The following is a 71,081-nucleotide window of genomic DNA, read 5'->3' on the forward strand; positions in this document are numbered from 1 at the left end:
GATGCTCCTGGTTCTTTTTCTGTCTCTTTTTGCAGATCCTCTTCGTAGTCTCTCAAAAATTTCTCTTTATCTTCCACTGTTCTTATTTTGACCTTTTTCCCTTTGAAGGTAAAATATAGGCCTTGGGGGAATTCCCACCTGAATATAATTCCGTTTCCTCTCAACAGGGCCACCAGGTCTCCGTAGTTAGATCTCAATTCCAAAAGATATTTTGGGATGTCTTTAAAAATCTCAACACTTGCGTCCCCTATTTCAAGTGTCTTCTGGAAGTGCAAATTCAATATTATATCTCTCTCCTCTTTCGATTGGAGGGAGATCAAACAGTCTCTCACCCTGTTCTTCCTCCCTCCTCTTCCAAGTCTAAAAGCACTTACTATCTTGAAGTCAGGCTTATCTTTATCTAGCCCCCGAAATTCTGTAAATTCCTGTGTAAGGAAATCACTCAAGTTTCCTTTCTCAAGTTCGGGTACTGCCCTGATCCTCAGATTGGCCTGTTTATCTCTTAATTCAATCATAGACAGCAATGATTTGTGATCGTCCAACCTTCTGTGTATTGGTGGTATCGCTTCCTATACTGCCACTGCTATTTCCTTCGCCTCTTGAGCTGTCTTACGATTTGAAGCAGCTTCCTGCAGCAGTTTCTCAATAGAATCTGTGTTTTTCTCAATAGAATCTGTATTTAGGTTTACCTTCTGCCCCAAATTGTTAATACTTAAGGTGTTTTGGTCAAGTTGCTTACTTACTTTTTCCAAAGATCCAAGAATTTTATCTAATGTCGAAGCAATCGAACCTTCTTCCGAAGTCATTCCTTTAAATCCTTGTTGACCTGGATCTTCCTCTGATGGGGCAGAAGGGCCAGATGCCGACGCTCTTCGCTGCTGCTGCAGTCTGGTTTTGGTCGATCTTGTTGCTCTTTCTGGCGGCTGACTTGCCATAACACTTTATCTGAGATTCAAGGTCAGTCCCACGGTCTGAGTTTGTTTAGCAATGGAAATTTCCCCAGCCAGTTGAGAGTGGAAAGTCCCCAGTAGCCAAATGTAACAGTCTCATAAATCCTCTAGGGGGACACAGTAACAATTAAAATTTGTAACCAAAAGTTCACTTTTCTAACTTCTGCAATTCACCCTTAACTGAATAGCCACAGTAACAATCAGGAAAACCTTCAAATTCTAAGTATCTTTCTTGCCAAGTTAACTTTCTTGCAAAGTTAGCTGTCAGTCTGTAACAAAGTCCATAAAAAGTGCACTTAACACTGTAACAGTCCCATTAGCCTGGCATTCTGATTCCAGGCGTTAAGTGGTGGTCTTGTTCTTTTTAAAACTTTTTAAAACGACCAAAAAAAAGTCTCTTTCAATCTTCCCTCCCCCTTCTGTACCTCTGGGAGGGAATCTCTTGTGCAGATATCAGATTTAAGATCCTTTAAAACACTATTTTCCACAGACTTAGCTGATACAGTCTTTGCCTTTGATCTATCTACAAAAGCGGAAGGCGGACTTCCTGTTTTGCGCCTTACCGCTTCGGTCCAAATTCCTCTTATTTTTTCTTTTATAACCCGGTCTTTATATTTGACCTACTCATGGGTTGTTGTTCCGTAGCCAAATTTTCTCAGGAAAAGGTCGGCGCTCTCCGGTAACAGCTGCGCGGCTTCGCTCGACAGAAGTAGCGGCTGACTCACAGCACCGCGCCAGGCACCCCGATGCGATTCCGGAGCCTGTTACCGGGCTCCTTTGCCGTTCGGGGGGGCGCTTAAGGTGCCCGCCGAGTCCCACGACCACAGGCTTCTCCTGCCTGTGGGTTTCAGAAGGGTCCCCGCTTCGCCGCAGCGGCAGGACCCGATTTCTGTGGAGCTGGTCCCTCACAGTCAGAGGGATTCTGCCATTACCGATGGCGCCGCCTCCGGAAGTCATCCATCATAACTTATTTATAATGTTGAATTTATCTTAATGCTGCCAGCGTTTTCAGCTGTACACAGTTATTTCCCATATATTCAATAAATGTTTTCCAGTCTTCTCTAAACGTATGTTCTTTTTGTTCTCTCATTCTATATGTTAAGTCTGCCAGCTGCGCATATTCTGTCATTCTTCTTTAGTTGGGACTTCGCTCGTTTTCCATTTGGGGGCTAACAAAACACAGGCCACAGTAGTGGCATACATAAATAACCTTTTTTGACACCTGGGAATTTCAGTCTGAATTATCCCCAACAGAAAGGACTCTGGATTTTTTGGGGAAAGTACTATAAAACATTTTTTCCCCATTCATTATGGATCATTTCCCAATATTCTTTTACCCTTTTACAGGTCCACCATATATGAAAGAACGTTCCCTCAACCTCTTTGCCTCTCCAGCACTTATCCGATTCAGTTTTTGACATCTTAGCAAGCCTACTCGGAGTTAAATACCATCTGTAAATCATTTTCAAGTACAGTGGTACCTCAGGTTACAAACACCTTGGGTTACAAACACTTTGGGTTACAGACTCCGCTAGTACCTCAGGTTAAGAACTTTGCCTCATGATGAGAACAGAAATCGCACGCTAGTGGCGCAGCTGCAGTGGGAAGCCCCATTAGCTAAAGTGGTACCTCAGGTTAAGAACGGTTTCAGGTTAAGAATGGACCTCTGGAGCAAATTAAGTTCGTTACCCGAGGTACCGCTGTAAGTGCCCAGATACCATTGTGAGCACCAGTCATTCATGAAGGTACATGATAAAAAAGATGGCTTGAGGGGCACATATTAAGGCTGTGTGGAAAATCTGCCACAGAGGACTCTGGGCTCAGTTATAGGGACATGGAGGGATCCTGACATAGGGTGAAATGGGAGGGTTAATGGCATGCTCCCATGAGCAGCTTTTACTGGTGGCTGCCATTCCCCCACCCTGGAAAAAAGCTCTTGTCACTGGGGGTGATACTTCATCATGTTATAGCACTGCTTTGACAGTGGGTGGTTGGGGAGGGACATTTTGGCTGAGCATTAATTTCATTTATTCTGCTATCCTCTTCCCGGCATGGGCTTCTGGAACCAGCTGAGTCCATAAACTGACCAGAACCCATTTCTTTCAATCATACTTAATAGAATGTTGTTGCATCCAGCACCCAAGTCCACTCGCTTTCCTTCTCCCTCCCCTTCCCTTTTTCCTTTTGTGTTGTGCTTCTCCCACCCCAAAAAAAGCCTGAGGGCTGAGACTGTATCACTGATTTGTAAGCTTCTCCAGGAGCTTTTCCAGCTCAAGAGCAGGTCATAAACATAATTTAATGACCTGGACGGATAAATAAAGGATGCTTCATCTCACAGTGTACTGTAGATGCTGCAATTCAGAATGCTCTCAGCAGCGGCACTTTCTATTTAAACTGGTGGTTATAGAGGCAGGGGGCATAGAAGGATCCAGATCTATTGTGAGATGAAACAGAAGGACCGCAGCTGGGAAAGATCTGTTCCTGAAACCTTAGAAAGACTCTGCCAGTCAGTGTAAAGGTAAAGGTCCAGTTGTGGCCGACTCTGCGGTTGCGGCGCTCATCTCACTATATAGGACGAGGGAGCCAGTGTACAGCTTCCGGGTCATGTGGCCAGCATGACTAAGCCGCTTCTGGCGAACCAGAGCAGCACATGGAAACGCCGTTTACCTTCTCACCGGAGAGGTACCTATTTATCTATTTGCACTTTGACATGCTTTCGAACTGCTAGGTGGCAGGAGCAGGGACTGAGCAATGGGAGCTTACCCTGTCGTGGGGATTCAAACCGGTGACCTTCTGATCAGCAAGTCCTAGGCTCTGTGGTTTAACCCACAGCGCCACCCGTGTCCCATCTCTATGGGAGTATATTGTATTTAAAAATGGGGTATCAGAGTTTTTAGGGGGCTAACCAGGTTGGGATAGCTGGGATAGCAGGCTTGTTGTGTCCCTTGCCAGTCAGTGTAGACAATACCAAATACCAAATTAGCAAATTAGATGAACCAGTGGCCAGATTTGATGCAAGACCCTCCCTGTGTTCCTGTGTCCATTCCCTTAAGCGTTAAAAGGAAATGACTGTGCTGCAAAACGCTAAGAACTTTATTTTTAAGGCATCTCCAAATTCACTCCGAAAGGCAGAAAACAAAATGCAAAACCCCAGGACGGTTATTTACCAGGGAAAGCTGCCAACAAGGCAGGAATGGTTAGAGCAAAATGCATCAGACCCCTCCCTAAATCTCCCCACCGGCCTTTCCTGCCCCCCCCACCCCCACCCATCCCTGTCCGCCTTTTTGCCTAACAACAGCACGAACCCCGGGGCGTTTAATGAACTGCCGGAGCTGGGGTTTGGCATCTCATTACGATGCGAGCTGCCTCTGCTTCCTGGGACGTGCATATTTCCGTGCGGGGGTGTCGGGACGCACGTGGACCTGCGAGGCCGCAGCCTGTGTTTACGCACGCAGGCTCGGGAGAGCTGGTTTCGAGGGCAGCCCTGTGCCAGCATTCGCTCTCTTGCCTGGTGATACTTGTTGCTAACATGTACCGATTGGCTACTTCAACAGAACCAGCCTGAGCCATCCATTTGCTGGGTTGAATCGAGGCAAGGAGGGGAATCCCGATTCGGTTTGTGCTTAAAAGCCACCCTACCTAATTCCGAAACAAGGTGCAAAAACAGAACGCGCTGCAGCCACAAAATTCGCGCCTGTCCGAATTTTCACTGCGATTCTCTTGCCGAGCGAGCGGTGCAAAAATGCATCTGCTAGGAGGAAGAATGCTTGCAAACATGGACATAAGCAGGGGAGGCATCTGCCTCCTCCAAATCAAGTAAATAAATAAAAACACTTAACGAAAAGTAGAAATAATCAGAATATTTGAAATGGAAATGGTCACTGAGGTCGCTTGTACCATAGTGCAGTCATTCAGTACCTTGCAGAGAGTAAGAACTCAGCTAAGGTTGACAATATCACTGCATTGGAAGAAAAGGAGAAATTGGAGAAGGAAGGGCTGAAAAGGTTTTTTTTTACTTGTTTTAGTTTAGATTTTTTAAAAACACAAGGCAAAAGAAGGCACGTGCTTTATAATTTTGCAAAATGTACTTGTTAACCTCATGGTGTCAATTTTTTTAAAATTTAACTTCTTAGTTATCAAATGACTGAAGATTTTGACATATTTTTCCGAGCACTTGGGGGGGTCAAAAGAAAGTAATTTAAAACAACAGCTGTTGAGACATTTCATTCCAAATCTGCTAGAAAGAGGATGATTTCGGGTGGGTGTCCTGCCCGCCCCCAACATAAATACTGGCTGTGACCATGCATACAAATGTGATAAGAATAACACAAATTTATTTATATTATTTATTTCTATACCACCTTTTCCTCCAAGGAGATCAAGGTGGTATACGTGGTTCCCCCGCCGCTTCCCATTTTATCCTCACCACAACCCTGTGAAGTAGGTTAGGCTGAGAGACAGCGACTGGCCCAATGTCACTCCTTGAGCTTCATGGCTGAGTGGGGATTTGAACCCCATCTCCAAGCTCAAAGCCCAGCACTCAAACGCTGGCTATGCTAGTGAAAATTGCTTTGCAAAAATGAGAAATTTCACGCTAAAACAACAACAACAACAACAACAACAACAACAACAATAATAATAATAATAATAATAATGTATTATTTATACCCCGCCCATCTGGCTGGGTTTCCCCAGCCACTCTGGGTGGCTTCCAAAAAAGTATTAAAATACAGTAGTTTGTTAAGCATTAAAAGCTTCCCTAAACAGGGCTGCCTTCAGATGTCTTCTAAAAGTTTGGTATTTGTTCTTCTCTTTGACATCTGATGGGAGGGAGTTCCACAGGGCAGGCGCCACCACCGAGAAGGCCCTCTGCCTGGTTCCCTGTAACTTGGCTTCTCACAGCGAGGGAACCGCCAGAAGGCCCTCGGCGCTGGACCTCAGTGTCCGGGCTGAACGATGGGGGTGGAGACGCTCCTTCAGGTATACAGGACCGAGGCCGTTTAGGGCTTTAAAGGTCAGCACCAACACTTTGAATTGTGCTCAGAAACATACTGGGAGCCAATGTAGGTCTTTCTTTAAACGCTGATGCGGAGAAGTGAAATTGGAAAAAAATAAACTGAGAGGTATCAGAACTGACAGCTTCAACCATTCCTAGTTGAATCTGGCAGGGTAATTCCCCAAGATTGCACTTCCAGATGAAGAGGGACTTCAGAAGGACTTTTTGATGCCCCAGGACAATTGTCCTGGAATCCTTAATGCTCCTTTCCTTCCTTAGCCCCAAAGAACAGCCCCAAATTTCAAACCACCAGCTGCGCAGTGGAGGCAGGTCCCTCAGGGCAAATGGGGCACTGCCCTGCCAACCTCATTCTGGCCCCCGGACAGCCCCTACCTCATTGTCTCTTATCCTACAAGCATTCCAGGAGGTGGTCCCGGCTGTAATATTCTTCCTCCTCCTTAGCCTCAGCCTTGTCTCTTGCAGAACACAGCAAGAAAGAGCAGAGGGACAACAGGAGAATTCGTTGGCCCTGTCTATGATTGGCTCTGGCCCACTCAGCGTTGGCTATGGCGCCACCTACTGTTGGTCTCCCTGCCAAATGCCCTATCAGTCCCAACGAGCACTATCACAGGTGTTTGTCTCAGCTAAATTAGCAGTTTTACAAGAACCAGGGCAAAGCAACAAAGAGGAGAGTTGTCAAAAAGGCATTTCCAGAAGATAAGATGACAAGTGTAATGTCATGAAGGCAATTGCAGCATTGCTCTGCTTTCCTTTGGACCACATCAGTGAGGCCAAGAGAGGGGTCTTGTTGTTTAGGCAGCCCAGGTTATCAGCACACATGCCCCAGGGAGATCCCTTTGGTGCTGCTAACACAGTGGTTTGACTTCATCCTTGGAGGCACACTCCATTGTCTCTCTAGAGAGATGGGTACCAACAACAAATCTGATATTCATGGAATTGTTACTACATCTTAATGTACCCCATTCAAATTTTGCAGTGCAGTTTTCCAACCAAGTACTGTGCAGAAAAATGCGTATTCAAGGGTAAAATATATTCAACAAAATTCATATGTTAGTAAAGATAACATACCATTATTTCATCATCTGTTTGAATTTTTTTTAAAGTCCTCACAATAATTCACCAGCATTTCCGTGTGCCTTTATCCTAATATACACGTTTTCCAATTTTATCTACAATACCAGCAGCAATTTCCCCCAGTATAATGCATATGTGCATGTTATTTCTCCCTGTATAAAATTGTACCGATCTGTCATCATGCTGTGATGCATGATGACAATCTCAGCCACTAGGGGGCACAAGAGGTGCATGGATTGAGCTCAGACAGGAATCCACTTCAGAGTCTAAATAGGTATCATCAAGAGGAGGATGGGAAGACTCTCCTCCTTCTGTCTCTTTCTCCCTAGCATTGAGGGAAGCTTTTTCTGGTAGGAGGAAGGGAGGGAGGAAAACTAGGAAGGAGGGAGAGGAAAAGATATTCTTGCCTTTTGGTGAGAGCCTGGGGAGAGGGTGGTCTTGGGGATGCACTGCAACTCTCTTGTAGATTTAGAAGCTGCGGAAGAAACACCACATTGTGATCTTGAGGAGGGAAATTGAGGCAGACTGGGGGGAATATTGTGGTTGTGGAGATGCAGGCACTCGGGGAGGGAAACTGAGGCAGGGAGAGGGGAGATGTCCTGAAGAGGAAAAGGAGGGGCGAGGGGGAGACCCTGAGATAGGGAAATAGGGGGCAGCCCCTAGTTAACTAATATTTTTATGTAAAGGTAAAGGGACCCCTGACCGTTAGGTCTAGTCGTGGCCAACTCTGGGGTTGCGGCGCTCATCTCGCTTTATTGGCCGAGGGAGCCGGCGTACAGCTTCCGGGTCACGTGGCCAGCATGACTAAGCCGCTTCTGGCGAACCAGAGCAGCGCATGGAAACGCCGTTTACCTTCCCGCCGGAGCGGTACTTGCACTTTGACGTGATTTCAAACTTCTAGGTTGGCAGGAGCAGGGACCGAGCAACAGGAGCTCATCCCGTCACGGGGATTCGAACCGCCGACCTTCTGATTGGCAAGTCCTAGGCTCTGTGGTTTAACCCACAGCGCCACCCGCGTCCCTATTTTTATGTACGCCTTCCCTAATAAACACATTACAGTGGACGCTCAGGTTGCGAATGTGATCCGTGTGGGAGGCACATTCGCAACCCACAGCGTTTGTAACCTGCAGCGCCATGTCTGTGCACGCGCAGGTCGCAATTCGGCACTTCTGCACATGTGCAAAGCACGGTTTAGTGCTTCTGCGCATGTGCAAGCACCGGAACCCAGAAGTAACCCGTTCCAGTACTTCCAGGTTCGGCGCGGTGCGCAACCCAAAAATGTGCAACCTGAAGCATCTGTAACCTGAGGTATGACTGTATTTGATTGGAGAAGTGCATCACAAAATTTGGAAAAGTGCAAATTTCAAGAGAAATTGTTTTGCGTTTTGTTTTGGCAGGTCGATTTGCAGCGTGGGAACGGATGTGCAATGCACGGATGCGTAGGCAAAGATGTGGGGTGCCCCTGCCCACTCTGGCGTGAGCCTTTGCCGCTGGCAGCATGCAGACCCCAGAGCAGGGGTCAGCAACCTAAGGCCTATGGGCCAGAAGCAGCCCGCAGAGGTCGTTTGACCAGCCCACGAGCCGCCCCCAAACCAAGCCACCTGCTGGCGTGCTGCTCTAAACCAGCACAATGCGGCGCTTCCACAGCACTGAAAATCAGGTCTGTGCAGACGCAGATGTCGGAAATTGCAGGCTGCATGCGATCCAGCCCACAGAGGGATCCGGCCCAGGCAAGATAAACCTTGCTGACCCCTGCCCCAGGGGGTTGGCCTAGAAAGACCCACAAGACCTTGGCCTTAAAAGGGCACATAATAAATCTGAGGAGTCTTTAAGGTGCCACAAGACTCTTTGCCTCTTAGTGTAAATGTGTTTGAATTTGCTCCATATCTCTTCTACGGTTATCACAGCGGGCTGTTTGCCGAAACAATAAAATCTGGGCTTGATGCGATAATGTTTATCTCCAGGCCAATAAAGAGCGCCGATTGACTTTGGCGCTCTGAGAAAGTCTTAAGCAGCCCAGGTTTTTCGACTGCTCAGTTCTTTGATTTCACAGTTCAAGCTTGTTGAGAAACAGACGCCAGCCCAATTGAAGCCCACTTGTACACAGCACGCAAGGGGTTGTTGGTGCTGGCATTCAACCAACCCAAAGGCTATGGCATGGCGAAATATACTCGGAGTCGAGTGTGCATTTCATGTTCTTTATTCAGCTCAGAGTAGTGAGGAATGGAAGTTCCTCCGAAATGTCTGCTTTATATACATTATTTACACAATGGGCCCCACATGATTGGCTGATTCTGGGATTCTCCTGTAGGCCAATCAGGTTGCGGATTCACTTCCACCCGGAGTTGGATTGGGTGGCTCCTGTGGACCAATCAGACTGCTGCATTCTGAATCCTATTGTTCTAGGACCAATCAGACTGCTGCATTCTGAATCCTATTGTTCTAGGACCAATCAGACTGCTGCATTTTGGATCCTATTCACTCAGTACATAACACATGGCTTGGGAGAAAGCTCCATATTGCCTGCACTGCCTGACAGAAACTCCCCAAGTTCTCGGGGGGGGGGGCATTCTGGATTGACCCTGGGACCTCTGCGTGCAAGACAGATGTTCTGCCACTCAGCTTTGAACCTTAGGAAGGAAGGAAGGATGTTGCCTTATGGACCACCTAGTACAGTACAGTCATACCTCGGGTTACAGACGCTTCAGGTTGCGCGTTTTTGGGATACAAACGCGCTGAAACCCGGAAGCACTGCAACAGGTTACTTCTGGGTTTTGGTACTCGCGCATGCGCAGAAGCACCAAATCGCAAGCCATGTGTGCGCAGACGCGGCGCTGCGGGTTGCAGATGCTGCGGGTTGCGAACGTGCCTCCTGCACGGATCACGTTCGCAACCTGAGCGTCCACTGTATTGTCTGAACTGACCCGCAGCAGCTCTCCAGGGTTTCAACTATGGTTCTGGAAATTGGAGTGTGCGGAAAGCAAAATTTCCTCCACACACAGCCCAGTGGGGCAGGCAGGGAGGAGATACGTCCAATCTGGTTTTCAAAAAAGATACTGCAAGGAAGAGGGACCTGCCTGGCTGGATACATTTATCATAGAATCATAGAATTGTATGGAGTTGGAAGGGAACTCCAGGGTCATCTAGTCCAACCCTCCGCAATGCAGGAATTTTGAGGCAGGATAGGCCTTATCTCAAACCCCCTAGCTGCACAAATATAAGATGGGGGACCCCTGGCTTACTAGTAGTACATGTGGAAAGGATCTAATGTCTTTATGAACCACTTGGAGGAAGGAATGGAGGGGATACTCATCCAATTTGCAGATGACACCAAACTGGGAGGGGTAGCTAATGCCGTAGAAGACAGAATTCAAAATGACCTTAACAGATTGGAGAACTGGGTGCAAGCTAACAAAATGAATTTCAGTAGGGACAAATGGAAGGTTCTGCATTCAGGCAGGAAGAACCAGATGCACAAATATAAGATGGGGGACACCGGGTTTACTAGCAGCACATGTGAAAGGGATCTAGGGGTCTTAGTGGACCACAAGCCGAGCATGAGTCCACAGTGTGTAAGGGTAAATGTAAAGGGACCCCTGACCATTAGGTCCAGTCGTGGCCGACTCTGGGGTTGCAGCGCTCATCTCGCTTTATTGACCGAGGGAACCGGCGTACAGCTTCTGGGTCATGTGACCAGCAGGACTAAGCCGCTTCTGGCGAACCAGAGCAGCGCACAGAAATGCCGTTTACCTTCCCGCCAGAGCGATACCTATTTATCTACTTGCACTTTGACGTGCTTTCAAACTGCTAGGTAGGCAGGAGCTGGGACCGAGCAACGGGAGCTCACCCCGTCACGGGGATTTGAACCGCCGACCTTCTGATCGGCAAGTCCTAGGCTCTGTGGTTTAACCCACAGCGCCACCTCCGTCCCACTGTCCACAGTGTGATGCAGCAGCAAAAAGAGATAATGCTCTCCTAGGCTGCATCAACAGAAGTCTAGTGTCCAGATCAAGGGAAGTCATAGTACCACTCTGTTCTGCCTTGGTCAGACCACACCTGGAATCCTGTGTCCAGTTCTGGGCACCACAATTTTAGAAGGATGTTGACAAGCTGGAACGTTTGCAGAGGAGGGTGACCAAGATGGCCAAGGGTCTGGAAACCAAGCCTTAGGAGGAACGGTGGAGGAAGCTGGGTATGTTTAGCCTGGAAAAGAGGAGACTGAGAGGAGATATGAGAGCCATCTTCAAATATCTCAAGGACTGTCACATTACAAGAAACACCAGGAAGAACTTTATGACAGTAAGAGCTGTTTGACAGTGGAACGGTCTCTCTCAGGAGGTTGTGGACTCCCTTCCTTGGAGGTTTTCAAGAAGAAGTTGGGTGGCCATCTGCCATGGATGCTTTAGCTGAGATTCCTGCATTCCAGGGGGTTGGACTAGATGACCCTTGGGCCCCTTCCAACACTACAATTCGATGATTCTATGTGAGAGTTCTCATTGTGCCTCAAACATCACTGTGTGCAGAACAGGGAGACGTCTGCCCCCTTGTGTCCAAGCTAAGTCCTGCAGCTATAAAGGTACAAAATAATGCTGGTTTTTCAGTACACTATATTCATTTAGCAGTTAGGCTCATAGCCAGCCCTTGAATTAGAAAGATTGAGGCAGCTGCCTCGGGTGGTAAAATGCAGCGGGTGTGGTAAGGATGTGGGGCAGGGTGTGTGGATTTGATCCAGTTTGCATTTAAAGGCAGAACAACAAAAACTTTCTGAAAGATATGCAAACAGACACACGGGCACCTTTCAAAATTTGTCAGACTTTTGACTCCAGCCCTGGTGGCAGGCTGGTGTTATTCTCCCCATGCTACAGATGTGGGAGGAAAGACCGAGGCTGCAATATGGCAGCAAGTCCATTGCTGGGTTGAGATTTGAACTGGGAATTGGGGGGGGGGGGGCGTCTTCCACTAGGAGGCAGATTTTTTATTTAATTCAAATGATTAGGAGAGATCCCTTGCCTTTAAAAACAGGAAATTGCACTTCTGGTTGCCAACTGACCAGGGGAAAAAAGCCTGGCCTGTTCCTATGCCTTTAATAGCAGCACAATTTACAGCAGAAAACAGCAGTCCAGACTTAAATGAGAGAGGGGGGGGCAGAGATCTTCTTAATCAAATACTTGGAGATCAAGCAACTGTTAAGAGCACAAGAGCAAAGTTCAACAAAGAAGTTGGCAGCCCTACTCCCACTGGGGAAAGAGGAGGAAATCGCCCTTGGGACACAAGGCAAGGGGTCACTCTTTGCAGCTGTCATTTCCTGGTCCCATCTCTCCGTCCCACAACTACACCCTCAAAGGCAACCTTATTCAAATACATTTCCTGTCTCATTTCACACATGGTTCCCCCCCCCCCTTCCTTTAATCTTCTTCTCTCACTTCACTTAACCAACTCCGGGGCCTGCCCTAAGAGACAGAAAGCAAAACTCCGGGGTGTTTGTGAGCTGATGAGACACAAGAAAGCTGGACCCGCAGCTTCTCAAAATACATATATTCATCTATCTGCCGCCACCTCCCACCGGTCGCTGGATTAGCGAGCTAGCCTTCGAGGTTTCAGCTGCAGAACGCCAACAAGGTTGAACAAGGAGGGGAGGTATATTTTTTGAGGCCCCTCGCGGCTCGGAGGAGGACCCAGAGCGAGGATGGAGGCCGTAGCCTTGTACAACTTCCAGGCTGATGAGAAGGACGAATTGCCATTTAAGAAGGGCGACACCCTGAAGGTATTGTTGCTGTACTGTAATGATGATGATCACCAAGTTTGCCATCTGGAGAGGGATCTGTGAGAGCTGGGAAGACTCGCTTCTTTGCATGTCGAAATAAAAAATTTAAAAAATAGTCCAGTAGCACCTTAGAGACCAACTAAGTTTGCCCTAGGTATATACCTAGAACAAGTGTTCTAGGTCTGCATGCACATGAAGGCTTACACCTAGAACAAACTCAGTTGGTCTCTAAGGTCCTACTGGACTATTTTTCAAAAAATTATTTTGACTGCATCAGACCAACACGTCTACCTACCTGAATCTAGATTATTTGTATGTGTATTGAAAATTAAGATATACCATATTTTTCCGTGTATAAGACTAGGTTTCCCCCCCTAAAAAAAAATGTCAAAAATTAGGGGGCGTCTTATACACAGATGCATCCCCCCCCATTTTCTTAAAACTGAGTCCCCAAAAATAGGGGGTGCCTTATACATGGGGACATCTTATAGACGGGAAAATACGGTAATTAATGATAGCTACATTCATATAATTTTATGTTTTATTATGATTATTACTATTATTATTATTGTTGGTGTGTTTTTTTAATATATCCTGTCTCTCTATTCCATTCTTCTTCTTCTTCATTTTTCTTCTCTTTCCTGCTTTCTTTTTCTGTTTTCCTCTTCTCTCTCTCTTGTCTTTTTGGTTCTATTTGTTTTAGATACTATTTTATTCTATTGTGAAAAATTTCATGAAAATCTTTGGACAGCCAAGTTTACCACCTGGGAAAATTATGCGCTTGGACCAAATCTACATACAGTATTGTTGGGCGGGTATTTGGGGGGCGGTGGTCCGTCTGGATGATGCCCTGAGCCTCTTCCAATTATTGGGATCCTGCATCCCAGTCTAAGAGAGGAGGTTGCCGTACTGGTCAGGCAAGTTTCATTGTAAGGCAATGACTTTTGCTGGCCACTCAAGTGTCCTCATCATTATCTCAAAAGAACGAGTTGGGTTGCAAGAGCTCTATCTAAGTGCTGGTGCCCGCCAACAAGATCAGTTGCAGTGTTAATACTGTGATCATCTTATGCTCAGGTTGTATATACAGTGGTACCTTTGTTCTTGGACATAATCTGTTCCAGGAGTCCGTTCAACTTGTTCATCTAGGGACAGGCAGACTCCAGGCTTGCAGGATCTGCTTGGGGTTTTACCATAATCCTGAGATCCACCACTTGGAGTCAGGCACATTTAGGTTTGATGAGGCCCTAAGCTACTAGAGGTAATGGGGCCCTTTATGTGTCCAGCTGTCCTTTGTCAACAACAAATTGTCACTGTTTTTTTGTGTTGAATATATGCTATATGGTAATTTATGGACCTAATACAGTGGTACCTCGGGTTAAGTACTTAATTCGTTCCAGAGGTCCGTTCTTAACCTGAAGCACCACTTTAGCTAATGGGGCCTCCTGCTGCCGCTGCGCCATCGGAGCACAATTTCTGTTCTTATCATGAAACAAAGTTCTTAACCTGAAGCACTATTTCTGCGTTAGCGGAGGCTGTAACCTGAAGCATATGTAACCTGAAGCATATGTAACCCGAGGTACCACTGTAGGTATCTAAAGCCATTTGCCCATGTTGCCATGCAACCAGTCCATGCAGAATGTAGGCACCCTATATATAAAGGTAAAGGTACCCCTGCCCATACGGGCCAGTCTTGACAGACTCTAGGGTTGTGCGCCCATCTCACTCTATAGGCAGACACTTCCGGGTCACGTGGCCAGCATGACAAGCTGCATCTGGCGAGCCAGCGCAGCACACGGAACGCCGTTTACCTTCCCGCTAGTAAGCAGTCCCTATTTATCTACTTGCACCCGGGGGTGCTTTCGAACTGCTAGGTTGGCAGGCGCTGGGACCGAGCGACAGGAGCGCACCCCGCCGCGGGGATTCGAACCGCCGACGTTTCGATCAGCAAGTCCTAGGCGCTGAGGCTTTAACCCACAGCGCCACCCGCGTCCCTGCACCCTATATATAGAAAGGAGCAAACCAGTGATATTTTAGGGAGCAGGCTAGCAGGCAGGGCCAATTACTTCCATCAGAGGAGCCTACCCAACACAAAACACTGTTGCTGTATGTAGGTTTTATTTTATTTCTTTTATATCTTATATTTTGGAACTGTACATCCAGGTGTGTGTTTTTTCCTTTAATTTTTTTTGGGGGGCCCCCAAGAGAGTGGGGCCCTAAGCTATCACTTGTTTAGCTTAGACATAAATCCAGCACTGGCAAAGCTAAATGACCTGGTGTCTCTGAGCAACCGCTGAGCTGCACAGCCTGGGGTTTGCTTTGGGTGTTCAGCTGAGGTTTCACTGAACTCACCATCCTTTCACACCAACATCTATTTCTGGCTACCCCGAGGTTTCTTCGTTTTAGCAGTCTAATGCGGACAGGGCAGTGGGGCTCCATTGAACCACTGAAATTCACAGGCTTAAATGAGCCATGCCCATTAATTTCAGTGGGCCTTCTCGGAGTAGAGCTTACCTTGACGCAACTCGCAGGCTTGAACACACCAGTGCAACTTCACGGTGCTACACTGAACATAATGGCTGAGTGAGAGGATTTGAACTCAGATCTCCCTAGTCCTACTCGTCTTCTTCTTTTTAAAGAGTATATTTATACCACATTCTTCCAGTCACAGGTTACTCAGAGTGGCTTACCAATCTGTCAGTTTCATTTCCTCGCACCAGGCGCACATTTTTCCTGTTGTATATATTTGCGCGTGCAACTTTGCCCAGTCGATGCATTGCTATAGTTTCCAGCACCCTTCTCAAACTACAGCTCCCAGGATTCCTTACGGAGGGGTGTGCTTTAAATGTGCCTCAAAAGTTTAAATGTATGTTGCATATTCAGCTCCATACTGATGTAGCGGTTAGACTACAGCCGGGGAGAGCAGGGTTCAAATCCTCACTCAGAAACAAAGCACCACTGGATGTAAAGGTAAAGGTAAAGGGACCCCTGACCATTAGGTCCAGTCGTGACCGACTCTGGGGTTGCGGCGCTCATCTCGCTTTACTGGCCGAGGGAGCTGGCGTACAGCTTCCGGGTCATGTGGCCAGCATGACTAAGCCGCTTCTGGCGAACCAGAGCAGCGCATGGAAACGCCATTTACCTTCCCGCCGGAGTGGTACCTATTTATCTACTTGCACTTTGACGTGCTTTCGAACTGCTAGGTTGGCAGGAGCAGGGACCGATAAACGGGAGCTCACCCTATCGCTAGGATTCAAACCGGCGACCTTCTGATCGGCAAGTCCTAGGCTCTGTGGTTTAACCCACAGCGCCACCCACGTCCCTACCACTGGATGATTTGGGGGCAAATCATTCTCTCTCTCAGCCCTATCCCGCCTCGCAGGGTTGTTGTGACAATGAAATGGCCACTTTGAAGGAAAGTTGTGCTATCGATACCAAGAAGGATGTAAGTAAATAGAGACTGAAAGAGACTTTGACAAGAGTCATGGAGCAACAATAGCACAGGGGCAGAGCTTTGTGTATAAAAAGTCACAGGTTCAATTTGTGGCGTCTTCAGGATCAAGTAAAAAAAGGTTGTGGGAAGCAGTTTTCTCTGCCTGAGGTCCTGGATCGCTACTGCCAGTCAGAGTTGACAATACAACCCTCGATGGACAAACAAGGCTACTAGAGATGGAGGAGAAACCTGATTCCGTTCACCTTTAAAAGTGAACTTCTTTGTTTTGTACTTTCTGGGTAAAATGCAGAAATTGAAGCCCAGCCATCCTTCAAAATTCATGCTTCTCTGAATTTCGCAGTGCATTTCTCCCACCAAGTCACACGTGCAAAACTGCACATACGTTAGTGATGGTAACATACAGAAATGCATCATATTAGGGGAAATGGATGGGGAGGGGAATATTCATATATATATATTTTTCCAAATTTTTTTATTGGTTTTCACATTATAAAAAAACAAACAAACACACAAGACAAACAAACAAACAAAATAGATCATAGCCTTATTGAAAATTAAAGTTATTAACTTTGTTAAGTGACTTCCTTGCTTCCCCTTGGTTGAATTTCATTGCATGTCCATTTAACGGTTTTCCAAATCCGAATTTTTATGAAATTTAACTTAAACATTAACATCCTTAAATCTTCACCTTATAGAATTAAACATATTACATCATCACTTAACATAAATAAAATCCTAAGCCCATTAAGTATCTGCAAGCTATTTCCAGTTAATTTAACTTAACAAACTTAACTAAATAACCATTAAATTTCTTCCATTCTTCCTGATACTCCTCCTCCTTCTGGTCGCGGACTCTTCCGGTTAGGTCGGCTAGCTCCGAAAAATCCATCATCTTCATCTGCCATTCTTCTATTGTTGGTAATTCTTGGGTTTTCCACTTCTTAGCTAACAAAATACAAGCAGCAGTTGTGTCATACAAAAATAATTTAACATCTTTCTTGGGCAATTCCAAACCTGTTATTCCCAGAAGAAAGGCCTCTGGTTTCTTTATAAATGTATATTTCAACATTTTTTTCAATTCATTATAAATCTTTTCCCAGAAGTCTTTCACCTTGGGACAGGTCCACCACATATGATAGAAGGTTCCTAGGGAGGGGAATATTCATATAAGCTATCATCTTCATTTCTCAGCTTGCAGTCAACAGACCTTTTAAATGTTTTATAACAATTTTAAAACAACGACCATGAAATTCACATCAATGCAACTGAGAAACCCAACATTTATATAGCAGGCAATTCATAAGCGGTTTAACACAGATAGCCATGTTTTCTAAAAATTGCCACTTCCTCTGTCTGTCAAACCCACATGCAAAAATGTGCCGGTAATTTTTCATGAGGATATTGAACACCCACACCCACAAATTACTGCAGAAATTTAAAGAAATGAATTTACAATCGGAAAAATTGAGAACCGTGGAGAACTGAAGTTGATGGATTGGTTCATCCATGCTTGCCACCATAGGGGCCAAATCACTGGGGCCCTGAATGCCCAAGCACCCACAAAATTCCCCATGAAGGGGCTGGTCACCCACAAATTTCGTTGCATGGCACCCACGGCCCTGGGCACCCACAGTTGCAGGGCCAAGCTTGCACTCCGGCTTGCTGTGATGGCTAGATTCTGCATCTGCCAACAGTGGCCTTTGAATGCTTAACACGAGTCCACAGTGAGATGCAGCAGCAAAAAGAGCTAATGCTATTCTAGGCTGCATCAACAGACGTCCAGATCAAGGGAAGTCATAGTAGCACTGTATTGTGCCTTGGTAAGACCACACCTAAGGGACGTGGGTGGCGCTGTGGGTAAAACCACAGAGCCTAGGACTTGCCGATCAGAAGGTCGGTGCTTGAATCCCCACGACAGGGTGAGCTCCCATTGCTCGGTCCCAGCTCCTGCCAATCTAGCAGTCTGAAAGCACACCAAAGTGCAAGTAGATAAATAGGTACCACTCCAGCAGGAAGGTAAACGGCATTTCCATGCGCTGCTCTGGTTCGCCAGAAGCGGCTTAGTTATGCTGGCCACATGACTCAGAAGCTGTACGCTGGCTCCCTCGGCCAATAAAGCGAGATGAGCGCCACAACCCCAGAGTCGGCCACGACTGGACCTAATGGTCAGGGGTCCCTTTACCTTTAAGACCACACCTAGAATACCGTGTCCAATTCTGGATGCCACAATTTAAGAAGGATATTGACAAGCTGGAACATGTGCAGAGGAAGGCGACCCAAGATGATCAAGGGTCTGGAAACTAAGCTTTATGATGAATGGTTGAAGGAGCTGGGTATGTTTAGCCTGGAAAAGAGGAGACTGAGAGGAGATGACCATCTTCAAATACCTGAAGGGCTGTCACATGAAGGATGTAGCAAGCTTGTTTTCTCCTACTCTGGAGGGTAGGACTCAAAGCAATAGCTTCAACCTTTCCGTGGAGGCGCAGGTTGCAGCCACAGCAAAGGTGGCATTTTTCCACCTCCGCCATATTAAGCAGTTGGTCCCTTAACTTTCTCGCCCTGATCTGGCCACAGTGATCCATGCGACGGTCAAATCCAGGCTTGATTATTGTAACTCGCTCTACGCCTGGCTGCCCTTGAAGCTGACCCAGAAACTCCAGCGGGTGCCACAGTTTAAGAAGGATGTTGACAAGTTGGAACGGGTGCAGGGGAGGGCAACCAAAATGATCAAGGGTCTGGAAACTAAGCCTGATGAAGAACGGTTGAAGGAGCTGGGCATGTTTAGCCTGGAAAAGAGGAAGAAGAAGAAGAAGAAGAGTTTGGATTTGATATCCCGCCTTTCACTCCCCTTCAGGAGTCTCAAAGCGGCTAACAATCTCCTTTCCCTTCCTCCCCCACAATAAACACTCTGTGAGGTAAGTGGGGCTGAGAGACTTCAAAGAAGTGTGACTGGCCCAAGGTCACCCAGCAGCTGCATGTGGAGGAGCGGAGACACGAACCCGGTTCCCCAGATTAGGTGACTACCGCTCTTAACCACTACACCACACTGGCTCTCCTCAGAGACAGAGAGGAGATATGAGAGCCATCTTCAAACATCTCAAGGACGATGGAGCAAGCTTATTTTCTCCCTCTCTGAAGAGTATGACTCAAATCAATGGCTTCAAGTTACAAGAAAGAAGATTAAACTTCAGGAAGAACTTAGAGCTTTTGAGTAGCGAAACCATCTCCCTCGGGAAGTTGTGGACTCTCCTTCCTTGGAGGGGTTTTTGAGGAGCGCTTGGGTGGCCATCAGTCATGGATGTTTTAGCTGAGATTCCTGGGTTGGACTAGATGACCCTTGGGTCCCTTCCAGCTCTACAGCCCAAATGTTCTCACGGCCCTGGTGGCTCCTTCCTGCTTTGCATCATCTTGCCTGCAGCCTGCTCCGCTCTGCTGGTCACCCGGGGAATTCTTTCTGTGCCCAGAGTCCCCCAGAGAAATCTCAGTTCCTGTTTTCGCAGCTGAGAGCCACTTTTCACAATAATGTGGGGGGGGGAGTGAGTGGGGGGAATCAGTCAGAAAAGCAAATAGGGCACCTGACATTTCAGGGTGCGGATTAGTCGCATATGTACACATAAACTACTCAAGTTGTCCAGTTCTAAAGAAAGAGCCCAAATGAAACAAGTCAGAGAAACAAGTTAAGGAGAATTCTAAAAATCTGAAAAATTGATTTGTTTTTAATTAATTTTTGTGTGTGTTTGTTGTGCATTTTTGTTATGTATTTTGTATTTTTTGTATTTTCTTTTTTTATTATTCTTGTTTGTATGTTTTTTTGTTGCGATATTTTTGTCTTGTTTTCTAAAAATCTTAATAAATATCTTTAAAAAGAAAGAGCCCAAATGCTGTCCTACAGAGGGGCAGTGTGGTGTAGTGGTTAGGGTGGTAGAACAGGGTTGAAATCCCCACTCGGCTAGTTTGCATGCTGGGTGACTTAGACTGTGAGGGGAGAGAGACTTTGTGCAGGCCATCAAGGATAGCTCAGTCAGTATATATGATGCAAACTACTAATAATTATAAATAGCTTTATTAATATGAAATTAAGTGTTATAACCTGTACAATGCAATTGTAGTTAATACAATGCATTTTTTAATATAATATCAATATCACCATACAGTAGTAGTCCACACTGTTCATTGGGACAGCAGACCTTTGTACCCTGTTATACTTAGTGAGTTTAAAAGACGGTATTTCTTTCTTTCGGTATAAATTTTTAGGGGCCCCCAAGAGAGTGGGACCCTTAGCTATAGCTTGTTTAGCTTACATGTCATCGACCTGGCCACAGTGATCCATGCGACGGTCACTTCCAGGCTTGACTACTGTAATTCGCTCTACGCGGGGCTGCCCTTGAAGCTGTCCCAGAAACTCCAGCGGGTACAGAATGCTGCAGCGAGGCTCCTCACGGGGTCTCTGCCATGGGAGTATATTCACCCAGTGCTTTTCAAACTGCACTGGCTCCTGGTAGAGTACAGGGTCAGATTTAAGGTGCTGCTTTTGACCTTTAAAGCCCTTCACAGCCTAGGACCCTCGTACCTACGGGACCGCCTCTCCTGGTATGCCCCACGGAGAGCCTCAAGGTCCATAAATAGCAACACCCTAGTGGTCCCGGGCCCTAAGGAAGTTAGATTGGCTTCAACCAGAGCCAGGGCCTTTTCAACTCTGGCTCCAGCCTGGTGGAACGCTCTGCCTCATGAGACCAGGGCCCTGCGGGATCTGATTTCTTTCCACAGGGCCAGTAAGACAGAGTTGTTCCGCCTGGCCTTTGGCTTGGAGCCAATTTGATTCCCTCCCTCCCTTTCTTTTTTCTTTTCCTTCTCCTCCTGCAATGAGGCTAATTAATATTTTAATGTTTCATTATTTTAATGTTGTATTTTAATTTTGTTTTAAGTTGTAATCATTCAACTTGTTTTTATTATTGCTTGTAAGCCGCTCTGAGCCCGGCCTTGGCTGGGGAGGGCGGGGTATAAATAAGAAATATTATTATTATTCTTTATGTTAATCCGGCACTGCTTTCAAACTAACAGCTGCTCCTTTTTCACTCTTTTGGATCCCGCAGATCCTGAACATGGAAGATGACCTGAACTGGTACAAAGCAGAACTCTTTGGCACGGAAGGATTCATCCCCAAAAACTACATCAAAATGAAACCTCACCCGTAAGCAGCACCTGCTTGTTCCTTTCCTTGATTTGTTTAAAAACCTCTATGGATCGCTTAGTCTTTTAAAAGTACGGTAACTTTACCAGGAAAACAAACCCAGATGTCTTTCCTCCTGGGGAGCTCTGAACTCAGCACAGCTTAACCGAGACCAACCCTGTCCCAGTGGCCCAAAGGCTGCTGCGCATTTAACAACAGCCAGGCACACCAATACTATCCAACTGGTGAAGATTGAGAAGATTTAAGGTGGGGGTGGGGAAGTTATGGACCCTCCAGACATTGCTGGACTCCCAGTTCCTATCGGCCACATCCTGCATGGCCGATACTCAGGGATGATGGGAGTTGTAGCCCAGCAACAAAATCTGGCGGGCCACAGGGTTTTGCCCTGAACATCGCCCCATCGCATTTGACAATTGCATTTTGCACCTGCTGCAAGTGTTCTTCTTTCAAGAATCCACAATAAATCAGCACTTGGAAGGGGGGAAGAGGGCAGGGCAATGAATGAACAAGATGCAAAAGACATTAGCTTGTGGGTGGACGTTGTATTTCTCTGGAACAAACAAGTAAGCAAATGCATCCTACACTAATTTCCAAGGAAAGCTTGCTTAAAGATTGCCTAGTGTAGATACAGCCTTGGCAATTGTTGTTGCTGTTGTTGTTTAGTTGTTTAGTCGTGTCCGCCTCTTCGTGACCCCCATGGACCAGAGCACGCCAGGCACTCCTGTCTTCCACTGCCTCCCGCAGTTTGGTCAAACTCATGTTAGTAGCTTCGAGAACACTGTCCAACCATCTCGTCCTCTGCCGTCCCCTTCTCCTTGTGCCCTCCATCTTTCCCAACATCAGGGGCTTTTCCAGGGAGTCTTCTCTTCTCATGAGGTGGCCAAAGTATTGGAGCCTCAGCTTCAGGATCTTTCCTTCGAGTGAGCACTCAGGGCTGATTTCCTTAAGATTGGATAGGTTTGATCTCCTTGCAGTCCATGGGACTCTCAAGAGTCTCCTCCAGCACCAGAATTCAAAAGCATCAATTCTTCGGCGATCAGCCTTCTTTATGGTCCAGCTCTCACTTCCATACATCACTACTTGAAAACCATAGCTTTAACTATATGGACCTTTGTTGGCTCTACTTTGTTGTCTCTACTTTTTAAGATGCTGTCTAGGTTTGTCATTGCTTTTCTCCCAAGGAGCAGGCGTCTTTTAATTCCGTGGCTGCTGTCACCATCTGCAGTGATCATGGGGCCCAAGAAAGTAAAATCTCTCACTGCCTCCATTTCTTCCCCTTCTATTTGCCTTGGCATTTACTTTATGGTAATTGATTTTATTTCAAAACAAACAAAAAGTTGGTACATTTCACTTCTGTGCCTCGGCTCCTGGATTTCAGAAGATCAGACTCTTGGTTAAAAGCCCAGGAGCAGACCAGAACTGATCGTGTTGCTTTGCTGCAATTGTTGTGGTGGTGGTTGTTTTCCAGTCAGTTGTCAATCCTAACAGCCAGTTCAGAGACTCATAATGACAACCACCCACAGCCACAACAAGAAGGACAACCCCTAGCCATGCCCTCCTTAAGAGGGTCCAAAAATACAGGTAATTGCTTGGGTCTGTTATTTATTTTATCTTATCCCATTTCTATCCCATCCTTCCTCTCGAAGGGTGATGACTAGTGTTCTTCCCAATCTCCTCTGTAAAGAAAACCAGATCTAGGGTGCAACCCGCAGTATGTGTTGGGTCCTCAGTGTATTGCAACAGCCCCATGGTTGTCCTGGTGGCCAGATTTTTCTATGACGCCATGAGGTCCTGAGCCGGCCCAGACAAGGCAGCATTGACATGGACTTTGAGGTCCCCCAGAACTAAGTATCCTGGGATTCCTTGGGATTCCCCGACACCACACCAGAGACCGCTTCCACCAGCTCAGTCAGGGAGGTGGTTGGAGGGCAGGCTTGGAGGTACACTAACGCGATCGCTGTTCCGTCTCTGCCCCCAACACCAAGGCCAAACCCTTGCGTCTCACTCCCAGGTGAACTAGCCTATGATTCCCAGGTCACTGGATAAAGGCTATGCAGTCTTACTGCAATCCTAAGCATTTTACTCAGAAGCAAGTCCCACAGCACCGGCTGTGGCTGTAGAGACCAATACAAGAGAGACATGCTTTGTTGCATCTGGGGCAGGTGAAGGCGTCCGGTTCTGCTGCTGCAGATGCACCAGGCCATTACTTCTCTCTGCACTCCTTCCAGCGCTTATTCCTCCTCTGATCACTGCTATGGGTGCACGACCTGTCTGTCTCCAGGGATTCCCACACGGCGGGTTGATGTTGCCAATAGGGCCGTCTTACCCATAGAGACTAGTGGCGCGGGGCGCCGGGGCGCCAAGTTCTGAAGGGCACCAGGAAAGAGGCGGAGGCTGGACGCGAGCACCTCCTGACATCAGCTCGCCGCCCTCGCCCACAGTGGCAGCGCCATGCCCGGAGCGTCCGTCTGCCATGGCCACCGTGGCATGGAGCAGCCAGCTGAGCCGGGAGGCACCTTGTCTAGCCTCCGCCTCTTCCCCGCCGGAGGAGCCACCCTCCAGCCGCTGCCCGCCTCCTCCAGCCCTGCCAGCAGCGCCCTCCTCCCTAAAAAAACTCTAGGAAACGGAGGGGGCATGCCGGAGGGAGCTTTGCACCATGGCGCCGGATATGCTTAAGACGGCCCTGGTTGCCAACCTTCATGTCACATTTCCAGACGTCTTTGTAACGCAGAGTCGGTCTGCCAACAGGCCCAGTGCCTGAAGCCAGCTTGCGTGGAGATCCCGTTCTTCACATTATTCCAAAGACAGCTTGGCTTGCAATATTCCGCTCTGTCTCCTGCTTGTTCCCCAACCCTCTCTGTTCCTGGTGATTACGGATTCAAACTAGGAGAGCTTGTCCATGGCCTTGACACTGCGGCAGGTGATCTCAGAGCTCCTGATGCAGGGGAAAATAATGGTCTCAATTCTTTGGCCCTCTATGCAGCCTAGGACCCATGTACCTACGGGACCACCTCTCCTGATATGCCCCGTGGAGGACCTTAAGGTCCACAAATGACAACACTTTGGAGGTCCCAAGTCGCAAGGTGGTTAGATTGGTCTCAACAAGGGCCAGGGCCTTTTCAGTACTGGCCCCAACTTGGTGGAACGCTCTGTCACCAGAGACTAGGGCCCTGTGGGACTTGATATCTTTCTGCAGGGCCTGCAAGACAGAGCTGTTCCGCCTGGCCTTTGGGCTGGACTCAGTCTGACCCTTATGTTTCCCTCCCCTTATGGTTTTGATTTATCAGCTACTTTTAAAATGAGGCTGCATTTTAAATTGCATTTTAACCTGTACTTTAATTTGTTTTGGTTTTTCCCCTATTATGTTTTTACTGTGATTTTATTGGTGTTAGCCATCCTGAGCCTGGCTCTGGCCGGGGAGGGCAGGGTATAAATAAAATTTATTATTATTATTATTATTTATTACTCTTGCTTGCCTATCACCGATCACCTCTTTTCTTGGCTCTCTCACCCAGGTGGTATTCTGGAAAGCTGTCCAGGCAAGCAGCTGAGGACGTTCTCTTGAAACGTAATTTCCAAGGAGCTTTCCTTATCCGGGAAAGTGAGAGCAGCCCAGGGGATTTCTCCATCTCAGTGAAGTAAGTCAAATCCCGAGGTGCGGCAGATAACAGGCTTTTTATGTGTGGTTTGGAAGCTGCCTGTTTTGTTAGTCTTATCTTGTTTTCAGTAGTTATGGTGTGTCCCCCCCCCACACACACACTGATTTAAAAGCCCATTGAATTCTTTCTATTGCAACATTTATACCACCACCTGCCTTCAGCCCCAAAAGCTTCCAGGGTAGCTTACAAAAACCAGTACTAATAAGGCTCACAATCTGAAACAGACATGGCACACAAGGAAAAATGTGTGGGTGGGAGGAGGGGAAAGCAAGCTCAAATTCAGGCTACGGTTCATAAAAGTTACAGCTGATGTCAGGAATGGTTCTGGTTGTCTTAAAGAGGAATCCCTTCTCCATAGCATTTCATCCCTCCCTTCCACCACCCCAGATCAGATCCAAGACATTATCCACCCCAGGAGGGAAAGGGAAGTCCTGCCGCACACTGGTTCCCTCAAACAGATGACTTGCTGACCATATGCTGCCTTGGGAGAGCTTTCCCCGAAAGAGAACTCATGCAACATCCAAATAAATAAATGTAAATATGCAAAAACAGTACCAATATAGAAAATGTGCATTGGCTGTTTCAGATGAGGGTCCTGAGCATGCAAAACCAGAGTCCAGCAAGGGCAGAAATGCCTGTGAAAATAAAGGGGAGGACTTCATGTGCCCCTAATATTCTTTCTCCAGTTGTGGTCTAAACCACAGAGCCTCTTGGGCTTGCTGATCAGAAGGTTGGCGGTTCGAATCCCTGCGACAGGGTGAGCTCCCGTTGCTCGGTCCCTGCTCCTGCCAACCTAGCAGTTCGAAAGCACGTCAAAGTGCAAGTAGATAAATAGGTACCACTCCGGTGGGAAGGTAAACGGTGTTTCCGTGCGCTGCTCTGGTTCGCCAGAAGCGGCTTAGTCATGCTGGCCACATGACCCAGAAAAACTGTCTGCGGACAATCGCCGGCTCCCTCGGCCTGTAAAGCGAGATGAGCGCCGCAACCCCAGAGTCGTGTGCGACTGGACTTAACTGTCAGGAGTCCTTTACCTTTACCTTTTTTTAGCTTGTCATAGAATTCTAGAATTGTAGAATCAGAAGGGTTCCCAAAGGCCATCTAGTCCAACCCCGTGCAATCCATTCCAGACGGCTTTCCCACCCCTGCTTAAAAAACTCCAAGGAAGGGGAGTCCACAAACTCCCGAGAGAGACCATTCCATTGTCAAACAGCTCTTACCATCAGAAAGTTTACTCAGAACCTCCTTTCTTGTAACTTGAAGCCATGGGTTCGAGTCCAGAGCAGGAGAAAGCAACCTTGCTCCATCCTCTGTATGACAGCCCTATATAAATATATAGGCTCTCTCCTCTCCCCTTTTCCAGGGTAAACATACCCAGCTCTCTTAACTGTTCCTCTTAAGGCAGGCATAGGCAAACTCGGCCCTCCAGATGTTTTGGGACTACAACTCCCATGATCCCTAGCTAACAGGACCAGTGGTCAGGGATGAGGGGACTTGTAGTCCCAAAACATCTGGAGGGCCGAGTTTGCCTATGCCTGCCTTAAGGCTTGGCTTCCAGACCCTTGTTGTGTAGACTGAGAGTTGCTCTTATCTGAGAGCACCAGAGGGCGCTCTCAATGCACCACAAATATTCCAAGCGGCTTTTTCAAATGATAAGCTGTATCTCTTGGCTGCCTTAAGGTTCATGCAAACCATCTGGACGGCCGAACTGTTCCCAAACACCTGCTGATCTTTTCTAGAGCTAAATTTAGTTGCCTCCTTTCTGCCATACTGGGTGGTCTTTTTGGGGGGGTGGAGGGCATTTCGCATAATGATGGACTATGCCCCTGCAGGGATGGAGGCATGGGAAAACCAAGGGCTCAACCACACTTAATTGTTCTAGGCACAGATCCACACTTTCCTGGTCTATGTCTGAGCGCATTCATTTTCCCCCTGCTACTTTCCCTGGGAAAATCCATGCTTCAATGGCAGTTTGGGTTTTCTACAGAATTGTTTTTGGCAGTAGAGTGTGGGTTTTCATGGGGAAAGTGCCAGGGAGGGGCGCTTGGGCACAGACCTAGAAAACCAAGAGCAAAGGTAAGTGTGGACTCTTTTTGCAGTTCAGTAAGGGACGCGGGTGGTGCTGTGGTCTAAACCACAGAGCCTAGGGCTTGCTGATCAGAAGGTCGGCAGTTTGAATCCTGCAACAGGGTGAGCTCCCGTTGCTCGGTTCCAGCTCCTGCCCACCTAGCAGTTTGAAAGCACGCCAAAGTGCAAGTAGATAAATAGGTACCACTCCGACAGGAAGGTAAACAGCGTTTCCATGCGCTGCTCTGGTTTCTGTCACGGTGTTCCGCTGTGCCAGAAGTGGTTTAGTCATGCTGGCCACATGACCTGGAAGCTGTACGCCGGCTCCCTTGGCCAGTAAAGCAAGATGAGTGCCGCAACCCCAGAGTCGTCCACGACTGGACTTAATGGTCAGGGGTCTCTTTACCACTTTACCTAAGATGGAGATGCACTATAAAGTGTGGGATAAACAATGAATCAATGGGGAGACATATAACCTCTGTGCAAGCAAATCTGGATGGATGTTGAAAAAAAATGAACAAAAATTGTTCAGTAGCACCTTAGAGACCAACTAAGTTTGTTCTGGGTATAAGCTTTCGTGTGCATCCACACTTCTTCAGATACACTGAAACAGAAGTCACCAGACCCTTATATATAGTGGGAGGGTGGGGTGGGTGGGGGTTTTCTCAGGAGGGTAGTAGGAGATGGGTATGGTAAACCTGCTGATGACTGTTAACGACTGCAATTAGTCTTACAGGAAAAAGCAAGGGATAGTATGCAGATGACCAAAAACAGCTTTAGCATGTGTAATGAGACAAGAATCCAATATCTCTATTCAGACCAGGTCTCTGAATGGATGGATGTTGTTATTGTACAAACTTCTCACAAACAAATTGGGGCGAATGCTCAATAAAGAAGGGACAGAATTAATTGCAACCTCTGCATAAGCTTTGTGCAACCGGTTCAGGATAAATGCTCAATAGGCAGAACATGTGGAGGAGCCCAAAGTCTCTTCCTCTCTTAACCTTAGTCAGTGGCTTTCTCCTGGCGTCTTCTTCTTCTTCTTTGGCGATCACTCGTAGCTGAGTAAGATTGTCTTCCATAAACACGGTTTTAACAATGAGTCCGTAAGTGACTGTGGAGGCCAATTCTGGATCCACACGTCCTTCCACAGTGGGGACATAGGTTTCTGGGTGGGAGTTGATCATGGTGAGGGTTTGCCAAGCATGCCTTCCTCTTAGCACGTTTCTCCCTTGCGTCCTGAGTTCGAGTGTCTTCAAAGCCAATGACACCTTTGGTAAAGGCTGTTCTCCAACTAGAGCACTTGCAGACCAGTGTTTCCCAGTTGTCAGTGTTTAGTCTACATTTTTTTAGATTTGCCTTGAGACAGTATTTAAACCTCTTTTGTTGACTACCAGCATTACGCTTTCCATTTTTAAGTTCAGAATAGAGTACAGCAGCCTTCAACCTTCTTCCAACCTGGTACCTGCTTTTAAGCCAAACATGCTGCCACTACAACTGCCTTAGACCAGGCTGTGGCCTGCTGGTGGGTCCCAGTCCACCAATTACTGTAATGGCCTGTACAGTGCTTTTGAATTCTGGTGCTGGAGGAGACTCTTGAGAGTCCCATGGACTGCAAGAAGAACAAACCTATCCATTCTGAAGGAAATCAGCCCTGAGTGCCCACTGGAAGGACAGATCGTGAAGCTGAGGCTCCAATACTTTGGCCACCTCATGAGAAGAGAAGACTGTCTGGAAAAGACCCTGATGTTGGGAAAGATGAAGGACACAAGTAGAAGGGGACGACAGAGGACGAGATGGTTGGACAGTGTTCTCGAAGCTACCAGCATGAGTTTGACCAAACTGCGGGAGGCAGTGAAGGACAGAAGTGCCTGGCGTGCTCTGATCCAGGGGGTCACAAAGAGTTGGACACGACTAAACGACTAAACAACAACACAGTGGTACCTCAGGTTACAGACACTTCAGGTTACAGATGCTTCAGGTTACAGACTCTGCTAACCCGGAAGTAGTACCTCGGGTTAAGAACTTTGCTTCAGGATGAGAACAGAAATCGCGCTCCGGCGGTGCGGCAGCAGCAGGAAGCCCCATTAGTTAAAGTGGTACTTCAGGTTAAGAACAGTTTCAGGTTAAGAACGGACCTCCGGAACGAATTAAGTACTTAACCCGAGGTACCACTGTAGTTGATTTGGAAGACGATAATCAGGCATCTGTAAGGGTTTGTCGTTGGGCAGTGAGGAACACAGGAAGAATACTTTAGATATCCTGTATGCAGTGCTTTTTTTCCTGGGTGTACTCAAGGATGCACAGAACCAGCGCCTTTTCTTTCCAAATGTTAAAAGTGTGGCACCTTTCTGTAACAACGGCAACTTTTCCTTTTCCTTTTAAAAGCACTGGATATATGTATGGTGTTATGGATTTAAAGGGGGGAGGGAATCTCCCTAAAGCCTAGAAATTAGCAAATGCCAGGGTTTTGATCAATTGGGATATGGATTAAAGAGCAGAACTGTGCCAAACAGGGAATTCCTGGGCTGGCTTATGCAAACCAGCCTGGCTGGCTGGCTGAAGAGCAAACCTGTTAGCAAGACAAAAGGTGTTGACGGGCCATTGGGGAGTGTGATGTTCCCAGGGTGATGTGGCTGTATGTTTGAGGGGAGAGGGAAAGGGTTTCTGGGAAGAAGAAGCAGGAAGAAGGGGCAGAGATCCATCTTTGGAGGAGGGTGGCTGAAGGCTGCTCCCTCCATGCAGGTGTAAATAGCTGTCCTGACAAATGCAAGGTGGTTCTTTTAAAATGAGATTCAGAAGTAACACAAAACACAAGTGCGCGAGAAGATTAAAGGTTTTATTCTAAACAGCAAGCAATAATAATAATAATAATAATAATAATAATAATAATAATAATAATAATAATAATTTATTATTTATACCCCGCCCATCTGGCTGGGTTTCCCCAGCCATTCTGGGCGGATTCCAACAGAATATTAAAATACGATAGTCTATTAAACATTAAAAGCTTCCCTAAACAGGGCTGCCTTTAGATGTCTTCTGAAAGTCTGGTAGTTGTTTTTCTCTTTGACATCTGATGGGAGGGAATTCCACAGGGCGGGTGCCACTACCAAGAAGGCCCTCGGCCTATTTCCCTGTAACTTAGCTTCTCGAAGCAAGGGAACTGCCAGAAGGCCCTTGGCACTGGACCTCATACCAAGCAAGCACTTCAATCTGCCACTTGGAAGCCCTCAAGAAGCGGAGAAGTGTTTCCCCCAGGTAGCCTCAGTTTGCACGGCCCCATGGCCGATCAGTCCATGTAGGAGCTTCTCAGAAATTCTGCCCACAACCATCCGATTTATAGCTAGCTAGCCTGTGTGGCTTGCCCGACTGGCTACATGCAGATCATTCATTGGCCATTCTCTCCCAATGCCTCACTTTCTTGAACATTAAAGAAGGTATGCATTACTATCACTTCCTCCCAAATGACTAGGACAGGCATCCCCAAACTCGGCCCTCCAAATGTTTTGGGACTATAACTCCCATCATCCCTAGCTGGCAGGACCAGTGGTCAGGGATGATGGGAATTGTAGTCCCAAAACATTTGGAGGGCCGAGTTTGGGGGTGCCTGGACTAGTTCATTAGAGACTGCTATTCTCATGCCATCAAAGAACTTAAACAAGAGACAGGGAGAGGGAAGGAACAGAGGCAGGAAGGGTAACCATGTCAGATCACTAACTTTCCGATACGTATTTGTCTTCCGGATGCGTTTCCCATACAATCGGTGAACAAACCATATTTCTTAAAGCCACAACAGTCTCCGCCGTTTCTTCCATTCTCCAAAGGGGCACAGATCCTGTGGGGGCGCCTGGGACCCCGTGGGCTCTTGCCAGCGCTCGGGAGAGAGAGGGGAGGCACCAGGCTTTTGTGACAATATTGTAGCCTTATTAGACTTTACCGACTGGTGTTGCTCCCGGGAGGGAGGGAGGAAGTCAAATGACACCGAGGTTGATTCAGACAAAGAGTTTATTCTGCTCTCCGGATAGCAAAAGGCACTTGCGTGGTCAGTCCACAGGAAGTCCAAAGAAATGAGAGATTTCATGCAGTATATATATCCTCCAGACACCCTCTCTCCCCTTCCCCAGGAATCCAACCACGTCAGCTCATACACGCAAGTTGACATCCATGACCATAAACAGATATTCCTGTTCCGGTACTCTTGACCATAAAAGGGTGTTCCTCCTCTTCCTATACTCTTATCTTGGGGCAGGAGGTCACCAACTCTGAGAACACTCCTGGCACCGTTCCCGGGTCTCTTGTCAGTCTTGACAAGGTCTGTGCGTCTTTTTGTGGTCAGGATGTAAGATAAGACCCAGATATGTCATCCCTGCTCCATGGAATTTGGCAAGGCCATCCATTGCCGTCACGGACTGATAAAGGAGAGGGCTTTGAGCACTTGTTTATACAGCTGGCTTTCTGTTTATACATTGACTCAAAAGCTCAAGTTAATGCATTTTAGAAATGCTCCCTTGGAGGAGGAAAAATGAGGATTTGGGGTCCTGTTTCAGACTGACTGCACAGAAACCCAATCCTTCCCCCTTCATTCCCTCCTCTTCTTTTGGACAGCCTTCCGGCTCATCCCAAGGCACTGGCCGGTATTGTCGTGTCAGTGCTATAATCTGGGGTCGAATCATTCGCGACATCATTTTACGAATCATGTATGTTTGCCTGGGACCCCGTGGGCTCTTGCCAGCGCTTGGCAGAGAGAGGGGCAGGCACCAGGCTTTTGTGACAATATGGCAATAGGGTGCTTTAAAAAAAACAACCCAATACACATAGTATTGTCTATATCAGCTGGCAGTGGCTCTCCAAGATTTCAGGCAGGGAATCTTCTCCACCCCTACCTGGCGATGCCACTGGGATTTGAACTCAGGACCTGCTTGCAAGGCAGATGTTCTGCCACTGAGCCACAGCCCTTCGCAGGGTGATGATGTCGTCATCCCTGCTGAGAGATAATAGGGTGTTTTTTTAACCAATTGCATTTGAGAGGAAAACCTCTCTCCCTCCGCTCTCTGTTGCTTTCCAGCTCCTTTGCCCATTTCTCCGACTTACCAGCAACTTCACAACTTTCTCTTGCACATCCCGAGCAAGTGACTGACACGCCCAAGAAGCGTGTCTGGTAAAACCACTCCAGTCATTCCAAAAGGACGCAGAAACTACACCAGCCGCCACCCCCCACAAAAGGTTATGGTGCTTCTGGCATTCCTGCAAACGTGTTTGATGGAATTTAGCTTCCAGCCTTGGGGGCAGGTGCATTCACGTTGAATGGATTCCTTGCACGGTCAGTAATGGAGAGATTTTGGAAGGACTGTTGTTATGAGTCTGATGGCTTCTTGTTTGACCTAGGAAATACTTTCCTGAATATATATATATATATATATATATATATATATATATATATATATAATATTCTGTTTTACAATTTAGAATATTCATTTAAACACCCTTAAAATATCATTGACTTCCCTTCTCTTTCCATGGTTCATTTTACATACCATAAATCCCTGCATATTTTACATAAACTAAACCATTCAGTATTCCATTATTGCATCCATCAAAACTTATTTACACTGTTGAATTTATTTTAATGCTGCCAGCGTTTTCAAGTGTACACAATTTCCCCCCGTATATTCAATAAACATTTTCCAGTCTTCACTAAATGTATGTCCTTCCTGTTCTCTTATTCTATATGTTAAGTCCGCAAGCTGTGCATATTCCATCAGCTTAAGTTGTCATTCTTCTTTAGTTGGGACCTTGCTTGCTTTCCGTTTTGGGGCTAACAAAACACGGGCCGCAGTAGTGACATACATTAATAACCTTTCCTGATAATTTCTTTAGCCACACACCCTTAGCCATGCCCCTATAGCCGTGACCTTTCTAAGAACATCCAACAAAACCAATTTTCCCCCAATGCATATGAAATATACTTGGAGTCGAGTGTGAATTTCATGCTGTTTATTCAGCTTGTAGTACCAATGAATGAAACTTTCCCCAAAACGTCTAGCTATATATACATTATTTACACAATGGGCCCCACGTGATTGGCTAATTCCAGGCTGCTCCTGCAGGCCAACCAGGTTGCTGATTCACTTCATCCAGAAGCCTGATTGGCTGCTCCTGCAGGCCAATCAGGTCGCTGATTCACTTCATCCAGGAGCCTGATTGGGTGGCTCCTGTGGACCAATCAGACTTCTGCATTCTGAATCCTATTGTTCTAAGATTTGGCTCAGTACATAACAGCATATACAATGGTTGTTGTTGTTGTTTAGTCGTTTAGTCGTGTCCGACTCTTCGTGACCCCATGGACCAGAGCACGCCAGGCACTCCTGTCTTCCACTGCCTCCCGCAGTTTGGTCAAACTCATGCTGGTTGCTTCAAAGACATTATCCAACCATCTCGTCCTCTGTCGTCCCCTTCTCCTTGTGCCCTCCATCTTTCCCAACACCAGGGTCTTTTCCAGGGAGTCTTCTCTTCTCATGAGGTGGCCAAAGTATTGGAGCCTCAGCTTCAGGATCTGTCCTTCCAGTGAGCTATACAGTGGTACCTCGGATTAAGTACTTAATTAGTTCCGGAGGTCCATACTTAACCTGAAACTGTTCTTAACCTGAAGACCACTTTAGCTAATGGGGCCTCCTGCTGCTGCCGCACCGCCGGAGCACAATTTCTGTTCTCATCCTGAAGCAAAGTTCTTAACCTGAAGCAATATTTCTGGGTTAACGAAGTCTGTAACCTGAAGTGTATGTAACCCGAGGTACCACTGTATTATGGCTTCAATACCAAGCCAGCTCCCCCTCCCCACTTTGCTTAGCATGCAGCCTGATAGAAAGCTCTTCTGCACACAAAATTATAGTGGCGCTTGGCTCTTGTATTTCCACATGTGAGGAGCCACCACTGAAAAGGCCCTTTGCGGGGGGAAACCCAGTCTGAAAATTTGCTGAGAATCTTAGAGTTGGAAGGGACTGCAACTCTTCATCATCCCCACTGTGATGGTGCTCGATTCCTGGCCGTCTCTGCTCCACCTCTGGTGAAAGGTCAGTTGGAGGGCAGGACCTGTTACTTGACTTCCCAAGCCCATGCCCGGCTAATTTGGGGCTGCTCAGCAATCCTGCCCGGACAGCTTTGGCGCCACCACACGCAGCAGTTCAGCACTCCCAACATGATGTTCCTTTGCTGAAGAACATGCCCGGGAGGGAGGGCATGGCTGGGCAAAGACTAGTCCGCGTTCAAGTTCAAACTGATATTCCAGCAGGCACGGAGGGCAAGAGGGAGGCAACAACCTGGGCATGCCAACCTCTCAGCCAGCTTTCCATGCCAAGGGCAACACACAGTGCAGAGCGGGCCCAAGGAGCCAACAGCCAAGGGAGGCGAGGAGGGAATGAAGTCATCATTCTCTCTGCCAATCCCACCTCCTTCATCTCCTCCTCCTCCTCCTCCTCTCCTCCTTCTTTGAGGATGGGCCATAGCTCAAGGGCATACCATCTGCCTGGCATGCCGAAGTTCTCAGGTTCAATTTCCAGTGGTTTCTCCAAGTTGGACTGGGAGATACTGGAAAGCCACTGCCGGTTAGTGTAGACCATACTGAGATAGACCAATGGTCTGGCTTGAGATAGGCAAGTTTCTGTGTTCTGTGTCTTAAGGAGCTGTGGTAGAGTGTCTGTCTTGCCTCCAGGAGCAATCTCCAGCACCTCATAGAATCATAGAACTGTAGAGTCGGAAGGGTCCCTGGGGATCATCTAGTCCAACCCCACTGCAATGCAGGAAACTCAGCTAAAGCTTCCATGGCAGATGGCTATCCAACCTCTGCAAAGAAACCTCCGAAGGAGACCGTTCACTGCCGAACAGCTCCTCCTGTCAGAAAGTTCTTCCTGATGTTGAGTTAGAATCTCCTTTCTTGGAACTTGAAGCTATTGGTTCAAATCTACCCTCCGTAGCAGGAGAAAACAAGCTTGCTCCATCTTGATGGAGATATTGGGATATTGGACGTTTGATCCTCTGCCTCTGCCAGTCAGTGTAGACAATACTGAGCTAGATGGACCAGTCTGACACAGGCAGCTTCCTACGTCCCTATATTTTGCCACAGTGGCTGTAATATCTGCAAATTATTGGGAGAGCGGGGTATGCAAAGCCTCTGGCCTTTGGTTGCAACAGTTCAATTCCTAGAGGGATCGAATTTCCAGCAAACAACAAATGCAATCCAATAGAAGACAATCCCTACTTTGGCTGGCTCTACACTAGGGTTACCAGACGTCCCTGGTTCCGGGGACAGTCCCCAGATTTGCATATATGTCCCCGGGAAACGTGGCAGCGCCAGCCTCAGCAGCCCAGAGCCAACCTGGTAGCGCAGTTGGCTCTGGCTGGCTTCAGGAGCTGCTCACTGCCATGGCACCAGCCATTTTTCCTCCCTGGATGTCCCCATATGATGTGTCATGTGCGCAACAGATCATATGGGGACTTCCGGCAAGGAAAAATAGCGGGCAACACAGCAGCGAGCAGCTCCTGAAGCCAGCCAGAGCCAACTGCGTTACCAGGCTGGCTCCGGGCTGCTGACTGCTGCTGCCACCACCACTGCCGAAGGGGAACCGGGGACATCCGGTGGTACAGATCTCCTGCCCCCTTTGTTCCCTCTTTGATTTGACCAATCGGGGGAGACTTGGGAGTCACGGATGGGCGGCACGCTGTTGCCCAGTTTTTAAAAAACTGTGCATTTATGTTTCACAGGGTGCAAAAAGGGTCTTTGCACCTTAATACAATATGCATGTGTGCTTGGGCCCAGGGTCTTTTGCCTCACCATCCCCACTGCTGACTCCCTCTTGCTACTCAGCTTCAAAAAAAAAAAGTGTCCCCGGATTCATTGAAAAAAAATCTGGTAACCATAAGATACACATGCAGCAGAATGAGGTGGAGGGATGGAATGGGCCACATCAGAAGACAGCTGCCGAATCATGTCTAATAATTCCTACAAGAAAAATGCTAGTAGAAGAAGAGTTTGAAGAGTTTGGATTTGATATCCCTCTTTATCACTACCCGAAAGAGTCTCAAATCGGCTAACATTCTCCTTTCCCTTCGTCCCCCACAACAAACACTCTGTGAGGTGAGTGAGGCTGAGAGACTTCAGAGAAGTGTGACTGGCCCAAGGTCACCCAGCAGCTGCAGGTGGAGGAGCGGGGAAGCGAACCCGGTTCACCGGATTACAAGACTTCCGCTCTTAACCACTACACCACACTGGCTCCCTTCAAGGAGGAAAGTTCTATCCACACCTCTCCCTATGGTGGTAGCTTTTCATGTACTAATCCCTGCCAGAAGAAAAGTAGTACATCATGGAGGAACGTTCTCGTCACACATCTTCTTGCGGTGCTAGCTTTTTGCTTGCAAGGGAGAGGTGCTGTGGTTGAGCCCCCGTCTGTGGACTGAAGGGATAGCCATTCGTGCTGTGACCTCGGGACAAGGAAAGGCAACAACCACATTTTAAGCGGTACGTCCCACTGACGACAAGAGGAGAGGGGGTGCAGAATCCACCTCACCGGCAAAATATTTAGCTGGTCGAGGTGTTCCAGAGGGAGAGGCCTCTGCCTGCCCTCTAGCTGTTCCCACACTAGATTCAGTTTGTCCGATGACACCCGTGTATTTACCTTGGCAGAAGCCGCAGGGCAACCCAAGTCAGTTCAGAAAGTAAAAGCTGCCTCTTAAAGAAAAAGGGACCCAAAAACGCACAGCAGAAAAAAACGAAGGAATCTCCAGCTTCAGTTTCTGATTAGGTCTAGCTTGGTGAGGCAAAAGGGGAAAAGGGCCTCAGGTTTTAGGAGGTCTTGAACGGGTGGGAAGACGAGTTTAGGGTTTCGCTAGGGTCTTGAAAATAACTCAAGGGGCACAACACAACTTAGGGTTGGGCAAATTTGTCCAATTCCATTTCTCTCTGTTTCTCATATTTGCTATCGTAAATTCTCTTCTCCACATTTCCACAATGGTTTGTGATTTTCTTCCATTTATTTTTAAAAAGTGCTCATGGAACTCGGTCAGCATTTAGTGTGAATTTCTCCTGACAGTTTCGCTTAATATGAACACTTTTGCAGAGCAATTTTCCTCTAATTTAACACATATTTGTATGCTAATTTCACTATAACATGCCTTTTGCACACACACTTTACTTGAGTACAGTACATGCATTTCTGTGTGCTGCATTGCAAAATCAGAGAAGGACAATTTTTTTAGGAAGAATGTGCTTGGGTCCAAACGTTGTTTTGCAAAGGGTTAAATAATCCAGTTCAGCTTCAAATGCAAACTCAATCTGATCTCTCCCTCACCCTGAACACTGCTGGGAGTTCCAAGGCCGGTCCTACCATTAGGCGGATTATAGCAAGTTGCATATTTGGCCGTACCATCCGAGGGTGGCACACTGAAAATCAGCTCGTTCATTTTCTGCTTCAGGTACCAAAATGTCCTGCGCTATGTCTGTGAGCTCTGATTATTTTTAGATGGTTATCATTACAGAAGATGCTGAAAATATGCAGGCAGGTTAGTGAGTGCCAGTTTAATCTTTCTTCAGCTTACATACCCTGCTGGCTGCAGGGATAACCAGAAGCTGTCAGACTCCAACTTCTGTCAGGTGTAGCCAGCAAGACCAGAGATTACTGGGAGCTAGAATCCAACAACATATTGAGGGCACCCCCTTTCTTGCCAAGCAGAAAGGGCGCCCATTAAGCACTAGCCTGGCTACAGGATGGAGGTGTGAGGGCCCTGACAGGATCCTAGGACTCAGCTATAGAGTTGCAAATAAAACGTTTTAAGTGTGTTGCAAAGTGCATTATACAAATGTGACACTAGAGGGCGACAGTGAGCTATGGCGAATTCAATGTATTTTTCAAAACTTTTTTTAAAAAAAGCATTTTCACAGCATTTTTTCCATGCGTGTAGATTCCACTCTAGAGCCCTCCTCCCTCTTCCCCAGAGCCCACTTAGTGATTGCTCAACTTTGGAAAGGAGGTGGGAGGGCTCTAGGATCCAGCTACACCCCTCATGCCGCCTTTCCAAAGCCTGGCACAGCGCAGGAGCCAAACTTTGGCTTATCTCAGGGCACCAACGTCCACCCCTACATCGCTGCCTCCAATTGTGGAGGCAGATCATGACCATGATGGCTGTTAGCCATTGATAGCCCTCTTGGAATCCATTGCTGACCTAGGCCCATTAATTTAAATGGGTCTACTCTGAGTAATAATAATAAAAATAATAATAAATTTTTATTTATACTCCACCCTTCCCAGTTCAGAAAACTGGGCTCAGGGCGGCTAACAACAATTTTAAAACTGTTAATTGATGCAACAAAAAACAGCATAAAATACAGTATACAGTATAAAATGTGAATAACAATAAATTCAGAATTCAAAAATCAATTTAGGTGGGAAATCCATCCAATAAACATTAGATGATCCCCAGGGCTAGCTGGCTAAATTAGTCCTACTTGGGCCAGCGAGGAGACCAGGGGAGAATTAGCTGTGGGATCCCAGAGCAGGTAATCTTCATAAAAAGGGGAGGGGGAGGGAAGAGAAGGGGAATAAAAGATCAGGCTAAGTTCAAATTGAAAGCCATGTGGAATAGCTCTGTCTTACAGGCCCTGCGGAAGGAAGTTAAATCCTGCAGGGCCCTGGTCTCATGGGACAGAGAATTCCACCAGGTCGGAGCCATCACAGGGCCCTGGCCCTGGTGGAGGATAATCTGACTTCCTTAGGGCCCGGGACCTCTAAACTATGATTATTCATGGACCTTAAGGTCCTCTGCGGGGCAGACCAGGAGAAGCGGTCCCTTAAATGCGAGGGCCCTAAGCCACAAGAGTAAAGATTCATCGAAGGCAACCCATGCCCTTTTTGTGTCCCCATTTCCAAAGGACCAACATTTCCCAAACCTGAGCCAAGAGGACCATTCCAGACCTGTTTGGAGCCAGCTGGTGATGTGAAGTTAGCCCTTGTCCCAACACGACGCACTCATGACACCAGCCGACCTCCCCACTCAGCTGCCTCCACTTAAACGGGGCTATTAAAAGCTTGATGTCATTCTAAGGAAGAGTAGCCAACAATATAAATCTGCAGCAGGAGCCAGGTGCATTTCTGCTTTGCTTCGTTTTACAAGCTTCATTTCATTAAACAGGGTGTAGTTCTTGTTCGCAGGGTATCTGCCACAAAGGTAATGTGGAGCGGCATCTCTTTGGGCTATTGGCGTAGATCAGCAGCCCCACACACCTTTGTTCTCTTTGAGTGTCCTGGTGACGTCTAAAAACCTATGAAACACTGATTATTCTGGGCAGGGGCACAGCTAGCTGCTTCAGCTCCCGGACCAGCAGGGGCAGGGTGGGCTGCCCCCCGGGGGTGCGTCGGTGATCCGCACACGGGGGTGCCACACTGGGGCGCTGCAGCAATACGCCCAGGGGGTGCCGCAGCGACCTGCCCATGGAGTCTGCCTGGCGGACCAAGTCCCACACTGCCATTTCGGGCAGCGCCACCGTGTCACTCCCAGGAGAGACATCTGGCTCGGACGCGCTGCAGGCCAGGCCCCGCAGTAAGTGCCAACCCCCACGGTGCACCATTTTGTCACCCCTCTCAAGTGTTCTGTACTGAAGTTCTCACCCTGGACCAGCAGGGGGAAACTGTAGATAGTTCAGGTCCACATATGCAAATACGGGATCAAAAGTGACGTTCAGTGATTGGATAGTTACGGAAAGTTGTTACAGTAATGTTGTACTGGAGCTCTATATAAGCAGGCTGGCTGAACCCTTCAAGTTCAGTTCTGTTCTGGCCTGTGAATAAACAAGAGCTGTTTGAAGACTCGCTGTGTCGTCTGATATGTTCACCCACAACTTAACATCAAGGATGACACCTGGGGCAGACCACACACCCCTGATTCTGGGGCCTTTTCCATGGCAACCTGAAGGTGCAGCACTATTTCTAAATGGCTTTACGTCCAAAAAGAGGGCTTCTTCTTCATGAAATCTCCTGGGTTCAGCCAAAAGCTGTCTATCAGGTATGGAGAACTTGTAGGTCTCCCCAGTGTCCAATTGTGAGCCTATTTTGGAAGCATTAGTACGGGGTCAAGTCACACATGCGTATCGTATTTGAGCAGATGGAGGCACCGTGTATTTAAGTCGTTTCCAGCTGTTTATAGCATCTTCATCCTCCTTTGTTTGCACAAAGTTTGTGGGGAAGTGAGACAATGTCCGCTACTCATTGAGCATTATTTCTGATTTGTTTGCAGGGAGGTAATAATAACAATAAAAAAATTATTACTTGTGCCCTGCCCATCATACTTTGTTGCCCCAGCCACTCTGGGCAGCTTCCAACAAAATACAGTGGTACCTCGGGTTAAGAACGTAATTCGTTCCAGAGGTCTGTTCTTAACCTGAAACTGTTTTTAACCTGAAGCACCACTCTAGCTAATGGGGCCTCCCGCTGCCGCTGCGCCGTTCTCATCCTGAAGCAAGGTTCTTAACCCAAGGTACTATTTCTGGGTTAGTGGAGTCTGTAACCTGAAGCGTCTGTAACTTGAAGCGTCTGTAACCCGAGGTACCACTGTATAACAGAACACAGCAAAACATCGGACATTGAAAACATCCTGATACAGAGCTGCCTTCAGATGTCTGTGGAAAGTCATATCTGATGTTCCACAGAGTGGGTGCCACTACCAAGAAGGCCCTCTGCCTGGTTCCCTGTAATCACACTTCTCGCAAGAAGGCCCTCAGAACTGGACCTCAGTGTCTGGGCTGAATGATGTTGCCTCAAACATTGCCTTTTACTCTTAAAAGAGCAGGTGGAGAGCGCTCTTTTGAGATCCGGAAGAGCACTTCTGCAGGGTAACAGCACAAGTGTGGGCCTTTTTGGTGGTGGCTCCCTGCTTGTGGATTGCTCTCCCCAGGGAGGCTCACCTGGTACCATCATTATATATCTTTAGGCGCCAGGCAAAAGCTCTCCTCCATAACCAGCCTTTAACTACCTGTGCTCTTTCAGAAGTGGATGAGAATTTTTTTAATGAATGTGAGTGACAAGGTTGCTTTGGGGTGGTTTCTTGGTTGGTTGTTAAGTCTTCGGCAAGATAAAGTGAGCAACAAATTTACTAAGAAATAATAAGTATTAACTCCATGAGCCCCATAGGCCACCAAATTAAGGCCTACAAAATGGCACTGGCATTCAACAGAGACTCTCAAATAGCTAAATTATGTGTGTTCTCCTTTCCGTTTCTTTCCCCATGTGCCCTGAAACTAAAGTCCTCGCAAAAGCAACAGCCACCCAAAGCCCCAACAATTATTTCTGCTTTTTTCCATTTCCGGAATGGGCAGCCTGAGTTTCTTGTCCCTGCACATGGGAAGATGAGACGATGGTTGGCACTCCGAGGTACGCCCATGGGCAGGACATTTTTAATCCCCTTTGATGGATCGGGCCGCAGGAGGTGAGCCTTTGCTGTCAAGAAGCAGTCACTCCCAGAACCTGTATGTGGCAGGCCATTAGTCTGCCTGAATCAAAACTTTAGCAATGATGACCAGCTAGCTGTCAGAGATAGCAATCGCAATGAAGGTGCCTCTCTGCACTGGGGTTGTCAGAACCTCCAGGTCTGACCTGGTGTCTCCATGTTTGTCTGTTCCTCTCCAGGTAGTCTGGGAGGTCTTGAATTTCCAGGTGGGTGAGAGTATATATATAATAATATATATATTAATTAAGAAGACTATGTGTGCCGTTTGCAAGCTTCAACTTAGCAGAAACTGGCTGCCAATTATTGTCCAGACTCTGGGTGGATCTGCAACCTCTCCTCTCCCCATTAACCTCCATCTCCAGGTCTCAGTGCTGTGAGGGAGCACAGAGGAGGAATCCAAAGAACTACCCTATGTCATCACCAGGGCCTGTTCCCCAGGACATCATCAGGACCCTCCCCCAGGTCTCACGTTTGTACCCTGAAATCTCAAGGTCTGGGGTGCTCCTTGTTAAGTTGTGGGTGAACATATCAGACGACACAGCGATTCTTCAAACAGCTCTTGTTTATTCACAGGCCCAGAACAGAACTGGGCTGAAGGGTTCAGCCAACCTGCTTATATAGAGCTCAACTACAAAGCAACAGTAACAACTTTCTGTAACTATCCAATCACTGAACGTGACTTTCAATTCCTTCTTTGCATATGTGGACCTGAGTGAAAACTATCTACAGTATTCCCCTGCTGGCCCAGGGTGAGAACTTCAGTACATAACACTCCTGGTCTGGCAACCCCACTTAGCATAAGGTTATCAGATTTTTTTCTCCAATGAATCTGGGGACACTTTCAACTTCAATGGATTTTGTATGGGGACTGATTTGTAAATCCGGGGACTGTCCCTGGGAAACAGGGACGTCTGGTAACCTTAATTTATTACCCTTTGCAAGCATCGCTGGTGCCATTTTGATTTCTCATGCTCTGGTGTCCTGGGGCACAGTTTGTGCTAACGGAATAGGGGCAGGGCCATAGCTAGGGGGTGGCAAGGTGGGGCCCCCACCAGGGTGCAGGCAGGGGGGAGGGGCAAAATCGGCTAAAAAATAGGTCCATAAATATATCTATAAATCAAAATATCGATTATTGCTGAGGACCATCCAATAGCGTAGGGGCGATTGTGCCCTGTGCGCGTGGGGAGGGCTTGCTCCCAGCCCGCAACATCATCTCCCCGGAAATGGGAAATGGCTTTATTTAAATATTTGTCTTCATTGGCATTGCAAGGAGTTTGAGGGTCCAGAGCTTGGTTGCAGTAGGGCTTGTTTGTATGTGTGTCACCAACAGCAAAGCTCGTCACCTACACTGTGGACCGAAAGTAGTTCTGGACTCAAATGCTGTGGAGCAAACAGGAAGCACGACTGGCTGACGGCTCCTGTTCCTCTGTCGCACTGTGAAATTAGACAAGCGTTTTCATTTTCCCTGCCAAGGAGAGCAAACATTCAGCTTCCAGGGCATATTATACAAATAGACCTTCTTTGCATTGTTGATGTTGAACTTGTGACTCGCAGGAGGGACAAAGAAGAACATTAAAGGACCACCCGATATTTGAGCAAGAATCTTATTCAACTCCCCTCTCTGGCACCAGCAGATTTTGAAGTCTCTCTTGAGGGATAGAAACTTGAGGTTCTTCCAGACCGTTACGGCTTTGTGGGAGGGATTCAAGTGCATACTGGAAGTTTAGGTTTGTGCCATTAAAGTGAATTAAAGCATTCTGTTGCCCTGGCACTGTAAAAAAAAACTGGACTTTTTTGGGGGGGTGATGATGAGGAAATGCACTAAAAAATGTGTAGGGGGCAGGATCATTAATGGAATGTATATAACTTCCACATATGCAAGGTATGAATTGTTATGTACTGAAGTTCTCACCCTGGGCCAGCAGGGGGATACTGTAGATAGTTTTCACTCAGGTCCACATATGCAAAGAAGGAATTGAAAGTGACGTTCAGTGATTGGATAGTTACAGAAAGTTGTTACTGTTGCGTTGTAGTGGAGCTCTATATAAGCAGGCTGGCTGAACCTTCAGTTCAGTTCTGTTCTGACCTGTGAATAAACAAGAGCTGTTGAAGAATCGCTGTGTTGTCTGATATGTTCACCCACAACTTAACACGAATGAACTGTCCTCCACTGCCGTTGCCTGCTCACCTTTTGCTAACTTTGTTTTCTGCATCCTGGACACAGCTATGGAGATCAAGTGCTGCACTTCAAGGTACTGAGAGAAAAGAAAGGGAAGTACCATCTCTGGGATGAGAAGTTCGACTCCATAAACGAACTGGTGGATTTCTACAGAACTACCACCATCGCCAAGAAAGGGCAGATCTTCCTCAGGGATCATGCGGAAATGCAGGAGGTATGGGGCAGCAGAAACTCTCCAAATTGGCGGAGCGGGCATAAAAATGGCAAGGGCATTTCAATGGAAGCGAGTATAAAATAATGTACTTTGGAGCAAAACCTTCTTATCTTCACATATGCATGAGCATGATCTGAACTGGTGGTGGCTCTCCAGGAAAGAGATATTGACCTGGTGAGCATGTCAACTCGTAGAAAGGCAAGTGACACGATAGGGGTCATTAGAAAAGGGATTGATAAGGAAACTGTCAATATCGTAATGCCGTTGTACAAATTTATGGCATAACCACACTTGGAATACGTTGTACTGTTCATCGAGTCGTAGAATTGGAAGGGAACCAAGGGTCATCTAGTCCAACCCCTGCAATGCAGGAATCTTTCTAAAGACCGCAGAGAGAATAATTGGGTGCACTCTTCCCACCTTGGATCAAATCTATGCTTCCAGGTGCCATAAGAAAGCTGCAGAGATAGTGCAGGATAGTGCGCACCCCGGAAATGATCTCTTTCAGCTTCTGCCTTCTGGAAGAAGGTACAGGGTTATAAAGACTAGGACTAGCCGCCTGAGAAACAGTTTCTATCCAAATGCGAATTTGGTTTTAAACTCAGGGAGGAAAATCTTCTCCATCTCACCACATCATGTAAACAACACACCTGGCTTGACAGGTGAGCAAGACTAGCTCGTTTGTGTCAGCCAGGCATTTCTTCTCAGCTGTCCTCTCCTTCTATTTTTCATGCAGCCCAAAAAGCCAAAATTCGTCCAGGCTCAGTTCAACTTCACGGCCAAAAGCCCATCCCAGCTGAGCTTCTGTCGAGGGGACGTCCTTGAGATCCTGGACTGCTCTGATCCCAACTGGTGGAAAGGGAGGATTGGCGTGAAGACGGGCCTATTCCCCAGGAACTATGTCTTCCCACTGCGCATGTGACCTGCTTTGCCTGCGTTCTCATTGGAGGCTTCTTCTGAAGCAGCCAATCAAAATCTCTCTGAATGGAAGTCCTGTGGAACATCTATGGAATGACCGCCCCACTTGGAACCTTTTTCAGAAGAGGACCAAAAAGTGGACCTCTCATGTGACAAGTAGTGGTGTAAGGGAGCGGCCTTCAACATTTCCTCACCCACAACCAGGGATGTGGGAGAAACTTGATTTTGTTTGCATTCGAATGAGAAACCACCTGATTTGTGCTTCTCGAACCAATCTGCAAACCGAAACACAGCTATCCTTGGAAATTCATGCTTCTTCCCATTGTGTGACTCAGTTGTTCAACCAGCATATATAAAAGCGGAAAATGTGCTCTTCTTTAGTTTTTCTAAGATAAAGAGACAGAAGAACCACAGGGAAAATGCAGAATGACAATGATTGGATGACAGTGCCATGTGGATGCCCCGTAATAATTGAGTGAATGAAGGGTGGCAGTCCCACACTAAACCCTGACAGAGAAAGCACTCTTCCATCGGTCTGGTGCCAGTTGAATCATCAAGTTTCCCCTGAAGAATCCTGGGAATTGTAGTTTTACTGACATCTGTTCTGTAGCCTCACCCTTAAACAGAACTAGAGTTCCCAGCATTCCCTGGGAATGAAGGAATGACTGTGAAACCAATATCAAGTTCCATCATTGTATGGGCGCATCCATGGCAATTCCCTCTCATTTCTTTTGCATTATAGTAATGAACCCCTGAATCTAATCCAATGGATTGACCCAGAATTTGAGGACCTTGTTTCCATCTGAGGATGTGGTTCCCTTGTGTGGGATCTTCCAGGGACCACACTTCAGTCCTGGATGGGTTCAGAAGCAAAAATGGAGAAATCAATGGATGCAAAATTTATCTTTGTACAGTCGGGTTCATTCCAGCCATGCAAAACCCAGAGGTTTTCCACACTCTCCTCTCCATCCTGGATAGCAAGAGGCATTATCACAGTTCAAGAACACATGCAAACCAGTCAAAAATCACTCAAGGACATGCCCTGGAAGGGGGCAGAGCTTAGGGAGGGTCTCAAAAGGCAGACAGAGGGGCCAGAGGGTCACATTTACCACCTCCAAGCCTGAGCTTCCTCACCTCTGGCTTAGCCGGTCAAAGAGTTGACCTTTCACACACGGGCGGTTTCCAATGTGGGAACACATGACTGAGTGGGGAATCCCCCTGAGCAAATCTCATTTCCCTCTTTTTATTACTTTCAAAACACATTTTGTCCCCCAGAGCTTGTTTCATAAGCATCTTGTGACTAGGCATGCCTTATCTCAGAACGGTGTTTCCCCCCCAACCTGCTCTCTTGGGTCACCAACAGCCAACGGCAACAGGAAGGAGGAATCTGATACACTTTGCAGCCAGGCAAACATTCTCCCACCTGCGTCCTTGACCCTCCCTCTATTTATAGACTCTTCACAAAGCCGGGTGTTTGCAAAGAACTCACTGAGCTTACTGCAAGGCACTGCCTCTCAGTTTCTAGGGAGCATACGAGATAGTGCATAAGTCCAGCTTTTTTGGTGTGGTCCACTCTGGCAGAAACCTTGCAGGGAAGGAATTCAGCCCGAGGGCCACATTCCCTTCTGAACAACCTTCCAGGGGCCACATGTGGGTGGGGCCAGAGGCAAAAGTGGGCAGAGCAAGGAATGCACACCTTTCAACTTTTTCCAATGCAAAACCGGGATGTCTTCCAGGATGCACTCTCAGGTGACATGACCTATGCCTTGCTCTCACCCTCCCCCCAAAATAGCAATTTTGGGGGAGGGGGGAGAGCACAGTGCACGAGTGAGTGGGATCATGGTATCCAAAATGGCCACTGAGATCTTGCAAGAAAAAAATAGGATGTCCTGTTTTGTCCAAGACACTTAGAAGGATGTGTAGTTGAGGCAGGGGAATATTACCTAGAGTGGCCTGGGGTACTATATTCGGACCCAGGTTCTGCTCAGGTTTGGGCAATTGCATCGGCAGAGACTGCCTAGTCAAATCAGGACAGCTAGAAGAAAAGTAGAGACCAGCTCCTTTTGTGGTGATTGGCATGTGCCTGCATTGTATACATCAGAAGGAGAACACTAGGTTAGAGGACCGCCAGCGACTCAAGAGTGTGATGTGGAGAGATTTATTGAACCGATGGCCACCCACAACCTCATTATACAAACTGGTTTTCGCTAGGCAATGATTTTGTGCGTGTGAGTGTACGACCTCAAGTTGGGTTTCGCATGTTAGCTACGGTTATGCTAATCATTTTGTATTCCTTTATGTGGTTTAATAAAGTAATTCAGGCTGTCAAGCAGGTGTTTCAGACAAATTTGGAGGCAAAAAGATGGATGCACAGCTCATTCCATGCCTGAGCAATGACTTGTCCCAACTGAGGAGCAAAAGGCAGAGAGTCAGCAGCTTCACTGGGCCAGAGCTAGACCTTGTTGGTGCCCTGTATCACATGATACATGGGATGCAATGCTGCCATTGGTGCCATGGCCCTGGAGCAGAACTCCTCAAAAGCAGAGTCCTCTGGCAATTGCAACTCTGTAGGAATAACAGAGGCGGCAGGAGGTTGGATGCAGGTGAGCTGTGCAGAAGCACGCTGGCAAGCATGCTCCAAGCAAGCTGCCGGCTAGCACTGCCAAGGCTCCTTTTATTAGCAGACGTCAACAATTGGAAACAGTAGGAAACCAGCCTGAACTTAACATATTTCCATCTAATCACATTTCTAGCGTTAGCAAATACCGTATTTTTCACACCATAGGGCGCACCGGACCATAGGGCACACCTAGTTTTTAGACGGGGAAATCAATTTAAAAAATCTTCCCCCCCCCCAGCCCCAAAGAGCAGTGTACAGGCTGCGCACAACCTCTCCCTGCCGGAGGGGTTGCGCGCTGCTATGGCACAAGCCAAGGCAGCCAGCGGGATGGATCCCGCTCGCTGCTTTGGCTTCCTCTTTAGCCCCGCGCAATCTCTCCCTGCCGGGAGAGGCTGCGTGGAGCTAAAGAAGCCATAGCCCTGTGCAGCCTCTCCCTGCCGGAGGGATTGCGCGCGGCTATGGCACAAACCTGCATTCGCGCCATAGGACGCACACACATTTCCCCTCAATTTTTGGAGGGGGAAAACTACGTCCAATAGAGCGAAAAATACGGTACATATGTCAGCAGGTGTTTCCCTCAGATGTTCCCCCGATACTTGATTACGTCTGTATCCCAGGTCATGCTCCAGTCAAGCATTTTGTCTAACAAACTTCTGCACAACTCCAAGGAAGGGACGGATCCATGTTCTGCCCCATCCTGCATGGATCTTCAGACTCCGGGGTCCCCCTCCCCAGAGCCCCAAGGAGACAACTCTGCCACCAGACTCTGGTGGCTGGAACACAAACCCTTGAGGGATCGAGAGAGCCCTGAGAGATCCCTATGGCTGAAAACCCTAGTACCTCCAAAAAAGGCAATGGTTGCAGAATAAAACACTGGTTCTTTAACCGTCTGTGTGGCAGCACTGAGGAGATGGGCCCTCGAGTCAGTGACTACCTAGCTGTGCTTTAAAACTCTGCCAATAGTTCCAGGACCTTGCTGAGACAACTTAGACGTTTGGCCATCGCAATGATCTCTCTCCAAGGTGCTGGCCCTTGCCTTGTCTTTACTTGGGCCAGCACCCTTCCTTAGTGATGCCGCAGAAGAAACCACACGATGCAAGGAGCCAATAAGATGTCTTCTGGGCTAGAAGCTGCAATACCACCCTGTGGCCATCTGCAGTGAAGGTGCTGCAGCATTTTCCTCTGTTTGCCAGTGGGCCAATGTCAAAAGAGAGTTGTGGCGAGTCTTCAGCTCAGTTGCCCAGAAATAAATCTGCATATGCTAGCCCAAAGGTCCAGTGTCATCTCCAGTGGAGTACCTTATAAAATCCCAAAGTTTCCCATCCTGGATTAATGCACAAAAGCAGCTGCCTTCTACTGAGTCAGACCATTTGCTCATCTTAGCTAAGTACTGTACACACTGGCTTGCAGCAGCTCTCCAAGCTTTCAGATGGGGGGGCATTCCCAGCCCTACCTGGTGATTGAACCTGAGATCTTCTGCATGCAAATCAGCTGCTCTGCTCTACTGAGCTACAACTCTTCCTCTTGGTAGCTTAGTACGGCCCCATCAGTAGCTGAAATATAATATTTAAATAAAGCAATCCACTGGTATCAGAGAATACTTCCCACCTTCCACGTACACACCAGTTCTTTCTTCCCCTCCCCACCCACCCCAAACTCCTTCCCGTCTTCTTTGAGGAACTTTCCAGAAGACATCCCTTAAGCAAAATAAGCATAGAAAAAGACATTGACACAGATCAGGAGAAGGGCGTTTGCACAGCAGATCCGAGCCCAGAAGCGGGATTCTGTCTTGTCCCCAGGGGGGCTCCCTGGGGGTGTTCCAGCCTTCATGACGCAGGGAGCGCAGGCCTTTCCGTTGCCAAAGCAACTCCACGGGAGGCTTTCTGGGAGATCTGTGAGAAAGAGAGAGAGCAAAGGGTTTATTCATGGAAAACAAACAAAAAAAAAAGGATTAGACAAAGTCCTAGAGCAGGGATGGGGAACCTAGAGCAGCAACAGCTGGTGCCCATGGAAACTGGTGGGGTGGAAGACAGGAAGCCCAACAGTAAGGGCAGCCAAAGCCAATGACAGTCAAAGCCAACTAATTCCAGTGTTGTCCCCATCCTCCTCCTCCTCTTCCTCTCTGAGTTCCTCATGGGCAACACTGAGTCTAAGGTGGAGGTGGCTGACAGCCAGGTAGGGCTGGCTGATGGCAGACTGAGGTTGGTGGGACATTGTCCCCTTCACCCTCCTGCAGGGCTGGCCCACCCATGAGGCAGGGTGAGACAGCCACCTTAGGCAGCAGGATCCACCGGGGCAGCAGATCCTGATGTAGATCTCCATTCCCCGCTTCTTTCTGATATAGATCTTGACCCGCCCCCTTCTTCCCTAGCAGGGAGGAGGGTCACCATTTTGTGGTGTGCCTCAGGTGCCAAAATCTATTGGGCTGGCCATAAAGGGTCAGCGCCCACTGACCTAGAGCCCTTCTAATGGGGCTGAGCTCCCATCATCCCCTGACCATTATTGGCCATGCTGGCTGGATCTAACAGCAGTAAGGAGCCCAACAACTTCTCAATGGTTCCTCAGTTCTACCCATTTGGTAGCCAAATTTGCACTGCCGGCTTAGAAGCTGCATTCTAGTCATATCAAGAATGATAAAATGCACAGTATTATCATCATCATCATCAACCTTTTATTTGACCGTCAGTCAGAAAAAAGTACATTTGTCAATACACAGTTAAAACATCCAGGAAGATTTTAGAACTTAGCCAACACTAAAATGGGCTAAACAGATAGCCCCATATGCACAGTATTATAAATCTTAACCCAATGTTTCGTTACCCATGGAGGTTGGTGCACATGGGTACTAATGGCTGTTCTGTGATTCCGTATCAAGTTTTTAATTTTAATTGGGAGTTTGACATCTTGTATATTGTGTAGTCCTTTGGCTACGTTCAGCAAAGTTGACGGACTGATCACAGGATATTTCAGCACCCGCCGTTCACATGAAACCACATATTCCAATGGGCTTTTCTTTTTCCCTGCCCCTCTGAGAGAGGATGTCGTTCAAATCGTGCCTGAGGCCTACCATCGTTCTGTGTGCTGGAAAAGCCGTCCTCAGGCAGCGATTTGGGGTTGGGGAGTTGGGGAGGAAGGGACTCCTCACGAAGGGTCCACCAAGTCACAAACTTTACCTGCAAATATAAAAAAGGAGGGGGAAAGCCAATGAAATACAAGCAGAGAAAGTTGCATTTGCTTATGAGCGTCATTACCATTGACAGCCAAAGCATGACGTTGTGAGGTAAAATGTGCCGCTGACAGGAAAGCAACGATCCTGACAGAAAAACAAGGGATATATTCACTCGGCAGAGATATTGGAGAGGAACAATGGGTGAAATTTGCACCTTCCTTCCCTCAGTGTACAGGAAAAAGAGTTCGACTCTGAGGGAAGTAGCGCACCCAGGAGAAGTTCTGGAAGGTTCCGCGGCTGCCCTGTACTCAGGCAATTCCCAGTTTGAGGCCACAGATAAGGCCCAGAAACCCTAGAGTTTCGCTCAAATTAGACTTAAAAATTCATAGTTCCAAGTTTTCTGTGTCAGTTAATTTCAATGGGTCTGTTCTGAGTATGTCTAATATTGGATAAAACCCCTACACTCTGGCGGTAGCTTTTGGATGGAATTATTATTAATTATTATTATTATTATTATTATTATTATTATTATTATTATTATCAACATGCCTTTTGCATAAGTCTCAAGGCAGTGTAGTCATTAGAGTAAAAACAACTATGATAGGGTTTTTAAAAATAAATAAATAAATAAACCCATACAGAAAACAACTAAAGGTGGTCTTTAAAATGGCAATTTATTTCATTTAAATGAATATGTGAATCTGCTAACACTTTAAAATCTTTTTTTACACTTCGTACAAAAATAGAATCTCTAACTCGTGTGCTACATAAAAACATTAAACAATTTTATTAAAACAAAAATAGGTGATAAAACGAAACTGCTAAATGGACAAGCCTACCCAGATGCTTAGAAAATTGAGGCAAATTTAATCTGTTTCGGTATTTTAACTTTTGTGTGTTTTAAAGTAGGGTAGTGATTTCCCCACCCCCTTTGATTTAATTGTTTTATCTTTTTGTAAACTGCTTTGAGGTTGTTGGGGTTTTTTTTTTAACCATTAGGCGGTATATACATTTTATGAAATAAATAATTAACCAACAAAACAAATAAAATAAAAAGAGGAATTCGGGGGATTCAAATGATTATATATATATATATATATATATATATATATATATATATATAGGACTATATATATATATAGAGTCCAATATTATGGGTCAGAGAAACTCCTGTAATATCAGACCCTCCCAAATGCAAAGTAACAGTGAAGACGCAAAACGAACCCTAACAGGAAGGCCTGTTCTACTGACCCCTGACCTGCCCCCCATCTTGTTGTTTTCCGCTCCTGCCATCCTCCTGCCCTGAACCATGTCAGAGGTATCTCCTTGGCACCACCATCCAGGTGCAGAGAGATCCAGGCAACGCCCACCGTGTTTTCTCGTGCCACCCAACCATCCGTTTTCTCTGGGCACACATCAGAACAAACCACTCCGCTCGGCATGTCCCAATACGTCTGAGAGGGCCCTGGTGCCAAGGAAGGGCAGTCTTCCATAGCTAGGGGTGGTTGTGAGGTGGCACAAGCATGGCTCGGCCTCTCTGGGTGGAGTGGAAAAGACTTATTTCTTTCTTTCTGTTCCTTCAAAGGTGGTTTTACAGAAAGCATTCTGCCTCGAGCAATTGCTTCAATCAGAAGCAAAGGGAGCAATCGATTTGGCCTTGTGTCACTATCAGGGCAAGGAAATCCTATCGAGTGTCAATGCCAGGCAGCCATTTTCCCTTGCCAACACAAAGCAGACAATCCTTGTTTTAAAAAGCTTGTTCCTCTCCCCCTGTTCCAGAAAGAAATGAGGGCTTTATTTCTGAGGGCAAAAACAGTGAGTTTTACCCTCCCGGTGAATTTCAGCTGATTTCATTTCGTACACGGCATTCCTATTGTAAGGTGCTCAGAAACTACAGTGTTCAGGCGGTACCTAAGCTATGAAAACACATTTAAATAATTGTCATTGAATTAATAATATGAATTATTAAAATAAAATTTGCGGAAGGGCCGTGACTCAGCCGAAGAGCACCTGCTACTTCTCTCCTCAGATGCCATTATTGCTCTGTCACATGGAGGATGGAGCAAACTTATTTTCTCCTGCTCTGGAGGGATAGGAGATGAATTCAAGTTACAAGAAAGGAGATTCCGACTAAACGTCAGGAAGAACTTTCTGACCGGAAGAGCTGTTCAACAGTGAAGCAGTCTCCCTTCGGAGGTTGTACAGTCTCCTTCCTTGGAGGTTTTGAAGCAGAGGTTGGATGGCCATCTGCCATGGATGCTTTAGCTGAGATTCCTGCATTGCAGCGGGTTGGAGCCCTCAGGGTACCTTCCAAATACAGTGGACGCTCGGGTTGCGAACGTGATCCGTGCAAGATGCACATTCGCAACCTGCAGTGGCACGTCTGCACACGTGTGGGTTGCGATTCAGCACTTATGCGCATGCGCAAAGCGCGATTTAGCACTTCTGCGCATGCGCGACCGCCGAAACCCGGACGTAACCCATTCCGGTACTTCCGGGTTTCAGCGGGTCTGTAACCCAAAAAAACGCAACCTGAAGCATCTGTAACCCGAGGTATGACTGTATACAGTTCTGTGATTCTCTTGCTTTTCCTCCTCTACACCACTGGGGCAGCTCGGCTCACCTGCTTACAAGCTCTACTCACCTGGGATTCGGTGGGGGGCTGAGTCAACAAGCTGATGCCCGCCACCACCATGGCAGTCAGCAGGAAGAGGAGGGTGGCGAAGTGAAGATAGTGGAGGTCCTTCACGAGGGAAGGGCGCCTGTCCGGGACACCACACCGGGGCGTAGGGTGTGCAAACTCCAAGGCCATCCGGCTCAGGCCAATGACCAGCCCCACCATCAGACCCCAGAAAGCCCCCTGCAGATAAAGACAGGGCCCAAAATGTTATGTACTGAAGTTCTCACCCTGGGCCAGCAGAGGGATACTGTAAATAGTTATGCAAATAAGGGATCGAAAGTGACGTTCAGTGATTGGATAGTTTTAGAAAATTGTTACAGTTACGCTGTGCTGGAGCTCTATATAAGCAGGCTGACTGAACCCTTCAGTTCAGTTCTGTTCTGGCCTGTGAATAAACAAGAGCTGTTTGAAGAATCGCTGTGTCGTCTGATATGTTCTCCCCCAACTTAACACAAAAGACTGAAATTCTAACCTCCTTAGTCAAGGCCTCTGGAGAAAGGAGGTAAATTTCGGGAGAAGGAACCAGAAACAAGGAGCAAGTTATTTTCTTTCCTTTTAATGCCAGACTTAACCACCCTCTTCCCTCATCGTACTGAAGTTGTGATTGACTCCTTCAGGCTTCAACCAGACTTATATAATTAATTTTATTCATTCCCTGCTCTTCAACAGATTTCCCAGGGTGGCTAAGGAAAAGAAAGCAAACTAAAATTCCCAATGAAAACAGTTAAAATGAGAGCCACTTAAACCCCACAATATAAACACACAATTAGAAGCCTGAGCCTCAAACCACTTCCATGCAGGATAAACATAACATCACATTCACACATGATTGTAACTCAACCCAACAGAACACAGACTGCATCCACATATCCAAAAATAATGATATATAACACAGTGACACATGCAAACATGCAGGACACACTACACAACAGAACGCCATGTTTGCGTAACAGATGATAACGCCACATCCACAGAACACAACACCATACCAATATAAGATAACGTAACACCACATCCACAGGGCATCGCAGCACATCCACGCACTGTAACATCATAGAACCACAGCCACACAATCACTTAAAGTGGTATAGAGCCCACGTATACATTCGTAGCAGAGACCTACAGTTTACAAACAGGTGCGGCTTTCACAAAAGGAAAACAAATGATTGCAATGCAAATTTGGGTGATTCACATTGCACATATTATCATGGGGTTTTCCCATTTGGGGACAGACTTATAAGGGATAGGAAAAAAGCAGAGGGCAGGAAACAATGAGGCAAGAGTAGAAGCTGGTGGGTTGGTCCCCTGACCTTAAAAAATGCACCTGTTCTACTATGGGCAACATTGCATACCCACAACACTGCATATCCACCCACCAGTTCCTGGATTTATGTTTTAAATAGTGCTTCTCTCTTTTTAAAAAAATATATATATATATAACGAGGATAGCCCACGGCTCAGATTCTCTCTTTGGCAGATTCTCTCCACTTAAGGGGCATCTCAAGGGCTAGGAAAGACTGATGCTTAGGGGCAGAACATCTGCCTTGCGCACAGAAGATCTCATGTTCAATCCCTGATAACTCCAGATGGGAATGGGACAAACTCAAGCCCTAGATAAACACTGCCATTCTGTGCAGACATTGCTGAGAGGTGGCTCAACAGTCTGACTGAGCTTAAAGCAACTTTCAATGTCCCCCCTTAAGTCGTTTATTAAAAACATATACTATATCTTACTATATAATATTATTGCAAGGAAAAAGTCATCACGCTGCAATTCACCTGGTCAACAGTAGGGGGCCATGCGAGCAGGCCAGCTGTGGGAGTGAGCAAACAAGCAGGCTGGCAGGTGGTCCAGACAGGGTCTTCCCATTCACCCTCTTGTCATGGCCACCGCCACCCACTTGCTCGCTCGCAGGCACAGCAGGGCAAGGCAAGCCCAGCGTCAGAGGGGGCGAGTGGTCTGGCTGAGCGAGAAAGCGAGCGGGCAGGTGGTCTGGCAGAGTAAGCAACTAGGGAGGCAACTAGGTGGGTGGGCCTGGCAGGTCTTTGCATGCTCCTAGTACTCCATCAGTGTCAGAATGAAGCATGCATTTCAAAATGCATGCTTACTGTTCGCCAGCTGCAACATGGAGCGCAAGGGAGAAAGGCCCTTTCCTCCTCTTTCCCCTCTCCTCCACAAGATCTCAGGGTCGTGGGTTCAAGCCCCATGCTTGGCAAAAGATTCCTGCATTGCAGGGGGTTCAACACAATGACCCTCATGGTCCCTTCCAACTCTACAATTCTATGATTCCATGGGGTTGGCGAGCCAAGTGTGCAAGGGCAGCAGTCTCTAGTTTATATACCCCCATTGTTCAGCCCAAACACTGAGGTCCAGCTCCAAGGGCCTTCTGGCAGTTCCCTCACTGCAAGAAGTGAGGTTACAGGGAGATGGCCTTCTTGGTGGTGGCACCCGCGCTCCCATCAGATGCCAAGAAAATAAACAACTATTGGGCTTTTAGAAGCTAGCCCCGTGCAGGGAAGTTTTTACCGTTTGAGGTTTTGTTGTGTTTTTAATATTTTGTTGGGAGCCGCCCAGGGGAACCCAGTCCGATGGGTGGCATATAAACCATAACGTTATCGTTATCATTATCAGCTATTATATATGAGCATACCTGTTCATTGGCTCGCTTCCAGAAAACGGCCAAGAGGAAGACAGCCGTAACCGGTGGGGCAAGGTAGCTAGTCACAGATTGGATGTAGATGTAGAGCTGTCCGCTGTTGGAGCTCTGCAGGATTGGAATCCAAACCACGCTGACAGCAACTAGGACAATAGTGACTATCCTGCGAGGTTAGCAATAAATAAATAAACCACAAGTGAAACATCATCATCATCTAAAGAGTGGGTTTTCTGGGGGAAAGCAGCAAGGCAAAGGCAAAACCTCTCAGATTTGTGGCTAGAATGCATGGGAAAAGCAGAAATGTGAACAAGCTCCATGAGGACTTCTTATGTTCTAGGTTACAGGAGAAGCACCTTATCCAAAGGCCACCAGAACCCTGGAGGGGCAAGTGAGGTCTTGTTCACACAAAAACCGAGCAAATGGCAGTCCAGGCCACGGCGTTTCAAAAACCCTGCCTGTGTCAAAGAAGTCATGCGCAACAGAGGCTGTGTGCAAGACTTCACCTTCTCCATGCACGGGAAAGTATCAGCCACCCACACCCTGAGAGGGTCATCGACGCAAGACATAAAATGAGAGTTTTGCAAGCAAGCAAAATCAAATGCTCCTCAATTGCACCGCAGGCCGGTCTAATCTGTGCATTTTATGCATATCTGGAAGCGGTCCAGTGTCCATGCGGGGTTATATTGTCTTTGCAGATAACTGAGAAAGGAACTGAGATGAAAAACTTGTTCCCGTGGGCTGGGCTTCACTCAGCACCTTGACTGACGCAACCAGATTTTGCAGCAGACAGGAATGGTGGGATCTGCAATGTGGGATTGCTGCAGGTTTGCCAACGAGTCCTACCAAGGGGCCCCAAGAGCTTCTGGGAAGCCAACACAAAAGGAGTTGGCAGACACTGAAATGCATGCAATGCCTTGCAAAAGCAAACCTTTACAAGCGTCAGGGTAATAGGGGATCATGTAAGGGGAAACAGGTCTCAGCCTGTAGCTCTTGTGTGTTGCTTTTCGAAAACCGTTTATTTACACCCGAGGCCACAGATGATCTGCTTAATTAAATAAAGAATCCCCGTGCAGTTATTATGTAAATAAAGAAACTAAACAATTTTTAAAACAGGAAACGGGGAAAATAGCACCCCGGTCAACTCTTGATTATTCCGGCACTTCTCAGCCGAAGCAAACATTTTAATGGGTGCAGACCCGGAAGCAAAACTGTACAGCTGTCCCAGGATGGCACCCCATCAAAGGAGGGTGCTGTCATGGGAAGTACATGTTGCACCACTTCTCTGTGGCAGCAGTAGATCCAGGATTTGTCCATCTCAGGGCAGTATGTCTGAGTCAGGCCTCACACAGACACGCAGACATACACCCCTGCCTTGACATGACTCTTTTTTCAAAACAAAGCAAGGGCATCAGCCAAATTCTCTCTGCTCAAGTTCTTTCGCAACAGCCAGTTTCAACCTAAGTCATGTTATGGGCAGACGTGTTCAGGTGGATTCTCAGCCCAGTATGCCTGAAGGAGCGTCTCCACTCCCATCAATCAGCCCGGACACTGAGGTCCAGCTCCAAGGGCATTCTGGTGGTTCAATCACTGCAAGAAGTGAGGTTACAGGGAAACAGGCAGAGGGCCTTCTTGGTAGCAGTGCCCGCCATGTGGAACGCCCTCCCATCAGATGTCAAGGAAATAAACAACTATCTGACACCTGAAGGAAGCCTTGTTTAGGGAACTTTTTAATGTTTGATGTTTTATTGTTTATTATTATTATTATTATTATTATTATTATTATTATTATTATTCTTTTTGGAGCCGCCCAGAGTGGCTGAGGAAACCTAGCCAGTTGGGCGGGGGTACAAACAAACAAACAAACAAACAAACAATATTATTATTATTATTATCATTATTATTATTATTATTCCAGGCTTGCTTTTCCCCCCAAAGTGGTATACAGTCATACCTCTTGTTACGTCTGCTTCAAGTTACGTTCTTTCAGGATACGTCCCTCAGCAACCCGGAAGTACCGGAAAGGGTTACTTCTGGGTTTCGCCGCTCGCGCATGCACAGACGTGCAAAATGACGACACACGCATGCGCAGCAGCGACAAATTTCAACACACACAGATGCGCAGTCGCGGGTTGCGTTCTGCTCATGTTATGAACGGGGCTCCGGAATGGATCCCTTTCGCAACCAGAGGTACCACTATATAATTAAACCAAGAGTTAATAGTTCAGAATTTACTCCTGCACCACTGGCCCTGTGTAAATTATAAAGGGGGAGGGTGGTGTCATATGGAAGATGAGAATACCTTCCCAAATGTCTGACACCCACACAGCCAGCAGGAGCTAAGGTGTGTCAGTTTCCCACCCCCACCCCTCTGATCAAATGCGCAGGGTGAGTCACGCCCACCCATTCACTTCCAAGAATTCCCCTCCATGTGTCAGTTTCCTCCGCCTGCCTTTCCTTAATCGCCCGGCTGTTTGCGCAAGAGATATTGTGCAGAAAAGAGAAAGAGGCGAGGAGACCTCTTGCATCTTTCATCATCAGGCAGCTGCCAGGGAAAAGGAAGAGTTTACACCCAAGTAAAGAGGGAGGGGGGAACGATATCCTTATAAGGGAAGACTGAAGCCAATTTCCTGCACAGTGACGTTCCTACATTCTTTATTCTTTCCTCTTGTTTCTCTTAGTAGTTCATTCCCCATGGTAATCTGTTGCGTCTCAATGCATTCATCGGCATGTAGGTAAGGGAGTTGGAAGTACAGTGGTACCTCGGGTTACAGACGCTTCAGGTTACAGACGCTTCAGGTTACAGACTCCACTAACCCAGAAATAGTACCTTGGGTTAAGAACTTTGCTTCAGGATGAGAACAGAAATCGTGCTCCGGCAGCGCGGCGGCAGCAAGAGGCCCCATTAGCTAAAGTGGTGCTTCAGGTTAAGAACAGTTTCAGGTTAAGAACAGACCTACGGAACGAATTAAGTTCTTAACCTGTTATGTACTGAAGGTCTCACTCTGGGCCAGCAGGGGGATACTGTAGATAGTTCAGGTCCACATATGCAAATAAGGGATCAAAAGTGACATTCAGTGATTGGATAGTTACAGAAAATGGTTACTGTTGCGTTCTAGTGGAGCTCTATATAAGCAGGCTGGCTGAACCCTTCAGTTCAGTTCTGTTCTGGCCTGTGAATAAACAAGAGCTGTTTGAAGAATCACTGTGACATCTGATATGTTCACCCGCAACTTAACATAACCTAAGGTACCATTGTACAGGGCGAAGGTAGGCAGGCAGGCTGAGAGGCCGAGGCCCAGGTGTCCCGCCTCCCTACGGTCCTCAGATTCCCAACTTGGTTTTTGCCAAAGGCATTGATGCCTAGTAGATCGCTGTGATAGATAAGTCAGGTTATGAGGCAGATAAGTCCTGATTCTCACCCTGTGGCTCCTCCTCACTGCCAAGATTTCTCCACAGGGCTCCAGGCACATCCATTGCCCCACCCACTTTTTGCATAACATTTGCATTTTCTCATTTGCATGCGCAGGTGCAAATTGAAGCAGCAAGGCTTACTCCGAACCATGGAGTGCCAAGAGTGCTGGGCTCAGGATACTTTAAGTGGATTGGGCCCTCTACAAACTATGATGGCAGGTGGGGTCTCACTGAGACTGTACTCTGCACTGCGTCCAGATGCCCTTGTAAGCAAACCTCTTTCTTTGTTTAAAGGAAGGAGGTAGCAGCTACAGACGTTAGGACCAGTGCCGGATTTACGTATAAGCTAAACAAGCTATAGCTTAGGGCCCCACTCTTTTGGGGGCCACCAAAAAATTTAAAGGGGAAAAAACTGGATGTACATTTCCAAAATATAAGATAAAAAGCAAACAAAATAAAACCTACATACAGCAACAGTGTTTTGTGTTATGTAGGCTCCTATGATGTAAGTAATGGGCCCCGCCTGCTAGCCTGCTAACTAAAATATCACTGGTTTGCTCATTTCTATATATAGGGTGCCTACATTCTGCATGGACTGGTTGGATGGCAACATGGGCAAATGGCTTTAGAATGATACCTATTAGGTCCATAAATTTCCATATAGCATATATTCAACACACAAAAACAGTGACCATTTGTTGTTGACAAAGGACAGCTGGACATATATAGGGCCCCATTACCTTCAGTAGCTTAGGGCCTCATCAAACCTAAATCCGGCCCTGATTAGCACCCCGGTGCAAAAGACCCAGGGTCACCCTTCATAACAGCCCTGTACAACACAATGCTGTAAATGCCACGTGTCTTATCATACTTCGCTCTGCCAGAAGAAAACCGTGCCAGTTCCATCGTTCTTGTAACATCTGGCTTGATGTTTAATAATTGTGTTCTGTGGTTTCTTTTGGCTGCTAGCTGTCTTGTGGGGCCTGTCGTTTGAAGAAGTATTTTCAGAGAACAAACACGCCGACATCCAGTAATAATGAATGGCTTTGCTTTGAGATCTCAGCGTCCTGATAAAGTCGCCACACAGTCCCACCCCAAAGAGGAGCCACCCTCTTTCACAAATGGGTAAAGTGAGATAAGACAGCATCATGATGTCCCCATGAATCTAAGTCAGGGACACAGAAGTGGCTCCTGTCTCCAGTTAACCATCGACATTTCTGAAGATCCCCTTTAAGCAGAGAAGCAGCGGCATATCAGAACCACGGCATTTAGTTATCTGGGGGCCCATCTGCCCTATACATTTAAAGCATCGCCGTACCAGTTTAAATTGCCATGGCTTCCCCCAAAGAATCTTGGGAGATGTAGTTTGTTAAGGGTGCTGAGAATTGGTAGGAGACCTCCAATTCCAATTCCCGGAGCGGTTTAACAATCAATCCCTCTTCCTAGGGAACTCTGGGAAATGAAGCTCTGTGAGTGGAATGGGGGAGTCTCCCAATGACTCACGGCACTCTTAACAAACTACAGCTCCCAGGATTCTTTGGGGCAGGCCATGACTGTTTAAAGTGGTATACCTGCTTTCCACATATGGAGCCAAAGGGACCTGGGAAGCTGATGATTTGCTGCTTAAACAAAATCACTGGCCAAGTAGCTGGATTTATTACTGACAAATGAAGCATTGCGAAATCGCTGAAGAATTAGGTTAGAATTTGGGAGGGCTCATTCCTGCAAGCTCCCTTGTTGTTGTTGTTTTTAATTGCTTCGTTGCAGCTCATTTGTCAGGTTACCTCTCCCTCTTGCTCTCTCTCATTCCGTGTTCACACATCGAAGCAAATCGATTAAGCCCAAAGAGACAAAAGGAGGAAAACAATTAAGTCAAGGCGTGTCCCGCCTTGCCAAATGCCATCTAAGGCTGGCTGGCTGGAATCATCAGGGGAGTGTCCCCAAATTGCTACTCTACAGCAATTGAAATTGCACAATCAAACGCAGGGACCAAGACACATCACATAAATTAGCAGCAAGAGGCTGCGTTCCAGATTTAGCTGTGGTAAATATGTGCATGGGGGACACGGGTGGCGCTGTGGTCTAAACCACAGAGCCTGGGGCTTGCCGATTGGAAGGTCGGCGGTTCGAATCCCCGCGATGGGGTGAGCTCCCGTTGCTCGGTCCCAGCTCCTGCCAACCTAGCAGTTCAAAAGCATGTCAAAGTGCAAGTAGATAAATAGGTACCGCTCCGGCGGGAAGGTAAACAACATTTCCATGCGCTGTTCTGGTTTCACCAGAAACGGCTTAGTCATGTGGCCACATGACCCAGAAAAACTTTCTGCGGACAAACGCAGGGGTCCTTTACCTTTAGATATGTGTATATTATCAGGAAAGAAGAAGAAAAAGGCCTGTCAGCCATTAGCTGCCTCTAGTCTCCTACACTGGTTGAGCTGCTGTGACATCACAAAATCCGCACATTCTTAATTGTCATGGGGGAGGCAAGGACCAGCAAAGGAAAGTTGACTTAATGAACATTCTCAATGTTGCTGAGAGGGGGAAGGACCAGTATACAAATGCTGATCACTGGCACATCTGGTGTGAAGAAACAATATTTTGATTTTGTTCTGTGAGACCTCCAGGTATAGGGTGGTATATAAATTCAATAAAAAATAAAAGAATAAAAAGAAAGTGGGAGGTCAATTGTCTGGGCTTCAAAATGAGGGATGGGGTTAGAACTTAATTATCCTTCGCTTCTATATCTCCACCATTACTCAGCAGACCCTGCCTTATTTGTAGGGTAACCAGCCTCATATAACCAACATGCTTAAGTCTAATTAATGCACAAAGGGGTTAATACCATGGAGTAAGCTGTCCTGCTACATTTAGCTATGTTTATGTCCCTTACCTTGGGAGGAAACAGGTAATCAGGTCTAATATTATCCCCCTGTCTACCTGAGAAGACCGGCGTGTAAAGGGCTTCTCTTGAGTCCCTATATCAATAATCTAGGAACTTTTGCCACTTCGTAACTAAGCCAAGTTTTACTGCCTGTGCATCTTTCTGAAGCACATGAATCTGTCCTCGGGAGAGTTTGTAAGCAAACCATTTTTAACTCTCCAAATGTGTGGTTTTTTTCTATGCAAGGGGAAGTGGGAAACTGTGGAAAGAAACTTTTTAAGGGGACATTTCAGAACTCACTTTAAAGGGCACCTTTTTAGGTTTTACAGACTGTATTTTCATGCTTTCCTTTGCTGCATGTTTTGCAATTTTAAATCTCCGCTGGGGTTCTTTCAGCAAAGAGTACTTCCCCCAAATTGAGTTTACGCATATGGAACAGGGCGAGATGATTGTGTGTTTTGCCTCGGGCAGCAAAATGCCTTGAACCAGCCGCACCGACCCACTTGGGCAAATATGTCAATAAGGCAGGGTGAGTGAGGAATTCCCTCCAGGCAACCTGCTGCCACTGTGAGCAACACAAGGAATGCAGGCTAGCATTTTGGTGAGGGGCAGGGGCAAGTCATTCTGCAGAGCTTTTAGCAACATGGTTAAAGGCACAGCAGAACTTCATGAGGACAAGGGAGACTGTGTTGAAGGTCAAGCAGGATACACAGCAACTTTTATAGGGCATTCCTTGGGCTGTTCAGAAATGCAACCCAATAAATTGGCGGATCACTCGGTTAATTAATGATCTGGATCACCCATACGAAATTCAAGTTACTGGCCATCAGTCCTCTCTCGGCTACATAAACATGTTCATTAATTGAAATCTGGAGACGGTTGCAAGCAGGATTTCTGCATCATTAGGTCTGTTGTGCAGGAAGATAAACTGAGTTGCTGGTGACGGCGGGAAATGATTCAGAAAGCAGGACTACGGAGGCATAAACAGGGGAAGTTAATTTCCATGCCTGGCTGGTGCAAGGAAAAGATCCGACAGGGTGTCCATTATTATTAATAATATTTATTATTATTATCATTATTATTATTATTATTATTATTATTATTGAGAAACAGCAGCACACAGAGAGCCTTTGACCCTCCAGATGTGGCTGAACTGCAACCCCCATTTATCTCTGCTCATGGACCATACTGGCTGAGGATCATGGGAGTTGTAGTCCAGCAACATACGGCTAGCCAGCAGCACCTGCACTATGGGTATATAAAATGCATTTTTTAAAAAAAGCCTTTTGAAAGATTGTCAGCATTTTAGTGTTCACGTCTCATTTTTGCAAGCAAATCTTCTTAATATGATGCATTTTTGCATGTCATTTGCAAAAAAAAATGTGAATTTTTATAGATGCTTTCACCTAATCCAGGGTGGTTGAACCCTTTTTTAGCAGCCCTTGGCCACATTCAAGAAAAAAACATTTTAAAGCCTTAATTTTTTATTTTTTGTGTGTGTCATGTGTTGTTAACGAAAGCACATCCATCTGTTTGTCTATTAGATTAGTTTAACAATTAAAGCTATTAACTGTGTATTTAATTATATATATTTAATCAAATATATAATTTGTGTGCATTAAATAACATTAAATATATTGCAAACACTTTAATTTCAGACACGGGAATTGAATTTGGCGTGTGGCCCGCAGGTTCCCTGTCAAGGTACTCTTGCAGCCCACTTGGTGGAACGCTCTGTCACAAGAGACTAGGGCCCTGCGGGACCTGACATCTTTCCGCAGGGCCTGCAAGACAGAGTTGTTCCACCAGGCCTTTGGTCAGGGCGCAGCCTGACTCCCTCCTCTGGCAACCTGCACAGAATTTTGCTTAACGGTTGCTATTAATTTGATTTTAATTAATTTTTATAATGAAATGTTTTTAGAATGTTGGATTATTTGATTGTTTGATTATTTGATTGTTGTTAGCCGCCCTGAGCCCGGCTTCGACTGGGGAGGGCGGGATATAAATAAAATTTATTATTATCTTTATTATTATTATTTTTGGTGTGAGAGGTTGGACCACTCTAATCCATGCAGTTTGCACATCGTTTTAAAAAGTGTGAAATGGGTAGCCCCTTGTTCGAATTCAGCTTGAACCAAATTTCTCTCCCGTTCATCCCCATCCCCTAGTCATGGCGCGTGGCATCCGGGGCAACAAAGGTTCCTGAGCCAGAATAATCCCACAAGTTCTTGTAAAGATGGCCAAGTAATAGATCCAAAAATAATGAATCAAATAACTAACCACCAGCACTGCCCTTTCACAACACGCGAAAACTGCCTTTGCATTGTCTAACGGTAGAGCCGGCCCCAGGGATACTGCCCTGCCCCAGGCTGGTACCTTCCAACCAGAAGCAGCTCTTTCTCGCTGGGCTCCTTCCGGACCTTCTGCCAGATGTCCATGGTGAAGAGGGTGCTGCTGCTGTTGAAGATGGAGGTCAGGGATGACATCAGAGCAGCCATCATAACAGCGATCATTAACCCTCGCAGACCTGGAGGGAGGAACCGGAAAAAGCCAATGGCCACTTTGTTTTTTTCAAGGGTTAACCCTGATGGATACATGTCACTGGCTCTGTGCCAAGGAGTTGTGGGAGGCAGCAGCTGGGGGAACCCCCAAGGGAAGAAGGCTCAGAGCCAGCTGTTTGGCGGTGGGATGGCGGCGAGTGGTCAGAGGGAGAAGAGGAAGCAGACTGCGAGGAGGAGGGGTTGGAAGCTGAAGAGGCAACAGGGCTAAGTGAGTGGGGAGAGTCTGTGGCAGAGAGAAGTCCAGAATCAGAGGCAGAAGCTGAAGAAGGAGAGGAGGGAGGCCAAGATACAGACAGGAGTCTGGATGGTGAAGAAGCCAGGGTGTCTTCCCCCTCCTGCTGAGACAAGCTCCCCTTCCCTCTGGCCTCCCAGAACCAGAAGAGGCATGAAAAGGATGGAGGAGAGGTTGGCTACACTCAGACACAGTATCCAATTGCTGGTGGGGGGGACCCCTGGAGAGAAGGGGACTTAGGCAGTTGTGGGGAGGCAGGGACCTTCAGTCTCAGCAACTGCTTCACGGGGGCAGGACCTACTAGAGATGAGTTGCTGCGCTCTTTAGGCCTGACACTCCTGCGCCAATCATACTTTTGCTAATAAAGAGTTAAGTCCAATTTGTACGGTGTTACTCACTGCTGGGTGGAGGCAGGGCCATGCTGTTGATCCAACAGTCCAGCTTAGAGTACAATCCCGGGGAGGAGATGCCAGCTAGTTGGTCGTCAGAACTTACTACTATAAGCATGTGCTTTGTCAATAAAGAATTAAACTACTGACTGTTTGTCCTCCTCAAGGCAGGTGTGCTCAGGACACAGTTGGCACTGCTAGAGCGGGGAGGGGGGTGGAGCAGTCCAGACTCAGAGGCAGAAGCAGAGGCAGGAGGCCAGGAGACATGGATGAGGCTGGCTGCTGAAGAATCCAGGGGGTCTCCCCCTCCTGCTCCTCTCCCCGCTGGTCTCCCAGAACACACAGAGAAATGAAGAGGGAGGAGCAACGAGGGGCAAGACAAGGAAGCCTTGTTATATAATAATAATAATAATAATGATGATAATAATAATAATAACAATTTATTTATACCCCGCCCATCTGGCTGGGTTTCCACAGCCGCTCTGGGCAGCTTCCAACAAAATATTAAAATACAATAGTCTGTTAAACATTAAAAGCTTCCCTAAACAGGGCTGCCTTCAGATGTCTTCTAAAAATCTGGTAGTTGTTGTTCTCTTTGACATCTGGTGGGAGGGCGTTCCACAGAGCGGGTGCCACTACCGAGAAGGCCCTCTGCCTGGTTCCCTGTAACTTGGCTTCTCGCAGTGAGGGAACCGCCAGAAGGCCCTCAGAGCTGGGCAGCTTCCACCGAATATTAAAAACAATACAGCATCAAAACAAAAAAAATTTTCCTTCCAGTAGCACCTTAAAGACCAACTAAGTTAGTTCTTGGTATGAGCTTTCGTGTGTGCATGCACACAAAGAAGTGTGCATGCACACGAAAGCTCATACCAAGAACTAACTTAGTTGGTCTTTAAGGTGCTACTGGAAGGGGAAAAATTTTTTGTTTTGACTATGGCACGGCTACCTATCTGTAACTAATACAGCATCAGACATTAAAAACTTCCCTAAACAGGGCTGCCCTCAGTTGTCTTTTAAAAGTAAAATAGTTGTTTATTGCCTTATAAGCTCTCCTTATACAAGAGTCTTCAAGTTGAGGAACAAGATTTAGTAAGCCTTGTTCAAAGCATCTTGTCTCCATCCTGAGGTCACTTTTCTAGGGCACCCTGAGGCTTATCTGAATGTGATCAGGGATTCCTCGGCAAATGGCAGACAAACGTCTCTGAAAGGCAGCTCCCCCCACCCAAAGAATATGTCTCTTTCCCCTGTAACGCACCTTCTGCAAGAGGGACTGTTTGGTACAATCTCAAAACACGTTCTTAGTTCATGCAGGGCAACAATATGACCCCACAGGACTGGCCCACATGCATTCCTCCAGAAACTCCCAGAATCGTCCCCCAATCAGGGGTATCCCAGCAGATGCGGAAGACAGAAAATTTGAAAATCCTTGTGCAAGACCCAGCCTCTGAAGCTGAAACTTTTGTAGAACCATAGAATTGTAGAGATGCAAGGGACCCGAGGGTCATCTAGTCCAACCCCCTGCAATGCAAGAATCTCATCACACGGTCCCCCATCCAATTAGAAACCATACCAGACCCTGCTTAGCTCTGCAAATGCGCTAGCAGTTTTATCAGCAATGGAGAAAAGTATGGTGGGGAAACTGTGGGCCTCCAGTGTTGCTAGACGTCAGCTCCCACCATCGCTGACCATTGCCCTTACTGGCCAGGGCTGAGGGGCTGCTGTCCTGGATAATATGAAGTCCTGGCTACGCCCCCAGCCTCACCCCCATGGGGTTCCGAACGAGGAAGTTAAGATGTGGGTGGCTTTGTGGGTTAAACCATAGAGCCTAGGACTTGCTGATCAGAAGGTCGGCGGTTTGAATCCCCGCGACGGACGGGGTGAGCTCCCGTTGCTCGGTCCCTGCTCCTGCCAACCTAGGAGTTCGAAAGCACATCAAGTGCAAGTAGATAAATAGGTACCGCTTCAGCAAGAAGTTAAACGGCATTTCCGTGGGCTGCTCTGGTTCGCCAGAAGTGGCTTAGTCATGCTGGCCACATGACCTGGAAGCTGTACGCCGGCTCCCTCAGCCAATAAAGTGAGATGAGTGTTGCAACCCCAGAGTCGGTCACGACTGGACCTAATGGTTGGGGGTCCCTTTACCTAAGCCTCAAAAGGCACAGCCATTCCCCTTTAAGAACAAACATTGGAGGGGGGTTGGGCAAAGAACACAGCAGCGCCCATAATCACATTTGTACCAAGAGACACCCGTGCTAATTCCCCCATTAGTAATGGTTTGTGGTTCCTCGTTCAGATGGCAGGGTGGAATTCTTGGGAAATGGCAAGATAAATCCAAGCTGTTTTTGTTTTCTTTCCGGCACTCTAAACCAGGCTTTGCCAACATGGGTGCCCTAGATAAACTAGTTGCTAATCTCCCTTTCCTGAGAAAGGTTCTGGAGTGAGTGGTCGCAGACAAGATCCAGGCGCTTTTGGAAGAAATTGATATAACCTGAATCCATTTCAGTCGGAGTTCCGGCCCGGTTTTGGCACAGAAACCGCTTTGGTCGCCCTGTATGATGACCTCTGTCGAGAGAGACAGAGACAAGGGAAACACATGCCTGTTAATTCTCCTCAACCTCTCAGCGGCTTTTGATACCATCAACCATGGTATCCTTCTGGAGCGGCTGTCTGAAACAGCCATGTGGGCACCAGGTTGCCGAAGGCTGCCCTAAATGAATGTAAGCGGAAAGAGGAAGCGGTTGCCTGTTAGAGAGTAAGGCGGGACTAGAGGAACACCCAACCGGCCAATAGGAAGGCAGCACTGCCTCGGCTTCTCTTACCACTGGGCATGAGCTCAATCACCAGTTTGGGGTAAGCGATGTTGGAGCAGCCCACCTCGGACCCACACACTCGGGAACATTCTTCGGGGTCGACGCAGCCAACGGCATCTGAAACAGACACAAAGAGCGAGTGGTTGGGGAGCAACCATTGACTTTCTGGGTGCCTGTGAGAGAAGCCAAAAATTCGGCTGTCCTTCGAGCTGGGCTGGGTGGGCAGAGAGGTTTAAAGCCTCTTATTGACTCTGGCGCCACCTACTGATCAGCCCTACCAGCACCAATGGGCACCACTGATGGTGATGATATTAACAATTACATAAATAAATAAATAAATAAATAAATAAATAAATAAATAAATGGCATTCATGTCAACCCAGAGCTTCACAAGATTCTGGAAAGCTCATGGGTACCCACACAAGCAGAGAACTTCTTTGCTCTTTCCAACTCCAAGGAAGTTTCACACACAGATGTGCAAAGTGTAACCTCCATACTCAGAGGCAGTGTATCTCTGATTTCCAGTTGCTGGACACAAGCTGCATGGGAAAGCTGTTGCCTTCCAGCCCCGCTTAAGCATCTGAGTGGCCACAGGTGCTTTCCAAGACTGACCTTTGACCCGAGCCAGAAGACAAAAGGGACGGCGGCAAGAGAAAGAAGGAAACCAGGCCCTGGATTCCCAGCGGATGATGCTGAGAAGCTGCCCTCCGAAACCTACTCACGAGGAGAGCAAGCCCTAAAGCACACAGTGTGGGGCTTCCTTCCAAGATACAAGTGGGAAAGAATCAAACAAGCTCCACCAGCTATGCTCCACTGGGAAGGCAAATACAGGAGCTGGAGGAACGCCGGCAATTTTTTGAAAGAAAAAAACACCACAAACAAAACATCAAACTTAAAGCTCAGCCAGGCCAGGACTTCCCTCTCTCTCTCTCTCCCTCCTTCCCTCCCTCAGCCTGATAAGGAAATCTAGGGACACCGGCTTCTCACGGGTGAGTCAATTTCCGGCCTTCCACGCATGCAATAGATCCGGGCAGAAGCAGCACGCATTTGCGATGCAGCCGAAGGAGTTAATGGACAGGTAGGAACAGGGACTCTCCGAAGGCGGGGAGACATGTGACGGCAGGTGGTGCAGGGAGGAGCAAATTACTCAAGCTGTTGCTTTTCTCTCTTTTTCTCTCTCCTCTGCTCCGCTCACACTCTCCAGGTTTCCATTTCTGGCTGAGACCTGCTGAGCTGCCAGGCTGCCGACCAGCAAAAAATAAATAAATTCACCCTCGAACGAAACCTGCTCTCCCCTTCCACCTGACAGAGTAATCTACGAGCTGGAAAGAATGAAAAACTACCCCTTCTGAATCCTGTCCAGCGAAAAGGAAAAATTCCTGCTTCCAACTCCTGTTATTTGTTTGATTCTGGGGAGCGTCTCGCTTGCTCCTCTTTATTTTCTTATGGAAATTTGGAAGACCAAGGGTAGAGGTGAAGGAAGCTGGGTGTCCAAAGGCTAAAGGGAAAGCAACAGCCAAGCGAGGATTTCAAAGCCGCCGGAACATTTAAGCATTTAAGCTTGAATGCCTCTGTCCGTTGCTCCCTGCCTGTTTCTGAAAGTTCGGGGAAGGAACTTGAGCAAACTTCCTTCGTCCTATCCACAAATTTTTTTTTACTCCACTGAGATGAGATGATGGGTAAGCTGGGAAACTGAATGCCAGTGTTTAAAGACAGTTAAGGCCAAAGGACTCTTGGGTGGATGTTGTTGTTTCTTTAAGCCGCAAAGGGAAACTGTTCACGAGGAATTGCCAAGAAGCTAGGAGGGGCCTTATTTGCTGCTAGTTTTTCCTTAAACTCAGGGATACACCTCACTAAATTATTTCATTAAATTATCCACCTTTTTTATTTATTTTGGGCGGACGTTCCCCTCCTCCTTGGACCAGGGATCATGGCTTTCTCTCAGGTCCAGTGTCTTGATGACAGTCATGTCAACTGGCGCTCCAGCGAATCCAAACCGGAGTTCTTCTACAGCGAAGAGCAGAGGCTGGCGCTGGAGGCTCTGGCGTCGAAAGGGCCAGATGCCTTCTACGAGGTCCTCAAGAAGGAGAACATCAGGGACTTCCTTTCGGAGCTGGAGCTCAAGAAGATTTTGGATACGCTGGAGACCTACGACCCCGGCTCGGAGTTCATCCCCCGAGGGCATGATGGTGGGGTCGACCTCAGCAGTCAGAACGGCGAACAGGACCAAGTGCCTTCTTTGGAATACTGGCCGCAGAGGTCCGACCGGTCCATTCCACAGCTGGACCTCGGATGGCCGGAGACCATCGCTTACCGTGGGGTGACCAGAGCTACTGTCTACATGCAGCCGCCTATTGACTGTCAACCTCACATCAAGGAGGTCGTCCGCAAGATGATCTTCCAGGCTCAGAAGGTGAGAGTTGCCCTCTGGGTGCTGCGTTTGGGGGTGGGTGGTTAGAGATCTCCCCTCTTGCCCAACCGAAACATCCCTTTTGTCTCCTCCAGAGGTTTGCCTAGAGGATAATGCACAGGCAAGTCTGGTCTGTTCCAGAATGAGCTCATCCTGTCTGTACCTATCGCCGGTGTTGGTGGCAGATAAGCTCTGCGGCACTGATCCAATCTCCCCGAGGAATGAGAGGGGGAGCAAGGCAGTTTGGGCAGTCGCTGCTGGTTCAAAGTGACGGGGAAATGGGGACATAGCTGATC

At 47.3% G+C, this 71,081-nt stretch overlaps 3 protein-coding genes across 7 annotated transcripts in view; 2 read left to right on the forward strand and 1 right to left on the reverse strand.

Moving 5' to 3' along the window:
• The first annotated feature begins 12,254 nt into the window (after positions 1-12,254).
• GRAP (GRB2 related adaptor protein) lies at positions 12,255-45,687 on the forward strand. Its single transcript, XM_053365235.1, has 5 exons — positions 12,255-12,805; positions 21,350-21,447; positions 24,963-25,085; positions 43,885-44,053; positions 44,790-45,687. The coding sequence occupies exons 1-5, from the start codon at positions 12,728-12,730 to the stop codon at positions 44,973-44,975; spliced, it is 654 nt and encodes a 217-aa protein (XP_053221210.1). The 5' UTR covers positions 12,255-12,727; the 3' UTR covers positions 44,976-45,687.
• Positions 45,688-49,238: 3,551 nt separating this feature from the next.
• The window catches only part of SLC5A10 (solute carrier family 5 member 10), a 94,284-nt gene continuing 72,441 nt past the window's right edge, over positions 49,239-71,081 (reverse strand). For 2 of the 5 annotated variants that reach the window (XM_053364185.1, XM_053364184.1), the window contains exons 9-14: positions 68,385-68,492; positions 64,763-64,913; positions 56,092-56,260; positions 53,405-53,620; positions 50,659-50,764; positions 49,242-49,483 (exon numbers count right to left, since the gene is read on the reverse strand). In XM_053364185.1, the coding sequence (XP_053220160.1) occupies positions 49,290-49,483; positions 50,659-50,764; positions 53,405-53,620; positions 56,092-56,260; positions 64,763-64,913; positions 68,385-68,492 (944 nt within the window). In that variant the 3' untranslated portion in view covers positions 49,242-49,289. Of the gene's footprint in view, positions 49,484-50,658; positions 50,765-53,404; positions 53,621-56,091; positions 56,261-64,762; positions 64,914-68,384; positions 68,493-71,081 lie in introns of all 5 variants that reach the window. The other 3 variants (XM_053364183.1, XM_053364186.1, XM_053364187.1) reach the window with 2 other exon arrangements.
• The window catches only part of FAM83G (family with sequence similarity 83 member G), a 41,461-nt gene continuing 40,423 nt past the window's right edge, over positions 70,044-71,081 (forward strand). Inside the window, exon 1 of the mRNA XM_053364182.1 lies at positions 70,044-70,788. Within this exon, the coding sequence (XP_053220157.1) occupies positions 70,306-70,788 (483 nt within the window). The 5' untranslated portion in view covers positions 70,044-70,305. The remainder of the gene's footprint in view (positions 70,789-71,081) is intronic.

Source organism: Podarcis raffonei, chromosome 14 (assembly GCF_027172205.1).
Source record: "Podarcis raffonei isolate rPodRaf1 chromosome 14, rPodRaf1.pri, whole genome shotgun sequence".
Taxonomy (NCBI): Eukaryota; Metazoa; Chordata; class Lepidosauria; order Squamata; family Lacertidae; genus Podarcis; species Podarcis raffonei.

What these genes read in the sequence shown, in the direction of transcription:
- GRAP (XM_053365235.1), top strand. Translation starts at nt 12,728, where the DNA reads ATGGAGGCCGTAGCCTTGTACAACTTCCAGGCTGATGAGAAGGACGAA. An exon ending in ATCAAAATGAAACCTCACCC is followed by an intron (nt 21,448 to 24,962) that starts GTAAGCAGCACC and finishes TCTCTCACCCAG; the next exon opens with GTGGTATTCTGGAAAGCTGT. An exon ending in ATCATGCGGAAATGCAGGAG is followed by an intron (nt 44,054 to 44,789) that starts GTATGGGGCAGC and finishes TTTTTCATGCAG; the next exon opens with CCCAAAAAGCCAAAATTCGT.